Source organism: Cupressus sempervirens, chromosome 8 (genome assembly GCF_028749045.1).
Source record: "Cupressus sempervirens isolate cs-2001-9-10 chromosome 8, ASM2874904v1, whole genome shotgun sequence".
Taxonomy (NCBI): Eukaryota; Viridiplantae; Streptophyta; class Pinopsida; order Cupressales; family Cupressaceae; genus Cupressus; species Cupressus sempervirens.
In genome coordinates, this window is record NC_143125.1 from 314,891,873 (window position 1) to 314,963,961 (window position 72,089).

Consider the following 72,089-nt stretch of genomic DNA (forward strand, 5'->3'; position numbering starts at 1 on the left):
ACAACATACATCGAGATCAAGTACAAAGGGGAAATAATTGCAAATATCACTACCTAGTGAACACACCCCTTAGGCACAAATAATTGCACATAAGTTTGACACACTTGAGACTCCAATAAGATTAGATGAGGTCATTACTTTACCAAGACAAAGAAAAAGAAGCTAAGGGAGAGTTCAAGCAAAAATAAGTACTCCATGATATAAAAGACTTTTTTTAGATGCTTTTGATATTCAGGATGTAAATGGGCAAACACCAATTTTGGAAAAATTAGTGCATATAGTTGAGAAAGTGAATAATGAAGATATAGAGACCAATGATAAGATGATGATATGGTCCAAGAAAAAGTTTGAGGACAAAGTTTTGGAGAAAGTATCAACAAAACTTGCACTAAGGTAGATTGAGCTTTCTAACCTTGTAACTAGTTTGGAAGGGATTCTAACAATTATTCATTCATTTTATATGAAACTTTGTGATGTTAATTTCTTCACTATGGAGAATCAATGCTCAATTGATCAACTACAAGCAAATTTGGAGGCTTGTGCTAATTCATTAAGTATAAATGCAAATTCAAGTTCACATTCATATAATAAATTAACATTTAATCAATGGAGGTTAGCCAAGTTAATGGATAAAGATAGAAACATTAGAAATAAATAGATTTGAATACAAGTCATGTTGCTACCTCATCTAGAGGTAATACATAAGGAACTTTCAATTGCAAAAGATTTGGTTAAGAGAGATCCTCATCTCCAAACTGTAGATAGTTTAGGTGATCTAGCTACCTAGCTAGAAATCTAGATTCAAGTCCTCAAATTAGCTAGATCTAGATGGAATCAAGTATTAGAGGTGATTTTATCAAATCATAAAACATTTTTGGAAAAGTATAAGCTAGCCCCTACAAACTCCAAGCCATAGAGTGTCTAAAAAAAGGGGAAATTTAATCATGACATCATTCACAAGGGAAATACGATTAGAGATAAAGGAAAATCAGATGAGTCAACATTAGAGATAATAGGATCAAAGACATGTACATATACTGTGTATAAAAGAGTCAAGTTTTTGAAGACTAAATCATAGACTTAGGGGGATTCTATTTGTGAAATTTTGGAACAATAATGAATTGCTAAGTCATGACAAAGTATTTTTCTCACTAATGTCAAAGGGAGAGATTGTTGATCTCTAAGCCTTGTTGCCTATTAGTGTCCAACATTTAGTTATTTTCTAGGAAATTTTGGTTGCTAATCACTATGACCATGCCATCCTAAGAAGGCTGAGTTACATGGCCTTGTTTCTATTTCACAACATGTCAAACAAGTCAAAGGTTTTTTAGCACCCCAGTTGAGACCAAGTCACTACATGTTGAGTGAAACATATGGAGATTGAGTGATGAAAAGATTCCTTATGTTGAGTAAGTCAGGTGATGTTGAGCCTATATAAGTCAAGGGACAACATGAGTATTAGTTTTGATCAACTATTTGGACATTCAACTGTGAAGCAAAACAATTTTGGCATGTGTTTATAATGGCTCAAACACTTATGTAAAATTTTTTATTTGACTTCTGCATGATATTTTTAAATTGTAGAGACAGTTAAGGAGATAATTATGTATATTTTCATAGGACATCAATCCCTAGAAAGGAAGAGTAACCAATCAAAAAAATAAAGGAATAAGTGGAAAAAGAATGTATTCTAGATCATTGATTATGCTCTAGAACCTTTCGTGATTATCTATTTAAGAGGGGATCCAACCCTAAATTATTATGGTATGTGAAGAATATCATGAATGTGTGAAAAAGGCTAAAATCAGAGCAAGGAAGGATAATTTTGATAGAGAGATTAGATAGAGCAATCTAGTAGTGAAGGATAGAACATATAAAATTAGATAAGGAGATCAAATTTAGACATTGAAGAGAGAAGACCTGTAATCATATTTTTGAGTAAACTAAAGAATTAGGTACTAAGACATTATAACAAGTGTATCAAGGAAAATCTCTTAATAGAGTGGTTTTAACAGACCTATTTAAATCTCTTAACATAGTGCTTACGTTATTGTAAGTTTAAATCCTTTAATAAATGTAGACTTAACCATCTCGTAAAATTTTTAATTGAGGAGACCCCTCATAGGGTAGATCATCAAAAGTGGTCAAATTATATCCCTAATAAGTGAACTTTGTTGTTGCAGTAGTGAAGATTTGTGGGTGTTATCCCCACCCAAGTTTTACTTTCACCTTGGAGGGTTTCTGGGTTACCAAAATCTTTTTGTTACGTATTTAGATTTTCATGTTGATGGATTCCATGCATAGCTAGATTTATTTCAGTTTTATAGCTCATGATTATAAGATCTAGATATGAAATGGATTAGGAGTGAATGCAGTTAAATTGTTGTTTTGTTCAAGAAGTGAAATTTTTCATAGATCGTGATTCAACCTCCCCCAGTATCTTGCTTCCCAATAAAAACTTCCAAAAATGAACATGATTTTTAAGACCTTTCTCATTAATATTGAGTCCTAAGCTAATGTAACCTTGTTGAAAAACCATGTGATAACCTTTAGGATATTTGTTCATTAGATCTTCAATAGGAGGAGGTTTTACTTTAAAATAATGTGAAAATATGGTGTAAGGAATGACAACAGGAGGAGGAACAAAAATGATCTTATATTTTCCCCTATTACAAGTAACATGAGGAGAAATAGGATCATCAAGGAAGGTAGAAACATACTCATTGTGAAAGTATTAGCTCATATATATGTGTAAAAAGTGCTAGGAGATGAAAAATGTGGAGGATTAGGAGGGTTAGGAGGTGGAACATCCTCAACTAAGGCTCTCACTATTATAAATGTTTAGAATAATTGGGGGGTGGGGGGGTGAATCAGTTATTCAAGGTCTTTATGTTGGTCTTAGAATGGTTTTGACATTTGAGTGTCAACACACTTAATAACTTTCTACATTGAAGCCAAGTACACTATGTATGTTGAGCCACAATATGTGCCGAGTCAAAATTCCAATAGGTTCCGAGTGACTTCAAGTGTTGAGCATTATATAGGTGCTGAGTGATATATAGGTGCCAAGTCACAGTTGATGCCAAGCAAGTCAGAATGTTACATATACAAAGTGATCCAGAGTCATACATGATCCAAGCAAGACATAATGTAATAGGTGTCGAGCAAAGAAGGATAAGTATATGTACCAAGAACCAGTAGTCTAGTGTGTACTGAGTAACACAGAATCAACATATGAGTTTGTGCCCTCACAAACTCAGATGTAAACCATTTTTGGAGCCGACATAGAAAGATTTAAAAGGATAAAAAGGATAAGGATGAATCTTTTACATTTCCTATGCAATCAACATGCAACCAATCAGAAAAATGGAGAAGGAAACTGTTGTCATTGAGGTTTGCACCCTTGTCCAAAGCCTATGCATGAGGACAACCTAGTGAAACATGGAAACAACCTCCAAGTTGTGGGACTTCAATTGTGAGGTTGAGTCTCCGAAGAAGGCCAGCTTCCTCTTACTATCAGGGCACACCTAATTATTCTTAGAAAGGAAAAGGGAGAAGAAATTCATGGAAAGAAAATCTACCTATTCTAATCTATGGAGGTGATGCACCAAAATAGAGTGTTCGGACCAAACTCTGCCCATATATGCACTATTGAACCAGAATGAAACTAAGGATATACACATTCAGACTTGCTTTAATCTAATAATCACATGCAGATCATAGATCTCTACAAAACACCAGTAAGAGGCAAAGAGTTCTTGCACTTTCATACCAATGGATGAAAGAGATAAGGCAGAAAATCATGTAGTTCAGAGGCACAGGGGAATTTACACTAAGAATCTATAGAGCAATAATAGAGAAAACAAAGAAAGGTTGACCCCTACAAAATTCATAAAAATTTTCCTTTATAGCTTAGGCATAACTGGGATGTCCTCCAACTATAATTACTTCGCAACAACCTGCCATTAAGTATTGCAGAGAACAATCATGAAGAAAATCTAATCTGGATACGGATCCAGATGCAATGATATCTAATCTTCTATGTCAAATAATGCCTTGAGAGGATGGAAACAATGCCATTAAGCCATTCTAACTAGGTAGATGGATCAAAAAATGGGTAGTAGAGTGTCCCTCTTGTTCTGCACTCATTTTGGGTTGGTCAGATTCACAAGATAACCTTGGTTTTCCATCATTTTGGCTCGTGAATCAGCAAGTCAATGAGTCAAACTAAAATTGCAAGTAGGATGAGCCACGTGGGCCAATAATTTCTTTCCTTTCTACCACCTCGCAAGGTCTTACCAAGTTGACCACCTCTTTCATTACTAACTGCGCCATCTTCTTTAAAAAAAAATACTGACCGCAATGTTATACTAACTGGCAACCACTAATCATCAATGCCTTAACTACTGTTCATACCTTAGTCGAACCTCATGATCCTAACTAGCACCAACCAGTGGTTTCATAATACTTGGCCCCACCCTGCCACATGTCACTGAGGCACTATGTCACTATGTATATCCTTCGAGCGATTTCCCATAGCAAGATAGCACCCACCATGGATCTAGACTGATCTGACGATCATGAAGACTCGTCGTATTACTGAACTATCTCCCTTAAAAAAAACTTGAAAACTTGGGTCCATAAACCACTTAGCAAACCTAGCATCTTCACCTTGGCGTGACCTAGCCCCACTAATCCACGTGGCACAATGGCATTATGTTGCTATGGGTAATATCCTCGCAGCTTTCCATAGCGAGATAGCGCCCACCGTTGATTTTCCTTAGATCTATGGCAAGCAAGAAAATTGCACAACTACACACCGAGTTGGCTGAGTGGACCAATGAAATACCACCATTGTACTATGACCCACCTGACAAATGCCATCGAGGACGAGCCGTAATATTACTTTGGAGAAGGGCTAGCTCATGATGTCATCTGTGCCACATGTCACCAAGGTGTTATGTCGCTATGGGTAACCTCTGAGCAATTTCCCATAGCGAGATGGCACCCACCGTGGATCCAAACTAATCTGACGATCGTGAAGACTCGTTGTATTACTGCACTTTGCCCTTAAAAATTTTGGGCCCACGAACCAACTCAGCACACCTGGCATTCGACTCAGCCCGAACTGGTACCACCCCTACAGTTTCATAACACTCGGCCCCACCCTACTACATGTCACCGAGGCACTATGTCACTATGGAAAAGGACCATGCAACTTCCCATAGCGAGATAGCGCCAACCATAGATATTTGTTGATCTAATGATGGGGAATCTACGAGCCTGCAGAAATAAAATTAGGAAATAAGGAATATCATAAGGTTCAATCATTTAATTTTTTTGATATTCTTGGGATATTTAAAATAACATTAAACCGGGAAGTGACCGTTGGGCGGGAAAGTATTTAAAATTCAAATATTTGGCAGGGGGCACAATATGTAACAGCAACCAATGAGAAAAATGCAATGAATGGGCGCGAACTTAAGATTCAATATAGATCATAGATCCATACCTTACCCTAAGTCTTCACAATCTTTAAAAGGAGGACAAAAACCCCATTGTGTGTGGATGAGAACAATGTATGGGTAAAACTATAGTGAAATTCAGTGTGAAGTGTAAAAGACTTAGAGGAACAAAGCAACAATTACATATCTAGTTGATTAGAACAAAGTAAGGGATACAAACAAATATCAGATGAAAGAAGGATCACATCAAAGTGAGAAAATCAAGTGGCTAAAATCAGCAATTGAAGATTGTGAACAATCTGGTCAAAGGTTTCTAATACTCTCTAGCCATTGTATTAGATAGTGAAAATCCTATGTTGATAGGTTATCTTAACAACTATTTTGTAGATCCTTTGAAGAGGTGACTAAATCCTTTAACAAGGTGACACTTCATGTAAAGTGTTTGTAAATCCTTGAACGAGGTCACTATTAACACAATGTAAAGCCTTTAATAGGGCATGCCTTTCACATGGTAGATCATCAAAAGTGGTCAAACAATTATTGTTGCAGTGAATTTTGTGGGTATCATCCCCACCCTAGTTTTACCTTCTTATTCCTGGAGGGTTTCTGGGTTATCAAATATGGTTTTATGTGTGTTATTGCATGTGTTTGCTTTATGTTCACTTAATATGTTTACATGCATGCTTCTTATTTTTAGTTATTTGATTTAAAGGATTAGAAAAGGTTAAAAGTGTGACACTTCTAATTCACACCCCCTCGCCCCGCCCCCCCCCCCGCTTCTCAGAAGTACTCTTCCCATTTTGAATATTTCAACACTTTATGCACCATTTGAACAATAAAAATATTCACTATTATGTTAATCTCGTTGTTACTCAATCTCTACTATAAATACTATCTTAAACATAAATTTCTTTGCATAATGAACAAATCATCAAATGTAAAACATATAAAGAATTCATCACAGATTTGACACTAGGATTTTTATGTGGAGATCCAATTTGGAAAAAAATAGCAGCAAAATGTCACTCTTTTTCATTCTTTTGAAGTGAGCTCTATTAGGAGTCAACCCTATTAAAGGTTACAAAACACATTGTTAAATGTGACCTCGTTAAAGGACTTAATCATCCTATTAGGGGTGGCCTTGTTAGAGGATTTTGATCATTCCATTTAGAATGCTACCTAGTTAAATGATTTACATAGACTATTAAGTCTTCCAAATGACTATTAGGTCAACCTCTATTAAAAGGATTTCAATACATAATGTTTACAATGATTAGAAAGAAAATAGTATGTTTTGATTTCTGTGATTACAACTCACTTTTGTAGGTTTAGATCTCAGTTCGGTCCTTATCTTTTTGATAAACCTTCCATTTTCATCTCTGACCTTGATTTTCTTGGAAACCCTTCAAGAAATTAGTCCAATATTGTCAACAACACTTAAGCCTTCATCTCAGATTCACTTATCAACATCAACAACATCTCTACAAGCTTTTTCCTTTAGCTTTATATTCACTCACACTTGTGATTTTCTAATCAATCTTGCTCTATATGTCTCATTTCACATATGCTTGCACTTCACACACACACACACACACACAAAACACCAATTATTCAGCTCTATATCTCTTTAAATAGGCAAAACTAGGGTTTACAATCAAGTTCAACTCGATTCATTGTATCTGTCCATCTTCTTGATCTTCATCTCAAAACTCTCTAGAATCCATCTATTAGGTCTTTTCCTGATCCAACTCATCAATCTCATCTTCAAAGAAATTTACATCTCCCAAGAAATTAACTATGTTGGCTTGACTTCACAATTTCCTCGAATTCATTCTCATATTGTTATGTAGAAATCTCTAAATTCTAACACTCAATCATCAATAAATTACTCAGTCATTGTAAAGCTTTCTGGCTTGGCATCAACTTTCTCACTTGGTCGATACCAATGCTCAATTAACACTAGATTTTCTTGGCACTAACTATAGCTCGGTTGACACTAGCTTTACTCAACATTCCTTAGCATTTTACTCTATTGCTTGACTCATCTTATCTTTCTTGACATAAATAATCACTTTGTTTTATCAAAGTCTATCTAATCAAAGGTCCATTGTAACTTCTTTTTCATAACTCAACCTTTCCTCTAGGTGATATTGAGGTCATAAAATTCTCAAATCCTCTTCATCAATCAAATAGATATGACATTTAAATTAGGTAGCAATATGTCTAATCAATAGATTCGATATCAATGACAAAACAACAATTTTTCCAGTTGTAAGTTTTCAATGCTCACATAATCCAAAGATTTAATGATCCAACTACATCTAGAGATAAGTATTATATTGAAAGAAGACAAATTTGTATTCATCATTCTCACAACAACATAAGAAAGGAAAGCATGAAAAGCCATAAACATTATAAAATGAATACAACTCTCATAAACATCAAACTTGTGCTATAAAGAGATGCAAGAAAGAGAATGTTGAAAAAGGTAACCATATACAAAAAGATCTTCATGATGCAAGATGTATGCAACCCAAAGAAGAATCTTAATCAAATTTACTAACAATGAAGGAGATGACTAGAAGGATCCAACTCCCAGAAAGAATATGAAATTCAATATTGTAACTCCAAGATTAAAGAAGAGCGTGATATATCCTCCAATTAATGTAAGGTAGGAAAATGGAAGCAAGCCCAACAATACATTAATGAGAAGGGGAAATATAGAGAACCACCCCTTAGAATTAGGTTTTATTGACACAAGGAGAAGTATCAATATAAAACCTAATGGATAATGGAATGAATGGCTAGGATCTACTTCCCTCTCACACCCACCTTAAGAGGATTTAGGTAAAGATATGTAAATAAAGAAATGCTGAAATGGAAAGTATAGAAATAAAAGGGAGAAGATAGTACCTTGTAGAACACAAACCTAAAAATCTACTGTTAGATTATGTAGGAAGTTGCTACAATCCAAGAACTAGGCAATAATCTATGAGGTGGACAAAACCCATAAGTCTTTTGATGACATGTCAAGAGCAAATAGGTGCATCAGGGGTGTAATGAAACCCTAATTGAGTGTGAACGATGTTGATTCTAATTTTGTAGATTTGAAGAAGGCCAAAAAGGATATCCAAAACTGCAACCTGTGTAATGCCCACCTGTAGTTTGCTTTTATGTTCTGATTGCCAAATTCTTTTAGGCCAATTTTATGCATTGATTAGTTTTAGAGATACTGGATTTACAATATTATGATATTACTTCATGACTTGAATTAGTGATATATTAGTGATGATTACTTGGTTGGCTATATTTCACATGTTGTTTAATGATTGTGGTTACTAGTGCATTAATGATGCTTTAATGATTCATAGTTAACAAATGAGATTTATTTCATAGTGATGTGAGATGATGTTTTTAATGATGAATATTTCATATTCATAATGATGCATTGTTATAACTAAGCATTTGATGTTTGACTCATGATTTATTATGGTACTTACCCCATACTTGCATGTGTATGGTGCACATGTCTATTTTATCTTCTATCTGATGTGTTTGATGTAGTTAAGGGAGGGAGTCGTAGTCACTTGCTAGTTGGGATGTACAAAATGTACCACTCCCCACCATTGCCTGTTTAGTTTAGATATATTTATATACATGTACATGCTCATCTTTTATGTAGGATGTAGGTGTATACACTAATCTAATGTGCTAGAAATACTAATTTAATGAAATCATTTACACATTAAATTAACATAACATATAAGAGAGACAAAGAGAAGACAAACTCAAATGAGAATGTGAGCCATGGATAAGCTCTCTCAATGAGATTGTTCTCTTGTTTTTGAGATGTGTCTATGTGTAGATTGGGGATGTATGCTTAAGTGCTCAAAATGGCTTCAATGGAGATGGGTAATGGAAAATTGGTAGCCTTGTGAGCTCTCAATTTGGCATTATAAGGTTAAGATTGATGACTTTCGTTCTCAAAATAGCATGGTAACTTTAGCTCAAAGATTGTTGTTGAAATGGCTTGGGAGGGGATTCAATTTATAGGCTAAGGGCTTGAGGGATGAAGGGCTAAGATGCAAGGAGAGATGAAGGCTTAAGGAGGGCTAGGATGCACTCAAAGGAGAGCACATGGATTGTGCTTGTTTAGCACCAATGGGAAGGTGACACTTGTCACAAGGAGGATGAGTGTGAGAGGGTAGGGTAAAGGGTTGGTTAAAGGCATGATGAGTGGGGTTGAGTATGTAAGAGAGATATAAGAGGAATGAGTGTGGAAGAGGGAAGAGTGTGGAAGATGGATGTAAGAGTCATGAGTGGGCTTGTAAGAGTCTTTTATGTTTTGTAAGAGCACTCATGACTTGGTGGTTGAGATTTTTGAGGGGAGACTTTGGTTTGGTTTAGGAAAGTCTTAAACTTGCTCAGGGAATGTGACAACATTAGGGGGTGGATTAGGCTTGGGTTTAAGATTAGATTAGGGATGTTAGAGATGTGCAAGTGGATGGCATTAATGAAGGTGGGTGAGTTAGTGGCTAAGCTTGGTTAATATGGGTGGATGGGGTAGATTAGGCTAAATGGAGGATTAGGGATAGGTTAGAGGTTTTTAGATTTGAGGATTTTATTTATCAAATAGATTTATTTAATAAATGGGGATTTTTGGAATTAGATAGAAGAAAAGGATTTAATTGATAAATAATAGGTTATTTTATTTATCAATTAGGACTATAGATGACTAATTAAATTAATCAGCTAGGGATGGCAAAGGATTAATTAAATAGGAATTTAATTAATGATGCCTTTAGAGATAACTAAATAGGATTACTAAAGCGGTGTCATCAATTTAGGTATATACATTTTGCCCCTCTTTGACATAGTGTTGAGACAACACTATTTCAAAGAAGTTCAAATAGAGACGACACGAGGAAGATGTTTTAGCAACGAGGTTGCCCTAGTCTCAGATAAGAAGCGGAGAGACTAGAATTAGATGATGCCCCCTCAAGAAGGTAGCGGGGAGAGAAATGAGGCTCGAAGACTTCTTGAAAAGTACAAGAAATTGAGATGAGCTAAGACATAGATTGGCAAAGAGAAGGGGCTGAATTAGCTCAAACTCTCACTATGGGAGAATGATAAAGGAGAATCAGATGCACAAGAGTAAAGCAAGCTTAAGACTTTCTAGGATTGGGGGGGGATGGAGGAGTGGAGCGCTATAAAAGGAATCCATGGTAGGGAGATGGATGATGGAATGATAAAGCTGATGCAATAGGATTTCAAAGAGTCAGATTGGCGGAAGATGGGTTTCGAAGATCCCTAGGACTAGGATTGTGGATCTCGAAAGATGAGGCTTGGTGGATTGATTTGATTTGTGGATCCCTAAGACTAGGATTGTGGATCCCTAAAGCTAAGTGTGAGGAGTGATTCAAAGAGATACTGATGCATAAGTTGGGGGAGGAGTGACAGATGCAGGATATGGATGGGGGATAATGGAGATGAAGGAAATCCATTGAAGCTTTTTGAGCAGGGGGATACTTCAAAGAGAAGTACCACCATGTAGTTGAGCACTAGATTTTCTATAGGACTGTTGGTTAATTTCCAAGGTTACCAAGAACATCAAGGCCTTTTCACCAACCGTCTAGAGGACTGACGAACTGAATCAAAAAAAACACGCAAGGATTGCCCCAGTATCACACATGAATCCTAGAGGAAGCAGTGTGGAAATGACACTAGGTAACCCACAAGCAGAAAAAGAAAACAAGCAAAAGACATGATCAAGACCTTACGCTCTGATTGCCCTATTCGCAGCATACCATGATATGGAAGATCGTGGCAACCTTGAGGAGGGAACAAGGAGATTGCTTGGAAAATATATTTTCAAGACCCAAAACGAAAGATCCCCAAATCAAAAGAAAGTGAAAATCCAAAAGAGAATTGTTTGCCAACGAGATGGGTACGATGAGGTACTAAAGGAGCAAGATTAGACATGAGGAAAGCTATATCCTGCAAGGACCTATTGGAGAGCACCTAAGCTGGTGGATTTGGATGAGTGATGTGTCTGGCAAGCTGAACTAAGAAGGATAACACTTTGGTGATAGGAGATCTAGCTAAAGGATGCATTGGAATAGCTAACCAAGGGTTGTGCGATGTGTGCAAGATGCTGATCAAGGATGAACTGACATGAACATTGGATAGATACAATGGTACTAGGCTAAAGAGGATGTACAAGTTGACAGACCAAGATATGTTACAAATGTACAAGTTTGTTCATGTTTTGGTTTTGTGAGATGGAAATGTTCATGAAGGGTGGGATATCTATAATAGTTGATAGGTTGATAGTTAGATGGTTTGTGAAAAGCTTAAGTGAAAATGGGGTTCTTTGTGTGCATGTGATAGGATACAAGCTAGGATACAAGATTATTTACAAGCTAGAATATGGTACAAGCTTTGGACAAGATTTGGATATACAAGGTATGGTACAAGATTTACAAGGTATAATACAAGCTTTGGTACAAGATTTTACAAGTTGAGGTACAAGATTTTACAAGCTGTACAGGAGGAATTTACAAGCTTCATCAGACTTTGGATATTTGGTTGGAACACTAGGGGAACAAGCAGGTGTGTTATGGGACGGTGGGTGGATGGATGAGGGATAGGATAGTGATAGATAATGGATTAGTCTTTAGTACACAAGGCACCTGAATTACCAGGTTTTCACCAAGGTACCTATCCAAGGCGATTGAATTGCCAAGTTTTCACCATTGGACGCTTATTTCTCTTTACTATTTTTTTGTATTTTTCAAAAGCTGGGTATACCAATGATCTTTAAGCATAGAACTTCTTGAGATGAATGATGTTAGTAGGATCATTCAAGAGTTCTCCTTCTGGTGTAGATAGCTGATAGGCTTCAGAGCTAAAGGATGCAGTGACAACATAAGGACTGAGCCATGTAGGTTCAAACTTGCCTTTCTTTTCTCGATCTGCTTGGACTTTCATGTTTTCTTTGAGAACCATGTCACCTGGCTGAAAGTGTCGTGGGAGCACCTTCTTGTTGAAATTCCTTTTGAGACAAGTTTGGTAGACTATGAGATGTTCATAGGCTTTTTGTCTCTTCTCGTCTAAGAGATCTAGCTAGGTGAGCCGAGCTACTCTGTATTCTTCATCTGATATTTGCCCTTGCAAAGATATGCGTAGTGAGGGAAGTTCAACTTCTATAGGTAATACCGCTTTGGCACCATAGATTAGGGAGTATGGAGTTGTTCCTATGGATGTATGGAAGGAGGTTCGATAGGCCCATAGAGCCGAATTTATTTGTAGGTGCCAATCGTGGCCGGAATCATTGACAACTTTCTTTAGGATTTTGAGGAGGGTTTTGTTAGTTGCCTCTGCCTGGCCATTACCTTGTGGGAAATATGGGCTGGAAAAGTGGTGATGGATGCAGAGGGAAGTGCATAATTCTTCCATGTTGAGATTTTCAAAGTTACCTTCGTGGTCAGTGAAGATGGTGGATGGGATGCCAAAGTGGCAAACAATGTGGTACAAGATGAACTTGGAGACCTGAACTCTTGTAGCTGAGACTAGGGGGACTACTTCCATCCATTAAGTGAAATAGTCTGTAGCTGTTATTATCCATTTATGTCCATCAGATGAGAGAGGTGTGATAGTTCCAACTAGATCAAGGCCCTAACAAGCGAAAGGCCAAGGTGGTGCAATAGGCTGTAGATCCTGTGCTAGAGCGTGCACAAGATTTGTATGCTGCTGACATGGGAGACACTTCTTGACAAAGTCATAGGAGTCTTCTTCAATGGTAGGCCAATAGTAGCCTGCTCTAAGGATTTTTCATGCTAGGATAATACCACTCGTGTGGGCACCACAAAGTCCAGAGTGTACTTCTTTTAGTGCCATCGTGGCCTCATTTTCATCTAAACATCGAGAGAGAGTATCATGATAAGCCCAACGATATAGGGTATAGGCTATGATAACATAGCAGAATGATTTTTAGATGAGGTTCTGGCATTGGGTACATGTGAGGTGAGGGGATATGATACCATCGTTAAGGTAAGCATGAATTTCATGGTACCAAGGGGATTGGGGACCAACCAAGATACAAAAACGGTTTGAATCCTCATTCGCATAGGCGGGTGTGAGGAGCTGCTCGACTAAAAACTCATACTGCGTAGCTTCTTGGGGAATTTCCAAGAGCGAGTTGATAGTGGCCATGGCATTTTTTGCCTTGTTCTGCATTCGAGGCACTTGTGTAAACTAAAGCTTTGTAAAATGTTGGGTCAGCTGATCAACTAGCTCTTTGTAGGGTAATAGCTTTTCATCTTTGGTTTGATATTCATTTAGGACTTGCTTGATGATGAGCTGAGAATCGCCAAAGATTTGTAACTCAGTGATGTTCCATTCGGTTGCTATCTTTAATCCTACTATGAGAGCCTCATATTCTGCTATATTGTTGGTACTAGGGAATTGTAGCTTGAAGGCTTTTGGCATATAATCTCTTTGAGGTGTGACCAACAATATTCCTGCCCCTGATCCATGAGATATGTATGAGCCATCAAAATAAAGCTTCCATGGGGGCTGTTCTTCAATTAGGCAGATATGCTCATTTGGAAAATTTGTGATCAAAGGATATGCATCTATTAGAGGTGCATCAGCTAGGTGATCTGCTATAGCTTTCCCTTTGATTTCCTTTCTATCCACATACTAGATGTCAAACTCACTTAATAGCATAACCCACTTTGCTAGCCGACCTGTGAGTGCTGTTCTAGAGAGCATATACCTGAGAGGATCAATTTTGGATACTAGTTGGATGGTATGACTTAGCATGTAGTGGCAAAGCTTTTGAGTTGAGAAAACAACTGCCAAACAATCTTTTTCCATAGGAGTGTAATTGAGTTCATAACCAACTAGGGTTTTACTGATATAGTAGATGGCTCTTTCTCTGCTATAATCATCATGTTGTGCTAGAAGCGTCCCTAGAGCAGTAGGTGTTGTTGATATGTACAAGATTAAGGGACGACCAGGAACTGGTGGGACCAAGATAGGTGGATTGGCTAGATACTGCTTGAGCTGATCGAAGCTGCGCTGACATAAAGGATCCCACTTGAAGTTCTCATCCTTCTTTAGTAAATGTGAAAATGGTGTACACTTATTTGCAAGCTGGGAGATGAAGTGCCAGATGGATTGAAGCTTTCCTTGAAGAGAGCGAAGTTGTTGCAGTGTCTGGGGAGGAGGCATGTGAAAGATAGCCTTGACCTTCTTGGGGTCGATCTCTATACCTTGTTTAGAAACTATGAAGCCTAGAAGCTTGCCAGATGTGACCCCAAAGACACACTTCTTGGGATTTAGCATGAGATGATATTGGGCTAACCTATCAAAGAATTTCTCCAGGTCAGCGAGATGAATCATGAAGTTGTGAGATTTGACTAGGATATCATCCACATAATCCTCCAAAATGCTATGGATAAGATCATGGAAAATGGCTGTCATAGCTCTTTGATAGATAGCCCTAGCATTCTTTAAGCCAAAAGGCATCATGGTGTAGCAAAAGGATCCCCAAAGGGTAGTGAATGCTGTCTTATGCTGATCCTCTTCTGCAATCTTGATCTGATTATACCCGAAAAATCCATCCATAAGGGACAGAATTTCATGTCCAACTATAAGATCTACAATCATATCTATGTTGGGCAAGGGAAAATCATCCTTTGGACAAGCTTTGTTAAGATCTTTGAAATCAGTGTAGATTATGATGTCATCGGAAGGCTTAGTGACAGGGACCATATTGTAGATCCACTCTAAGTAGTCAATAGGTTGGATAACCTTAGCAGCTAACATTCTTTCTAATTCAGCTTTGACCAGTAATGCCACCTTGGGGTGCATTTTTCTAAGCTTTTGTCTGACGAGCTTGATCTTTGGATCGACTGCAAGATGGTGAACTACAAGCTTTGGATCCAACCCTGGCATGTCTTGATATGACCATGCAAATCAGCCAATCTTCTCTCTTAAGACTTCAAAGAGGAGATCAACTTGATCTTGTGACAGGGATGCAACAATGTGAACAAGTTTGGGGATCTCTGAAGAACCGATGTTGACTTCTCTAGTATCCTCAATTAGAATATATGATACCTCTGGTTGATTATCTTAGGGAGGCAATACTAAATCCTCATGTTCTACTTGTGGCTCTGGATTTTCTTGCCGACGGGTTCTCTTCATTGCCTTAGCTAGTCCCAAATTCACCTTAGTTCCAGTTTTGGGTGTATCAGAACTAGGTTGGGGATTTTCTCCAAAATACCCCTTGGGATCTAGCTTATAGATATAGGTAGAATTTGGCTTTGTTTTCTTATGAGTAGTTTTGGCTCCCATGAATCTTAGAAGTGCTTCCTCTAATGTGAACTCATCAATGTGTATGACTCTTGGTTGGTCCCAATCTATGAGTTGTGGATGGGCGAGTGGTAGGTCAATGAGGTGGATGCATAGTTCTTGGAGAAAAGAGTCTCCTAGGAAGATTTGGTCTGGGATATCATCGTAGGCTCTCTTTTCAACTTCCTCAGGAATGCCTTTGATTTTGACAAGGTCGCGGTGGATGTTCGAAAAAGCATGACTGTTCTCATTGGTGCCCCCAGTTGTGGGTATGCCAAAGCCAAGACCTGACTTCGTTTCCCATTTATGTGCTTCAATGGAATATTGCATGCCCCTTTCTTTTGGTCCTAGTCCACCACCTTGATAGTTCCATTTTTCAGTGATGAGCTTATGTTCTTGGGGATACTTCTGGCTAAAGTGATCAAGGCGTGCTTGATTTTTTGGAGGTGCATCCTTATGTAACCAATTGTTGATATCTGGAGTGAGCTCCTCATGAAGAGGGGTTTTTGAGGATACAAAGGTTGTTCTGCCAAACTGTTTGTATCGAGGAGGTGGAATCTCCTTATCTTTGTGATATGTCGACCGTCCATGGGTATGTGGATCAAGTGGGATTGCTTCGACAACAAATGCATATGATAGACTATACTCTCCATAGCCTTTGTTGTTGATCTTTATGGTAGATAGGGTGGAGGTGAGGATGGTTTCTGCATCATTAAAAGTGTGGGATGAGCTGGCGATGGCTGTGCCAATGTCTATTTCAGGGCAATGGTTTATATATAAAGCTTCAATCGCATTGCAGTATGCAAAGGGTTCTGGATCGGCATGGATGGTCACCTCAGTGCCCTGATGCAGAAATTTGATGCACTGATGGTAGGTGGATGGAAAGGCCTTCATAGCATGAATCCATGGGTGACCAAGGAGGATGTTAAATGGTAGGTTTAGATCAACAACATGGAAAACTATCTCTTGGATGACTAGCCCAACCTTGATTGGTAGCAAAATAGTCCCTTCTGTGGTTCTTTCCAAGTTGTCATAAGCTTTGATGGTGATAACTTCATTGATCATATCTACCTCAGTATACCCAGCTTGTTTTATGAATTTTAGGGTGCAAATATTCAAGGCTGATCCATTATCTATCATTACTCTTTTCACGGTGAAATTGAATACCATGATGGCTATGTGAAGCGGAAGGGTGTGATCTGGCTCGACCACGGGTATGTCGGTGGGTTTGAATGATAGGGCACATGAGGAGGATAGGTGTTCGACAAGATTACGAAAATTAGTAGCATTGATATCAGAAGGGACACAAGATTCTATGAGAGCACTGTCAAGGATGTCTTTGTACACAGGACTAGTGCAGAGGTCTAAAATGGAGATTTGGGCTGGCATGTTCCCAAGGTGTTCCAAGATATTGTACCAACTTTTTGATGGAGCTGATGGTACTGATGAAACTGGTGGGCCTGCGATGTTAAATCATGCTCTTCAAGTGATAACTGCACACTCATTGTCTGGTCCTCGGATATTGATAACATTGATAGAAGGTTCTTTCTTGGATATACAACCTATAAGGCTACCATAGTCTATATAGGATGAAGTGTGGTCATTGTTCTTCCCATGCTGTTGGTTTGGCTGGCGGTTGTTGGTGTTGTTGTTGTTTTGGATAGGTGCTTTTCCAAGATTTTGGTTGTTGTGTGGAGGAAAAGCATTTTGATAAATCTGTAAGCCTGCATTGGAAGAGATTTGGGCACCAACAGTGATTTCTTTCTGATCAATGAGGTCCTGCACATAATCTTTCAGTTTCATGCATTTGAGGGTGGTGTGACCGTTTACCCTATGGAACTTGCAATACTCATTGTCCTTGTACCATGCAGCTTTGGATTGGCTTGGATCAATTTTTTGGGTAGGAGGAAATTTGATGAGGTTTTCCTTAGCCAATTTCTCAAAAATGACATCCAATGGCTCACCAAGGGGTGTATAGTTTCTAGGTGCAGGATGGAATCTAGGTTTTTTCCCTACAGCTACATTGATGTTATTAGCTTGATTGCTAGTTCCTTGGAAGTTGGGTCTTGGATTATGGTTTCGATAGCTTTGGTTACTCTGCTATTGGTAGTTGATAGCTTGTTGATTGTTTGTTTGATATGGTGGGTTAGACTAATTTTGGGAAGGACCAACAATATTCACATGTTTGGTGTCAGTAACCCCATCTGTTGCAACATGCTTGTTTTTGTTCCAATACCTAGACTTGTCATTGGAATGTGATTGATTTTGGTTGGCCTCTTTGTAAATCTTGACCACACCATCTTTAATGAGTCCTTGCTCAAGGATCATTCCTTTCTCTTTGATATCCTTATAGGTCTGCAAACAGTTCATGGTCATGTGGTGAGCCAAGCTGGGATGGGCATTATCAATAAACATTTTCACCACATGGCATTCAGGCAAGGTGTAGGATATGCGGGTGGTAAGGGTTTGCCATCTTTGTAGGTATTCGGCAAGGCTTTCTCCACCTTTTTGCTTGGTGTGGACAAGATCAACTATTGATAGCTCTGTTTCAACAAGATGGGCATATTGGGCTACGAATGCCTCAGATAATTCAAAAAAGTTTTTAATTGTGCCATAGGGGATTCTGTAAAACCATTCAAGAGCTAGTCCAGCCAAGCTTTTGGGAAAAAGGTGCAAGAGGAAGACATCATTGTATGCCACGTCTTGGCAGTGCATGTAAAATTCTTTGATACGTGTGACAGGGTCTCCTTTTCCTCTGAATTTGTCAAATTTGGGTACCTCAAAGTGTTCGGAAAATGGTGTCATGGTAATGGCTCTGTCAAATGGGTAAGGACACATATTCTCAAACTTGAATGTCTTCGGATCATTCCCTTCTTGGATGGCTTTCAGAGCTGTCTTCATTTGCTCCCATTCTGAATTGATAGGTGATGGCTGGGGTGCCCCCAATGTAGGAGTTCCTTGAAGTAGGTATGCACTAGATGGGGCCACTGAATATGGATGGCTATGAGGGATTTGCTGATAGGGATTGTACATTGTTTGGGTAGCTGCATGGTGGATGACGGGTTGCTGAGGGGGAGGTGGTGCATATTGCTACATGTGTTGCAAGGCTTGCTGTTGATATGGGATTTGAGGTTGGGATTGAGGAACATAAGCTGGCTATGGGATAAATGAATGGCTTTGTGGAGATAAGGTATAATATGGTTGTGAAACTTGGGAAAAGGATCGAGGGGCTTGTGGGGTTTGACCAATATATGTGGGTTGTGCCCCCATTTGGGATGGTATCTACAAATAATTGGTGGTTGGCTGGGGTGGTGGATTACCTCCTAGAAGTGGAATTGAAAAGTAGTTGGTAATAGGAGGTAATGGATTAGTTGGTGGTGGAGGTGACCAGAATTGAAAGCTTGGGAATGGAACTGATGGGGTTTGATAGCTTGGTGGTTGGATTTGGAAGCTTGGTAGAGTGGTGGCGGGAGCTAGGGTCACTTGGAAACTTGGCAAAAAAATGGAAGTAGCTTGTGGGATTTGATAGCTTTGTGGAGTGGAGGTAGTAGCTTGTGGATTTGTGGCTAATGGTATTGAGCTCCCAAGACCTAATGGAAATGATAGGATTGTGCTTTGGGCTGTGGTGAATAAGTTGGGGGTGATGAAAGGTTGATTACTTGGCCCCATGGGTGGCATCCCTGTTATATATTGCTGAGGTTGGCCAAAGATGCTAGCATTGATTTGGGAGATGGGTCAATTTGGAAGGCTAGGTTGGGGAGCAGCAGTAGCAATAGTGAAGGGTGAGGTATTTTGGGCAAAGGCAGTTTGGAGTGGAGAGGTTTGAACCAAGGATGGAGTGGTAGTGGCTGGATTGGCTTGCGGAATGGATATTTCGACTTGGGTGGAGGATGGTATGTTTGGGTCTGTTGGATCATATGGATTGGCTAGAGGCTCTTCTTTTGGCATATATTGAGGATAATTTGGATCATAAGAGATGATGGGTGGTGGTAGCTGCCCAAACAACAGGTGAGATGGATCTGATAATGGAGGGGGTCTTCCAAAGTCAAAGGTTCCTACATTGTCCCTTCGAAAATTAGCCATGATTGTCTCTTTGTTCTTCTCTATAATGGCGTTTACCAATATTGCATTTCGTAATTGGTTCATGAAAGCTTCAATGTCAGTAGGTGATGGCATAGCTTTCTCTGGGCTGAAGGATGGCTGAGTGCTCAAGGGGGGTGATGTTGTTCGATCCAAATGATAGGGCTCCATTGTTTCCTTCTTCTTGGCTAAGCGAGTGACGGGTGGCATGAAGATGCAGAATGTTCCTAAGGATGAGATGCAACAATGCTGATGGATGCAAAAGGGGGAAGGATTTTCTATGAAAATGATTTCCTAGGTTGAGGCAAAGCTATATGACAAAACCTAAGGAGGATTGGGTTGGGGATTCTAACTTCAAAGATATGTTGCCAAAGCACAAAAGGTTTTATTTCCTATGTGCAAGCTTGGTGGTGATTGTGTCAACTTAAGGATAGACTGATGATCCTTTAAGAAGAACACAAGATTGACCACTTGTGGATCCCAACCTTTAGCTCAAGGTGATGAGGGATAACAAGTGACAAAGCTAGATTACCTTAGACAAAGCTCTGTCAAAGGGATAACCTTGGTGAGATTGGTGGATTTGGAAGATTTTAGGAATGACAAACTTTTGGCAAGGTGACAACAATTTTTGAAAGCTTAGATGTGTAGTTTTTGGATTGTCGGCTAGATGGTTTGGTTCTAAATGAGATGGATGAGCTAATAATGCTTACGAGGATAACCTAAGATGGCTAGCTTTTCTAAAAAGATGACTCTAAAGTGAAGCTTATCCAAGAAGATATGGAGAAACAAAGGTGTCTAATCATAGAAATCATGCCTAGTTGGTAAGGCATAAGCAGGATTAACTCCTGGATGTTGGCTAAATTTGATGGTGCACTCTAACCAGGCCTCTTGAAGTGCTTCATCGGCAGCTTTGTCCTCTGCTTTGTGGAGTTTGGCAATTCGCAGGCTTGGTGTTATTTCTTTTCTCTTGGCCAAAAGTTCTTGGTATGCTAGAGATGGCTTGAGTTTGACTTTGTGAAACTTCTACTTGGATTTGGGTTGTTCCAACATAAATTCCTTAATTTGCTTAGCTTTGAGAGATCTCAGTTGTTTTGCTTTGACTCGTTCAACTTCTAAAATAGGCAGTGACTACGCTAAGTGTACCCTAAGCTAGGATTGAGCAAGTTTGGCAAACATTCATTCAACAAGTAAAATAAAATCAAGCAATAGACAGGAACACCCAGATAGAAGTTTGTGGTTCTCAGAATGTGATACTTGCACCGAGGAGTGTGTATGTTCTACAAATGTTTCGATCAGTCACTTCAAACACATTAACACCCTAAATGGTTTTTTGCAAGGCTGACAGTTGGTTTAGCTAGGGAGTCCTCGATATACGCAAGTGATGGGGACACAACCCAAGAACAGAATGGACCCAACAGAAAAGGGAAAATTTTATTAACTAAGAAAATAAACAAGTACAAACAATACAGAGAAAATAAACTTCAAGACATGCCCTAAGGGCTTACAATAGCATAAATCTTGAGATAATTTCTCCTTTCAGTACCTCCTCTCAAACTCCACTCCGAACTGCCTTTTACAATGCCAAGAATCTCCTTAAATAGACCCCGAAGGGTTAAGGACTAGGAGTACATTCTAGAAAGTGCTAGTAGGCATCCACCGACCAAATAGAAGGTGCCAGAAGCTATGTTAGAAGTCAGTGCAAATCTAGAAGAATCCAAAAATAGTAACTGAACTTTCGGGAGGCATAACTTGTGAACCGTAGCTCCGATTGACGAACCGTTTACATTTTTAGAAAGCTCTCGAAGTGCTCTATAGCCCTATGGATAGGATTCACTTGACTCCCATTTTTTGACCCTTTTTGAGGTCATTTAATGCCCCTAACCTGACTTTGAAGCATTCTTAAGAGGTCTCCAAAACCCAAAAAATTGCAATAACTTTCAAACCGTGGGGCCTTTTGACCTGATTCTTTTTCTGGAATGCTCTAAATCACAATTACATTCATCTAGCCAATTCACACCTTCTAGGTCACCAAAATGATGGCTAAATTGCATGCTCCTATTTTTTCAAGATTTTTTAGCATACTGATAGTTGAACTGTGAGAGTTGGAACCTTTATTTGACCCAAATGGGTGTCCAAAAATGAAAACACATGAAATAGAAACTAAGTCTAAGTACATTTTTTTGGGTGACACAGGATTGCCCTTATACCTCTGGATGCTCTTGCATCAGACACCCAGGGTAGATTGAAAAGTGACCCTGTCACTTTATGAATGGTAGAGGTAATCCCAAATGGGAAACCTCAGCTGCTGAAATCCAAGTTGAGTCCTCAATCGGTCGTTCTTTCCATTTGACCAAATACTCTTCATACTGCCTGTTTCTGGTACTCCTACCCACACAATGATCTAGAATGTCTTCTATCTCCTCCTTCTTAGAAGTAGGAATCAGACATGGCTCTAACACCAGCTCCTCATCTGCACCATCATCATGATACTCTATTAAATCTGCAATGTTGAAAATGGGCAAAATGTGAATACCATCTGGCAGCTCCACTTCATATGCATTTCCTGAGTCATGTTTCTTCAAAATTTTGCAGGGGCCAAATTTCTTCATTTTTAGCTTGTTGTAAGTACCGGCTGGAAATCTTTCTTTTCGTAAGTGTACCATGACTAGATCCCCTACTTGGAATTTCTTATGTCTTCTCCTTTGATCAGCCCTAGATTTATACTCTTGAATCATCTTGGTAATGTGTGCTTGAACCTCCTCATGTAGACGCTTGATATGTTCAGCAAATTCCTCAACTTCAACACTTGTCCTCTCCCCTTGTTCTATCTTCCTCAGCTCTAGTGCAGTCCTTGGGCTATTCTCATATACAATTTGGAATGATGATTTTCCAGTACTCCTATTTATAGAGTTATTGTAAGAAAACTTTGCTTGTGGTAGAATCAAATCCCATCCCTTGGGCTTATCCCCAACTAAACATCTCAGCAAATTGCCCAGACTTCTGTTTACCACTTCTGTTTGGCCGTCAGTTTATGGGTGATGCGTGGAACTGAATTTCAAGTCTATTCTCAACTTTTTCCATAATGTCCTCCAGAAATACCCCACAAATTTAGTATCTCTATCAGAAACTATACTCCTTGGAAGACCATGTAGTCTTACCACCTCTTTGAAAAACAAGTCTGCAATATGGACAACATCATGAGTTTTGTGGCATGGAATGAAATGTGCTATTTTGGAGAACCTATCAACCACCACGAATACTGAGTCATTACCCCTTTGTGTCCTTGGAAATCCAAGAACAAAATCCATACTTATGTCCTCCCATGGCCTTGATGGAACAGACAATGGCTGATATAGGCCAGTATTGTGACTAAACTCCCTGACAACTTGACAAACCTGGCAACTTTGTACAAACTTCTTCACATCCTTTGAAATTTGAGGCCAAAAATAATTTTCTCTAAGAATGGCAATGGTCTTATCTCGACCAAAATGTCCTACCATCCCTCCATTGTGTTTCTCCTTAATTAGATTTTCCCTCATGGAACTCCTCGGAATGCACAATTGACTACCCTTGAACAACATGCCATCCTGAATCAAATAGTCTAACCACTTGGTTCTATCTACAACAACAGGTTCTTTACAACCTTTCCATGCTTCAGCAAAATCAGGATCCTCAGGGTACAAATTCTTGAGTTCATCAAACCCAACTACTTCAACCTGCATTACTGTAAGCAACAACTGTTTCCTACTTAGTGCATCTGCAACCTTGTTAGATTTTCCACTTCTATGCTTCAACACAAATGTATAACTTTGCAAGAATTCTACCCACTTCATATGCCTCTGATTCAATTTACCTTGGCTATTTAGGTACTGTAATGCCTAATGATCAGTATACAATACAAATTCCTTTGGCAATAAATAATGCCTCCATTTCTTTAAGGCCTGAACTATTGCATAGAACGCTTGATCATAAACAGAATACTTCTTCTTTGCATCATTCAATTTTTCACTAAAATATGCAATAGTCTTACCTTCTTGGCTTAATACAACCCCAATAGCGCTGCCACTGGCATCACAATCCACTTGAAAAACCTTTCTAAAATTTGGAAGTGCCAACAAAGGTTGTCCTGTTACCTTCTTCTTCAGCAATTCAAAACTTCTCGTAGCTGCTGCAGTCCATTTAAACTCTTTTCTATCCCCTCTTATTGTATCAGTTAGGGGTGCACATATGCCACTAAAATTCTTAATAAACTTCCTGTAAAAACTAACCAGACCATGAAATGATCTTACCTCAGTAGCAGACCTTGGAGTAGGCCATTCCAAGATGGCTTTTACCTTCTCTGGATCCATTTTGAGACCTTCAGGTGATATAACAAACCCCAAATAGACTAACTCCCTTTTTGCAAAGTTACACTTCTTCAGATTAATTAACAATTTTTCTTCCCTTAGCCTTTCAAGGACACTACGAACATGCAATAAATGTTCTTCCAAAGTCTTGCTGAAAATTAAAATATCATCCAAATAAACAATAACAAATTTTCCAAAGAACTTCTTAAGTACCTCATTCATGAGCCGCATGAAGGTGCTTGGGGTGTTCGTCAATCCAAAGGGCATGACTAACCACTCATAAAGGCCCTCCTTGGTCTTGAAGGCTATTTTCCACTCATCTCCTCCTTGAATTCGTATCTGGTGATAACCATTCTTCAGATCTATCTTTGTGAAGTACTGAGCTCCAGTCAAGCAGTCCATAATATCATCCATCCTTGGCAAAAGAAATCGGTACTTGATGGTGATCCTATTTATAGCTTGAGAATCTGTACACATCCTCCACTCTCCATCCTTCTTTGGTGTGAGTACTGCAGGTACTGCACATGGACTCAGGCTCTCTCGAATCAAGCCCTTCCTCAACAACTCCTGAACCTGTCCATTTAGCTCCTCTGTTTTAGTAGGAGTCATCCTGTGAGCAGCCTTGTTAGGAAAACTAGCTCCTGGAATCAGATCTATCTGATGACTGATTTGCCTTACTGCTGGCAATCCATCTGGAACATTATCAGAGATAATATCTCCAAACTCCCCTAGTAATATGAAACTTCAACTGGTATTTCACTACTACCTTCTTTATCTTTCCTAGGAACCAAAGCATAGCACATATGCTGATGTTTCATGCCATCTAAAAACTTCCTTCCATCAACAAGACAAATCCTAGCACTGCTACATACCTTTTCACCTTCCTTTTTCATGGGCTTCAATTTGTGGCGAACTCCATCCTTTGTCAGAGAGTATGTGTTTGCATGTCCATCATGTACTGCATGTCTATCAAACTGCCATGGTCTACCCAACAATAGATGGCAAACATCCATTGAAATAATATCACAAAGAACTTCATCATGGTAACTTCCAATTTTGAATTTCACTAAACATTGTTTACTTACTAGGACCTTATGATCATCTTTTACCCAAGCAATCCGATAGGGCTAGGGATGTTTCTCCCTCTTGAGCTTCAGCTTAGAGACCATCTCTTCTGATACCAAGTTATCAGTGCTACCACCATCAATGATCACGTCACAACATTTATCCTCACACTTGCATCTAGTACGGAACAAAATCCTCTGTTGTCCTAGTTCAATCTCACCACTTAGTAGGACTCTTTCATTTACCAAGTTCTCTCCTCTTTTTACATCCTCTGAATGTGATGATTGTGCATCCTCATCCACATGAGCAACCCTAGCTTGGCCCTCAGCTCTCCTATCTATCCTACCTTGTCGTTGAGGGAATTCAAAGGTGCGATGACCTTCTTCATTGCAATGGAAACAGGTACCATAGAAGCCTCCTCTTCCTTGTCCACATCCTCTACCTCTTCCTCTCTGATTTCCAAAGTCTTGATCATCGGAGCGGTTGAAACCCTCATTCCTCTGGTTCCTGCTAGTACCCACATCTTCATTTTTCTTTTGGGTTTCATTGCGGCCTCTAGATGATCTACCGCTTCCCCTTCCTCTTTGACTGCGCCCTCTTTGTCTTCCTTCAAACCTTTTATTTAGCTTCTCTTCAACTCATAGGGAAAACTGGTATGCCTCTTCAACACTGGCCATTCTTACCAGACTTAATTCCTCCTGGATGCTAGGTCGCAACCCATTGATATAACGAGAAACCTTCTCCTTATTTGCTTCTGCATGCCCCACTCTAATCAAAAGTCAGTAAAATTCCTCTGTATATTCTTGGACTGATCTTCCTGCTTGCTTTAAACCATGCATCTTCTTAAACAAATCAAGCTCGTAGTCTACAGGAACGAACTGCTTCTTCAATTTGTCCACCATGTGATCCCACCTTGTGATCTCCTTTCCTCTTCTATTTCTTTCCAATTGGACCTCTTGCTACCAGATTTTTGCATGGCCTTTGCAAACTTAACCCTATCTGGGTCCCTGATATCCTCATACTCAAAGTATTCTTCCAGTTCATTGATCCAATCGATCAACTCATCTGGTTTCAGATTTCTTGAAAATACACCCACTTTAATTGTAGGTCTTTTCCCAAACTAAGTAATGGCCCTAAAAATCCTTTCCTTTGCATGATTCAGAACTTCTCTGTCAAACTCCCCTTCTGGTTCCATTACTTCTTCTTCATTGTCATCCTCACTATTGTCACCTGCGGCAACATTTGCTCCTCTATGGAGCTCTTCTTGCAATGCTTGTACCTGCCTTTGGAGGGATCTAACCTCCTCAGGATTAATAGCTCTGGCCCTTCCACCACGCTCTCTTCATGGAGGTATCTTCTTAACTCAAACCCACAACCACACAGTCCTGGTGCAAACTGCCTCATAGACGGTGCTCTGTCTACACACTCAAGAAAACCAGCTCTGATACCACTTGATGGGGACACAACCCAAGAACATAATGGACCCAACAGAAAAGGGAAAATTGTATTAACTAAGAAAATAAACAAGTACAAATAGTATAGAGAAAATAAACTTCAAGACATTCCCTAAGGGCTTACAATAGCATAAATCTTGAGATAATTTCTCCTTTCAGTACCTCCTCTCAAACTCCACTCTGAACTGCCTTTTACAATGCCAGGAATCTCCTTAAATAGACCCTGGAGGGTTAAGGACTAGGAGTACATTCTAGAAAGTGCTAGTAGGCATCCACCGACCAAATAGAAGGTTCTAGAAGCTGCGTTAGAAGTCGGTGCAAATCTAGAAGAATCTAGAAACGGTAACCGAACTTTTGGGAGGCATAACTTTTGAACCGTAGCTCCAATTGACGAACCGTTTACATTTTTAGAAAGCTCTCGAAGTGCTCTATAGCCCTATGAATAGGCTTCACTCATTCTCCATTTTTTGGCCCTTTTTGAAGTCATTTAATGCCCCTAACCTAAATTTGAAGCATTCTTAGGAGGTCTCCAAAACTCAAAAAATTGCAATAACTTTCAAACCGTGGGGCCTTTTGACCTGATTTTTTTTTCTGGAATGCTCTAAATCACAATTACATTCATCTGGCCATTTCACACCTTCTAGGTCACCAAAATAATGGCCAAATTGCATCCTCCTATTTTTTCAAGATTTTCTAGCATACTGATAGTTGAACTGTGAAAGTTGGAACCTTTATTTGACCCAAATGGGTGTCCAAAAATGAAAACACATGAAATAGAAACTAAGTCTAAGTAAATTTTTTTGGGTGACACAAGATTGCCCTTGTACCTCTGGATGCTCCTGCATTAGCAAGGTATGTGAGGCCCAAATCTGTAGATGAGACCAAAAAGATGTCACACAGCCGAGAGGAGCAGTAACCCGCTTCTCCTCTTTCACTTCTCAAGGGTATAAAGTTCCTTGAGGCTTAGCCCGAGTGAAAAAATCTTGATCCCAAGAGAGGTGCCTTTCAATTCACCTCCCGATTCTTATACTCCACCAGAACTTTGGAGTTGAGGTTGTCCAAGGGGTGATGAAATCCCCAAGAAGGCCTCCTAAAAAGAAAGAAGGTTTTGGATCCTAATCTTATGCACCCAAGATGGCCTCGAAAGATGACAAAGGGAGAGAAGACTTGGATGACCTTGGGTTAAAAAACACGCTTGTTCTAAGTTTACCAACTGACTCTTATGTGTGCTAATCTAGACTTTGCAAGAACTCATGTTTAAGAGACAATGTTCAATTCCAACTTGAAGCGCCAACAAAAGTAAATCAATCGAAGAATGCAAACAAGAAGAAGAGTTAGGGTCAACAAAAACAAACTCATGCACCCGGAGGCCCTCCATGTCAAATATCGATTAATTTTCTTTAAGGCATTCAAGATTGAGTGTGAGTTTGTTTTATGCCCAAAACAAAAGTGTGTGAGATTTGATTTCAAGCGCGCGTCTGGAGGCTCTCCACATCAATTGTTGTTCAATTTTAGTGCCCAAACTTGAAGTGTGATCGATTTAATCTAGAGTTTTGGTCATTTATGAATTTTGATAAAGTTAAAGCAAATGTTCAAAGACCAAGTGAGTTAGTTAGATTGTGGAACATTTAACACCTTTTTCAAGTAGACCCATCCCTATAAATGGCATTGAGATTGCAACCAATGGTTAAATTGATGGGTGATTAGAAAAGAGGTGAGTCCAAGGAACTACTCAAATTGATTTTTGCAAATTTGTATTTAACTTAACAAAGTTTCTTAATTTTTCAAAAATCAAACTTTGCCTAAATTGCATGCAAAAGAGAGATTTGTTTGTTCTTTTTAATGCCCCAAAAATTGAAGTGTGAGATATTGCATTGATTCATTGATTCTTTACATTCAAGATTGAGTTTGTTTGTTTTAAGCATGCATTCCAAAGAAAATTGATTTTAATCCATAGCATTCAAGAGTGTGTTTTGAGCAACATTCATTCAATGGAAAATGTGTTTAACCATTCAAGTTCATTTTAGCAACATGCATTCAAAGATAAATGATTAAACATTCAAGTTCATTTTAGCAACATGTATTCAAAGACAAATGATTAAACATTCAAGTTCATTTTTTTAGCAACATGAGAACCTACAAGAAACATGGTTAGTGGTTTCATATGTGCTCCAACCTGCAATGAGACAAAAAAAGAAATTCAGTTAGTCACCTAAAATCTTCAAAAATGAAAGCTTAACTATGGAAAAAAAATTTAAAACTGTTTTTGCTATTTTTTTTACGCGTAAAAATGCTTAGAATGGTTTAAACAGGTGGAGATGATAGTTTATTAGGCAGAGATGACAGTTTATTAGGCAGAGACGCCAAACTGTGGAGACGTCAAAACTCGCAGACGCTGAAACTCGTAGACGCCAAAACTCGCAGATGACAGATTGATGAAGAAGGCAGTTGGCAGCGTTGGAGATGATAGTTGACTACTAGTGGCAGTGGAGATGACAGTTTCCAGGCGGAGACGACAATTGACTGCTGGCGACGGCGGAGATGATAATTTGAGCTTTTGAAGGTGGCGTCGACGACAGAAGCCAAGCGGAGATGCTAAAACTCGCAAACATTGAAATTCACAGATGACAGTTCAGGTTTCAGTGCAGACTACCAGAAAATAGGTAGAGACACCGAAACTCGTAGATGATAGTTTGGGCTTTCAGAGACGGCAGTTGAGCTCGCGCAGACGACGGTTGTGCAGGTGCAAACGATGGTTTATCTTTCGTAGACGATAGTTGAGCTTGTGGAGATGACGGTTGAGTTTGTGTAGATGACAGTTGAGATGGCAGAGACGATAGTTGAGTTTACGTAGATGACATTTTGCAGAGACGATAGGCAGAGACGCCAAACTGCGGAGACGACAAGCGGAGATGACATTGCGTGGATTTTTTCCAAATTTTTTTATTTTCTTGGTTATTTTTAGATTTTAAAGGGTGTATCTTTATCTTTAGTGCATCCTTCAACCTGCAAAAACAAGCAAAAACACCTTGCACCCACTCAACAATAACAAACCATTAGATTGTTAGTTTGTAAAAACAAAATATAGATTGAAATGGATGAAAAAAATGAAAAATGACCCATAGCGGGGACCCATCGGGCGTGCCAAAAATGTATACACTAATCTAATGTGCTAGAAATACTAATTCAATGAAAGTATTTACACATTAAACTAACATAACATATAATAGAGACAAAGAGAAGACAAACTCAAATGAGAATGTGAGCCATGGATAAGCTCTCTCAATGAGATTGTTCTCTTATTTTTGAGATGTGTCTATGTGTAGATTGGAGATGTATGCTCAAGTGCTTAAAATGGCTTCAATGGAGATGGATAATGGCAAATTGGTAGCCTTGTGAGCTTTCAATTCGGCATTATAAGGTTAAGATTGATAACTTTGGTTTTCAAAATAACATGGTAACTTTAGCTCAAAGATTGTTGTCGAAATGGCTTGGGAGGGGATTCAATTTATAGGCTAAGGGCTTGAGGGAGGGAGGGCTAAGATGCAAGGAGAGATGAAGGCTTAAGGAGGGCTAAGATGCACTCAAAGGAGAGCACATGAATTGTGCTTGTTTAGCACCAATGGGAAGGTGACACTTGTCACAAGGAGGATGAGTGTGAGAGGGTAGGGTAAAGGGTTGGTTAAAGACATGATGAGTGGGGTTGAGTATGTAAGAGAGATGTAAGAGGAATGAGTGTGGAAGATGGATGTAAGAGTGATGAGTGAGCTTGTAAGAGTCTTTTATGTTTTGTAAGAGAACACATGACTTGGTGGTTGAGATTTTTGAGGGGAGACTTTGGTTTGGTTTAGGAAAGTCTTAAACTTGCTTAGGGAATGTGACAACATTAGGGGGTGGATTAGGCTTGGGTTTAAGATTAGATTAGAGATGTTAGAGATGTGCAAGTGGATGGCATTAATGAGGGTGGGTGAGTTAGTGGCTAAGCTTGGTTAGTATGGGTGGATGGGGTGGATTAGGCTAAATGGAGGATTAGGGATAGGTTAGGGGTTTTTAGATTTGAGGATTTTATTTATCAAATAGATTTATTTAATAAATGAGGATTTTTGGAATTAGATAGGAGAAAATGATTTAATTGATAAATAATAGGTTATTTGATTTATCAATTAGGACTATAGATGATTAATTAAATTAATCAGCTAGGGATGGCAAATGATTAATTAAATAGGAATTTAATTAATGATGTCTTTAGAGATAACTAAATAGGATTACTAAAGTGGTGTAATCAAATTTAGGTATCTACACTAGGTACCGGGCATCGACTTTCCTGAATTGTTAGGATGAGCATGCCTAATTACAAATACTCAAATGGTGAGAATGGGAAGATAATAATAAGGTCCAATCCTATCCATAGCCTAAATTACTTGTCTTACAAGAAAGACTCGTAATAGACTGTCTACCCTTTTTAAAACTTATAAGTCTTTTGTGCATATGTGATTTGATTCTTGCTTTGATTGATTTTCCTTATACATTTCTTGAAGTTTGACTTAGTGATTTGCCTGATAGACTAGTTATTTATTATTCTTGGATTGACAGTTAATATTGATTTATCAAATGTTATTTAATTTAAAAATTCCAATTTTGAAAAACTACGTTAAAAAGATTTAAAAATTAAATACTATATATATGTATCTATGTATATGTATATGTATGTGTATATATATATGTATATGTATACATATGTATATGTATGTATATGTATATATGTATTTGTATATATATATGTATATATGTATGTATATATATACATATATATATATAGATACATATATACATATACATACATATACATATGTATACAGATACATATATACATATACATACATATATATGTATACATATACATATATACATAGATACATATATATACATATACATATATACATATATACATATTAATACATGTATATATATACAGATATATACATATACATATACATATACATATGTATATGTATATGTATATATATGTATATATACATATATGTATATATACATACATATACATACACATACATATACATACATATATATGTATATGTATATGTATGTATATATATGTATATGTATACATATACATATATATATATACATATATATGTATATGTATGTATATATGTATATATATATATATACATATATATATATATATACATATATATGTATATGTATACATATATATACATATACATATACATATATATGTATATACATATACATATATATGTATATACATATACATATATATGTATATACATACATATATACACACACACACACACACACACACACACACACATATATATATATAAAGCTTTGATTTTGGTGTAGTATTATTATTTAAATAATACAGGTTTAAAATTAGTGATATTTAAATAATGCATTTAAGTTATCTTTATTAATTAAATAATGATTAAATATTATTTTATGAAATTACTTTAAATAATAAAGTTGAGTAATAAATAAATTATAATAAAAGAATATTTTAATTAAAAAAAAGGGTTTAAGTGTGCATGAAAGGAATAATAAATTAATATTTTAATTAAAAAAAATAAAATAAATTGTGTATACAAGAAATAATTAAATAAAGTAATTATAATTTTAGAGTTGTGGAGACAAAAATTCTAAAAGGTAATTAGAGCTCTATATTAGAGGGTTTTCAGGTCATTATTGCACACACAAGTTTTGGAGAGCAACTCAAGGGTTTGGAAAAGAAGAGAATTTTTGTGGCTTAAAAGATTTTTCTTGCACTAGGAATTTTCATCTAGCTGTCATATTTTAGCTTTAGTAAAAGGTAGGGTTTTGAAATTTCGAGAATGTATTTTAAGTTGGAAAAGATCTGATTGCTTCATGTTTGATTGGGTGCTTGAATCATGTTTGTCACTCTAGTTATTTTTCCCAAATCTGTATGAATGGAATTTGATTCTTAATTGTTCTTAGGAGAAAGTTGTAGAAGAAAACATAGTATAGATCATTTAGGGTTTGATTGAAAAATTTACATAGATTTAATTTACATTTGAGATGCATCCTTTATATGTATCTATATATATTTATGTACATATTTATTGTACAAATTTATGTAGGAAAAGAATAATAATGAAATCTATGCTAGATGGAAAATTACCAGATCTGAACCTGTAGAAAGAACCAAAAATAAATTATATATATTATTTAATTAACGAGAATACGAAATAAAACACAAAAAATATAATACAAAAATATTTATAGATAGAAGAAGAAGAAAATCATACAATAATCATAAATTAAAGAGAAAAAAAACCATACATTAAATCGTACACACCTCTACAATATCGTACATCGCTGTTTTAAAAAAAAATATAGGGAAGCCTTCCTTATTAAAAAAGTCCACCCATGCATATATAAAAGTATGGGGAGGGGACCACATAACCCCCCTCCCATTATTATTTGATGGCTGGTCTAAAATAGGTTTAGAATAAGAAAAGTCTAGTTTATTAATTTATTTTGTAGTAAAGTTACTTTGTTTTACTCATTTTAAAAATTTGATATTTAATAAGTATCACTTTTAATAAATTGATTTATTTAATAAGTATCACTTTTAATAAATTGATTTATTTAATAAGTATCATTTTTAATAAATTAATTTATTTAATAATAATCATTTTTAATAAATTGATTTATGTTTTATTTATTTGATTTATTTAAAAGTTGTGAAGTTTAGGTAAACTGATTAATATAAATATAAAGGGATTTATCTAAGAGTAATTATCATATGTTAAATATTAATTAAAAATTTATACTGATTAATTATAATGTAACCAAATTGATATATTTTTACATAATCCATGTAACTTATGTGGTTATGGATATGAAATACTATCTATTGAAATAAATAAATATTATTGTTTTATTATCAAACATTTCCTTATGGTCAAAACAAACATTAGAGAATGAGTTAAATTGAAACCATAAGATTGGAAACTTTATATTTTATCTGTTTTCTTGAGAGTTTATGGGTTTTGTTTTCTAGTTTTGTTGTTTTCATTTCCATTTGGGTTTGTGTATTTGTTTAGTTGACTAACTAGGACGTACACTAGAGATTATCATTGTATTTTTCTTTCATGATGTTCCTCTATTTTGAATATCATGATGAAGTTGTGTTTTAATTTGAAAGTTGCATTTATGAGATTTTCTATGTGGTTCATTTATGTTTACTTGGGTTGGGAGAACCAACTTATTTTTGAGTGGCCTGTTAAGGAACTGAGTTTGATCTTTATAAGTGTTGTGGTATGAGACACAATTGTGTTTTTATGTGATTAGGAGAGGTTGCCTACGCACGTGTTATCGAGAGTGGCTTGTAGTAGGGGTCCGGGACCCAAAGTGGTCAATGCTAGGGTAACCTATTGTAAGTTATGTAATAAATGATAATCTAGCAATTAATATTTTGGGAAACACACTAAAAAGATAAGTTAGAGATATTTCCTCGCCCATGCTTTGAATGCTTGTATAGACTAAGGATGGGAATGGGATGATAGTATGACTGGTTTGCCTCATCTTCTTGAGAGGGTATTCTAGTTCTGCATGTGTCATGTTGAGGGTCCAGGGTTTAGAGTAACCAGTCCAGGGTAACTCAGCACTTAAGGGTCCAAGCTCTATTGAGAGATCAGTCTAGGATAACTCAAGTAGTTTGACCATGTGATGACACTCCCTAGTATGTAGCTTGAGTCTCCTCTATAGATTTTGTTTGTACCTTTGGTGGTGTACTTATTGTTGATGTATTTAATGTGGTTATTTACTTTCATTGGTGGTGATTAGTGATTTATGGTTGATGTACTTTTGACATGTGCCTTTTATGTTGAGGTGGATATCTTTCATTGGCTTTATCTTATGATTTTGGTGATTTGATTTATTCTTGGTATATGTATGATGTTTTGTTATTTGGTGTTGATATTGGATTGAGTGTTCTTTCTTTTGGAGTATCTTATCTTCTTGAGTAGTATGTGTTACCTTTGAGGTAGTTTTGGCTTTTACGATTCCTATCCTAGGAATGCTTTATGTTTGATTAGCCATATGTGGATTGTTCATTATCTTCCCTTCATGGTGGGAATGGAAGCCTGACTAGTTACCACATGGCTAGGAGGTAGCGTCTTCTTACCATTTGGGTCCCCCTCACATTGCCAATTGTTGGATGTTCATTGCAAGAGATGTAACTTTATCATTCTTATTTCTTATCTTAGAGACTTATTTTTAGTTGATGTAATAATGCTATCCTGTATTTTAATGTATTGTATCTATTCTCACATACCCTGTGACATGCATAGTGGATGTTATTTATTGGATGTACTTTCATTGTATGCATTTGCTTATGAGATTATGTATTTGTTATTTCTTTATAATCATGATACATTGTACTTGAGACTTAAACTAATTAATATAATTTCTTAATGTAACTCAATGTGAAGGAACCCTTGAGGAATTGAAACTGTATCTACAATTGATTACGCGTTCTTGATGTGTATGTATTTATTGCTTTCACATTATTGTTACTTTGATGTTGTTTAATTTTTTTTTTATAAATAGTTTAGTAAACATTGTAGCATGTTAGGTTTATTTCTCTTGGGTTCCCGAGTGGGGTGTTACAACCTATTTGTCAATTCAAGATCTTAAACCTACAAAATAAAGGGATTTTTATTTTTGGTGGGGGGAGGGGGGTTGCTTTAGTCAAACCCTAGTTTAGGAATTAACATTGAATTGAAATGATCGAAATAGAATGCTATCAAGTAGTGGTGATAGATCTAACATGGAGTAATGTACATCTATGAATATGCTCTTTAATTTTGAATGTAATCAAGTAAGTAGATGCAATAGCTTTGACTCAAACTTTAAAAGTCCTAGAAGGAAATCAAAATGAAACCAAAATATTCACAAATATATGTTCTTGAAATCCCTCTTTGTAGATCATGAAAAAAGATGAAAAAAAGAACCTTGAATGTATGAAAGGAGATCTTGAATGTTGAAAATGCAATGGAAGATCTAGCATAAACTCCTTCAATGGCTTGAAAGTATAAATCCTTGATTTTCAATGGAGGAGACCTTGAATGCCTTGAATTCTTGAGGGTAACTTGAAAATTTGGATGCTTGAACTTATGGATGCAATTTCTTGTTATGATTGCAAATGAGAAATGGAGAAAATGAAAAGGTTTATATAGAGACCATCATTAAATAATTCTCGCAAACTAATTATTATAGAAGTTAACACTTGATTATCTAAAACATGAGACCCAGAGAAAAGGGACCAAACTAGGGCTTCATCAAGAGTACATTGTGCCTCTAATTGACCTACCATAGGTGTAGTGTACCCCTGAAGCATTAGGGGCATAATGTGGCCTTTATTGTCATGTACAAAAATCCCAAGGATAATCTTGGGACCCCAAAACAAGTCTTAGAACTCAAAAATCATGTTCAAATTATGAGGAAGGATTATTTTCTACCTTGATATTTTCACCATGAAAATAGGAGCTTTAAAGAGAATCTATTAGGTTTTACCCCAATTCCACCTAGGAGAAGGGATGGAAAAGGGAAAAATAAATGAAATAGAGTGGGAAATTGATGATCTCATGTTAAATAGGTGCTAAAACTACATTAAATTGGAGTGCTTCCAATTTAAGATGGTACACTATATATTCTCTTCTTTCAAAACATATCTATGGTCACATAGCTTAGCCTGTTATACACCAACTTTTATGCACCAATAACTACTTGTAATAAACAAAATCATAGTCTATCACAAATGTGTAAATATATGTTGTTGTAAATGAAAAAACCTATCATCAAAACAATACATAAGTTCAATACATTCAAGTGGCAAAAAAATTTCTATTTCTAACAAAATATACATTTCTTTGACTTAGACTATATAACTTGGTCCTATTTTTAGAATCTAAATGTGTGAAAGATTGACAACTTAAGGTTTTGAGAAAAGAATAACCCACCTTATTTCTTGTTAATGCTTCCACTAGAATACCAAAACCCAAAGGAGTTGAAGGACCTTCATTAATTAAATAAATAAAAAATTTATAGACTTTTCTCACATATTTAAGGGCATCCCAACATACAACTACATACTTCATGTAGGCTCCATTTAATGAAGGATTCTCCCCTTAATACCACAAACACATAACATAAACAAATAAATAGCAACAATTTATGAGAATAAAATAAGGGCTTCTTATTATCACTGCAAATGTAGAATTATAAAATTTTGAAATATAATATGCAAACTCACATGGGTGCCTTCCTTACAATAATATACAACATAAAGCTACAAACTATCACCCATAGTTGTCCTAGACAATGTACGTGCATTACTTAAATAGGCATTTTAACACCACCTGAGAAGTTTCTAGACATCAAACCCTAACCTCTGAGACCAACCAACCTTAAAATAACATATAGAGTCAACCCAAAACACCTTTTACACTTAATTATGATACTTAGCTTCTAGATTAGATTGTGTTAAGAATTTTTCCATCAAACTATCTAGTGTGTGTTTGTGGTTGGATCATTATCTCCATCAGCATGATATGAGTGGACCTATGGGCTCCACATGGTTGGGAGGCATAGCTGCCTTCACCACTATTGGGGACTGGCTTACAAAGATGGTCCATTGTTCCTATGTGACCATTGTTGGATGTTTTCACTTGATACTTTGGGTTCTAGAGTATGCTTTCTTGTGATTTATGATTTCATTGGAATGCTTGGATATCATGTTTAGATGATGTTAGTTATTTGATGCATTCCTATATTATAATATTTGGCATGTGATTAGATGATGTGATTAGATTTGTTGGAATATCTAGTACTTGTTATCATGTTAGATTTCTATTCATATGATGTTGAGCATATGATTAGATGATGTTAATTTCTTAGTTGGATTATCTAATGCTTTACTTTTAGCATGTTAGATTTCCTTATTCTTATGATGTAGTACATTTTAGTAGTGACATCCTCATAAGATAGCTACAAAGATTTGGTTGGTGGTTTGGGATTTATGCACGAGGGATGGCTAGGACCCATGATGGTCTCATGATGCTATTAAAGTTGGGAGGAACCACATACTTAGTTTTGTTTTTTAGTTCATTACGATGTTGTTTCAATACACTGTGATGCTACTTTTAGTTATTTCCTTTCACTTCTATGTTAGATGGTTAGATGCAAATCCATCTAGTAGCTATTGTTTTTGAGTGTCTATGCCTTGAAATGTGGATTCAATACTCCCCATGTAGAGGAAATTTATTCCCTAGCTTTTTATCTTTATGATTTATGGCTTGTTGATTTGTATCCTCACACAAAATTGTACTTTCTCATGCAAGAATGCAAATGTTCATGTGGTGTCTTGGGTTTCCTCACGCCACTTGGAGTGAATCCTCATGCGAAACCCTACACAAGTTTTGGGAGTTTTTGATGATGGGCCAAACATGTCCTCATGTGAGATGGTGTTTCCTTGCATTGCTCAGTGTACTTTCTTGCACAAAGAGGTACTTCCTCACATGAGACTATCAGTTGTTATTCTCTTGCATGAAAAACAAGTAGCCTCTCCGCTATTTTTTGGAGAATGCAATTTGGACTTTTGAGTACCCTTTAGGATTGCTTGAGGTTCCATGATTTGATACATCATAGATTTTGTGTTTTGATGTCATCTTTGGCTTTTTGCTTCAATTTGGTCGTGTCAGTTAGGTTGTGGCATTTGGAGATCCATTGGCTGCTGGGATTATTGGTGAAGTCTTCTTTTGTAATCTTTGTGATCCCTGTATGATATTGTCATGTGCATTCATACTTGTAAGAAAATATCTTGGCTTGTATTGAATCCTTGTTCCAAGGGTCTCTAGGCAGGGCATTACATACCCAGTCAGTTGAAAACAACCTCCCAAAACCTTGGAGTTGATATTTTATTGACTTTTCAAGAGATATATTTTCATAAGTTTCTTTTATTGTCTTCATACAATTATGGCAATCAATAGTGTGTTTCTTAGCTAGCCTACTAGGTACTAGCCTAGGTTAGGTTCTACTTACCAAAACAATATTAAATGCACATGTCATTACCATATAAATATTAAATAAGTGTCGATTGACACCACAATTTTCTCATAAAATTTACACACTTGACGTGTGCATTTAGAAGATAAAAAATTAAACAAATACATAAACAAACAATATTTAACCAATTATGTTTACAAATAAAATCCAATAACATATGATTTCATGTCTCCATTAGACTTAACATTGTCTCTAGTATTTCACATTGGTCTAACCTTGGTTCCCAAAAAAAAATTTCATGGTTGATTTATGTAGTGCAAGGAAGGAGAATCCCCAAAAGAGATGGCCTAACCCTAAAAAAAAACCACACAATGGAAGATAAAAAATAATGCAAAAATTTAGATCCACAAAAATGCTAATTATCATAATAAAATCATAAGATTTACATCCAACATGCCCAACAGCTAGACCTTCTAGGTTATAGCCAAATACATCAATAATTACTATATTTTAAGTTCTACAAGATCTTCTAAGATCCAAATTCTAGCTAGCACAAATCCACAATCTAGTAGAAAACCCCAAGAAGAATCTAAACTTGTGCTCACAAGTCACCAAGAAACCTTCTTGTTTCCCAAACTCAAACTTAGCTACTAGCTCTGCTAAACTTTTCTCTTCTAAAAAACTCCATGTTGCACTCAATAATAATTCTAGACATCGTAAGACCCTCTAGCTATACTAAAACAAGCCACAGGTTGGCCTATTAAATAAACACTCACATTAAATGCACCCTCAAGCCAAAGGTAAACTTGAAAACATATATTAAATATATGAAATAACTAAATACATAGGACAAGCTCCAATTTTACAAGGCATAACTAACTCATATGATAACATATTAAACAATTCAAGTTCATGATCAACATGAATGAATTTTTCCTTGAATTTAGTTACCATCAATCTTCACTTAGTGATCTTTATTTTACCTTCTTCTTCTCTATCTCTTTGTAAATCTTTCCACCATAACAAGGATTTCCTTTCAACTTAGTTTTTTCCAACCTTACTCTAAGTGGGTCACCAATATTCGCTGCTCAAAGTAGTCTTTTAGCTCACCAAACCAATCAATCAAGTATTTAGGATTAAAAGTACTTAAGAAATTAGAAACATCCATATTATGCTTCTCTTCAAGTGAGCTCCAGATCTATCCAATTGGCTAGCTTTGTCTTCCACAAGTCTCTCCATCCAATCAACTCTATCTTCACCACTACATATAGTAGCCTCAATGTATTCAAAAAATTCCTCATAACCATCTTCAGTATCCACATTCCTAGGTGCAATAGTTATAGCTCTCATGATCTCAATGATCATATCATTATTCATAAGATCCATCTCAGATCTAAAATCTTTTCTAATCTTCTCTATAATCCTCAGCTCCACAACATCACAAAGATCTATGATTTTGCTAAGGTCCAATCTTATAAGATCTTCTCAAACCTAAAGAAATAATCCACAAGATCAATCATCTATGATATCACTTGATGTAATGCAAGGAAAGAGAATCCCCAAAAGAGATGTCCTAGCCCCCAACAAATAACCAAATGATAGAAGATAAACAATAACACAATGACTTAGATCCAGAACATTTCCAATTCTCATAATAGAATCACAAGATTTACATCAAAAATTCTCGATTGTAAGGCCTTTCACATTATGGCCAAATACATCAGAAATTACTATAATAGTTTTGCAAGATACAACTCCTAGATGGCCTAGATCTACAATCTAGTAAAAAACCCAAAGAAGAATATGAACTTGTTCTTGCAAGCCACCAAGAAACCTTCTTGTTCCACAAGCCCTCACTCAGCTACTAGCTCTAATAAACTTTGGTTTTCTCATACACTCCATGCTGCACTCCATAAGGATTCCAGACATCATAAGACCCTCTAATTATACTAAAAAAAGTCATAGATTATCCTATTCAATAAACATTCACATTAAATACACCCTCAAGCCACAAGTTGGCTTGGTAACAAATATTAAATACATGAAATAACTAAATATTTAGGACAAGTCCCAAGTTTACAAAGAATAACTAACTTTGACAACATAAGACAATGTGACCTTAGGCATAGGTCCATGTTTCATCTAACTATCCAAATATAAGAGCACACATGCCAACCCCCACGAATTGAAGCTTGCAAATACAATCTCCAAATTTTGCCAGTAAATCAGGGAACACTTTACCAATGACCACCAAAATGGTTGTAACTTCATGATGCTAACTTGAATATTTATGTGAACTTGGGACAAGGTTCGCCAATATGCCTCGAAAACATCCCAAAATTCACAAAGCATAACTCTACAAATCCAAGCACAAAGCTGTTACATATAAGATTGTTAACTACCCCAGGATGCTCCTACACCATTGATTTATAGCACACTAAATTCAAACATTAATAGTCCAATAAAATCACACATATAAATTGAAATAATTATAATAACAATATTAACATGTATAACTTGCATTTACATTATCCATCTATTATCAAGGCAATATTCACAATTCAACTCCATATAATGTATATGCAAGAATCAAAATATCACATAATATCCAACATACATCAATTCCACTTAGAAACTATTGTATGTGCCAGATATATATTTAAATCATAAAATACATCATTCAAATAATCATCTTAATGTTGAGATAATGGGTGTTGCACACATTGCATAATATTGTTATATTGTATTATTTTATTCTATTATGTAATGTTGCATCTAGGAGCATCTAGATGGACATGCAACATGTAGAGATTTTCATGGGATATACTTGATGAGTTGTATTGTAACATTGTGATAATATTTGATGTAAATTTTAATATTGGAGAAAAGAATTAAATTTCTAATATTAAATGTGGAGTCAATGGGTTAGGTAGCACATGGTTTGTGTAATACCACTTGGTGGTTTTGTGGGACTTGCTACTAGATAAGTAGCCACAAGGGTAGTTGTTGGTGTGAGGAGAGAAGACAAAAGACAAAAAGTCAAGAGTTGAGTGGGACAAGGCTTGATAGGTTAGCCAAGTAAGCATTTGTGAAAGTTGGAAGCCTGGCATGGGATGTGTGGATTCATGCTTGTTCACATAGATTGCTTGGTTGTGGCTATGGCTTTGAAGGCTTCTATGGCTCTATCATAATGGTGATTTTGTTGAATAATACATGGTGATGGATGCTTTTGGAGGCTAAGTTTTTCCCTTAATTAGGGTTTATCAGGGTATGTCTTGTATCACATTTTTTGTGGGTATGTTGTCTATTCTCTTGCATGTGGATTATAATTGCATATTTATTTCAAATCTATATTATGGGTTATGTGGAAATAGTTATATTCTTTGGTGCAAGTTTTCTTACAAGTGGTATCAGAGCTATGGTTGTGTTGTTGTAACCCTAGATTGAATCCATGGGAATGCATGAGATGATAAAAGAAAGGGCAAGATATATGAGCTTTTTATTACAGGTTTGAGGGTTTTAGATTTTCTATTATGATGGGATGCTGGTAGATTTTTGGGCATGCAAAATTTTTGGACAAAGGGTTTTTTGGATGTTTTATTTAAATGAGGGTTTTAGGGAGGAAATTGAAGAAATGATTTTGATATATAATATGCCCTAGTTTGGCCATGTCTAGAGGAAATGAGAGAGTTTTTAAGTTTCATCTCATGATGGTCATCAAATTTAATCCTGTCACAATTTTTGTGACAAAAAAAATTGCAATGAAAATGGTAAAAAGATTGTCTTAGTAAAATGGCCATAAATTTCTCTCAGGATATCAAATTTTAGACTTCTTATAGGTGTTAGAAATCTAATTTAGAGCACTACAACTTGGTGTAGGTTTGGTTCTATGATTTTTTTTAAAAAATTAGGTTTTAAGAGCCCTAAAGTTAGATATTGTTTATTTTGAGCACAAATTATGGCATAACTTGGGCATACATAGTCAGATTTTGGACTTCAAGTAGTCAACAAAAATCTTTTAGAGAGCTCTATACATTGGTTAAGATTTGGTATAGATTTGGCATGGTTTATTTGGAGATATATTAATGTGAACTTTTTATGGTATATATTGACTATGGTAGCATTGTGAGTTTATGACATTGTATATTTTGGAGATTTGGATTTGATGTCATTATATAGTCAGTTCATATTTAGTATTGGTCTCATGATGATATCATTATCAGTGTTTAGTTTGGATATGTATTATGACTTCTTGGGTCGACAAGTTGTGCAATGTTGTAAGCAGTCTATACTTGTAGGTTTCATTTATGGCTTGGATATGGGTTGTCTTTGCCCATTGATCTTATATTATTGGTTTATATTTAGATTGGTGGCTTGGATTTGGGTTTTCTATACCCTAAGTCACATGATTTTCTTATTTTTCTTCATGTAGAAGGGATGAGATGTTGTTACTAGGTAAAGTCATGGTGGAGGATTGTGGTTGACTATTTTATGCTGACAGGTTGGAGACTTTGAGAGTCAGATGCTCAGTTCATTGATGTGATCATAGTGCCATGGATTTTGGTATGACATGGTTGGATATATAGGTACATCCTCGATGTTCATTGGCTTGGATTCCTAATTTGGTTATGGTGGTATATCTTCTTGGTTGAGGATCTTGGTTATTTGGTTTCTTTGAGGAGCTCATAATGTGCACTTTGATTTTTTTGATGATTTGATGTCTTGGTTGATTCTTAGTGTTAGAGGATGGTTTTTTCATTGTGATGTCATGGATAGCTTGTATACACAATTTAGTGAGAGCTTGTGACAGGGATGAGGTGACAGTGCAAGATTAGTTCTTGGTTTCACTTGGTGCTAACACTTTGGTTGTGTGAGTGTAGACCTAGAGGATCTTCATGTAGGAGATGGATTTTTATGATGCCATAGGTGACTTGGTACCATGGTTCAGTGGGAGTTGTTGGCATTAATATATTTATTGAGTTTTTACAGATGTTGGAGGTTTGTCTTAGATCCTATTCTTGCAAAAGCATATTTGACATTTGTATAGTGTACTTGGTTATCTTCATGGTATGTGAAGATGGTTAGATCTTGAGGACTCATGGGGTTCTTGGTTATATTCTTCATGGTGTGTGGAGATGGTTACATCTTGATGACTCATGGAGTTCTTGGTAAAGGTGTGGTTTATGCTTTCATTTGACATGTTATCATTGGTATGAGGATGGTTTCATTTTTTATGTCATGGTATACTCTTGATACACACTTAGAGTTTCGACATGTTATAGTATGTTTATATGGAGCATGTTATCTCTTTGGTTTGAATGGTTAGATTAGTTTGTCATGTTTGTGTTTTTGAGGCCATGGTTGGAACTTTGACATTGATCTTAGTTTAGTTTCTTGGCATTGAGTACATTGATAATAAGTTGGATACTTCATGATATTGCTATGTTTCATTTGTTGGTGCCATAGATTGATTGGTTACATGTGTTCATGGATACTTAGAGAGAGTGGTGATGCTGATTTCTCTAGGATTAGAGAAGTATTTATTGGGGCAATTGTTTGGTTTCAACAGGAAGTCCAAGGGGCATTCACTTGATATGGACTTGAGAGGAGATTATTCTTAGATGAGTCTTGGTTGGGTACTTGGATATCTTAATGAGCATTCTGATTCCCCACTCTTGGTCTACTCAGTGGTTTGCTACTTGAGAGGTATAGACCATTTTTTCTCTCAAGTGCATTATATTTATACTTGTCTTTCATGGATATGGATCTTGAGCTATGGTACATGAGTTAGTTTTAGAGGGTTCATTTGAGAGATGGTTTAGCATTGGTTATCTCAATGTCCACATGTTGTTGTTGTGGTTTAGCATTGGTTTAGCATTGATTATCTCCATGTGCATATGTTTTTGTTATGCTAGTTGAATTTGGGAGATGGTTTTATATTGGGCATATTCCTTGAATTAGGAATGGTTATTCCTTGTTTTAGGAATGGTTAATGAGTTTGATCTTCTTGTGAGAGGTTACATCCATGATTACTTATATGGTATGGTCTAGGTGTTATTGCAGCTTCTTGTTGGGGTTTTATGGAGAAGATCATACTTGCATAGTTTACATCTAGAGGTGTGTGTAGAAGGACATGATACTAGTTATGATTTGCATGGTTTCTCTTTGGTCTTGTTTTATCTTCCTAAATGTTTAGTTTTTCTTATATTTTATTTGAGATTGTGATCACTGGTTTGTGATCATGTATGTCATGTGAGAGATGATATGGTTATTCCTTTATAACTTTCCTCTATTGGTCATGGAGAACTTGGGAGAGTTTTTTTTGAAATTAAAAGTGAACAAAAAGTAGGGGGTTAGCCCATATACAATCAAAAAGTTGGTAACCAACACATTACCAGCTAGAAACACCAGTAGACAAAAGAAAAACCAAGCAAGGTTCCAAAAGTTTGCAGAAACAACCATAGACTAGCAGCTAAGTTAAAACCATAAAGGAAATAAAATAACTACAAAAGCTCCACAAAAATCAAAATGGCAACCAAGCCAACCCAAGTCGTAATTATAGCTAAAGACTAGCAAAACCAACACTACTAGTAAGGCATTAAAAGTCTTGGATCCAAAGATCCCAGTAACTAATAAAAATATAAAAAAATTAGTCTTCATTTTTCCCTTTCCCCTTTGCATGTAGTAGGATCTAGGCCTAGTCATTGGCAAGGAACTTGAAGAGAAACTTATGGTCCTCCATATCCAAACCTGCATCCTCCTTTTCCTATGCCAGCAATTGAAGGGTAGTGGCAGCAACATGGGTAACTTTAAGGCCAAATTTGGAGAAGGTAAAGAACCCCTCCTCCAAAGCTTTAACCCTTTTTTCTAGGTACATGTATCACTCCTCCATAATCTTGGTCCCATCCTTAGGCCCTGCTTCACCCTTTGCAGCATCCTCCTTCATTTTTTTCACTTGTAATTTATCCTGCAAAACTCGTGGGTTAGAGGAAACCTTTGAATTATACTTAACAAGGGATTAAATGGTTATGGGGGAATTTTCCCTCTTGTTGTTCTCCTCACAAAAGGGAATGGGTTTTAGGGAGAAGCTGGAAGACACGTGGGTGGTCTTAGTTTTCACCGCTTTTCTAGTAGACACCTGGGTCAGAGTATCATCCACCAAATTGTCTCTAGAGTTAAAAAATTTCTCCCCCTCCTCATTACCATCATTCTTCTTTGATTTGGAAATATCTTCCTCCTCCCTTCTATCACTATTATTTCTAGAACTATCTTCCTCAACCTCCTCAACTGGGTATCTAATGGACTTCTGTTTGCTCCTAGCTTAGGTCTAAGAAAGCCTACCAGATCTTCTCCTAGCTTTAACCCTAGTTTCCTACCCCAAATCCTCTCCAAAAACCTCCACCAATTTTTCAATTTTTATCTTCTTTTTTCCCTTTTGTTCCATGACTATATCAGGTTTTTTCTTTTTCTTATTTTCCTTACTAGGGGATGGCATGGGGGTAAGAATTTTCATCCCCATACTTGAGCTTGGGGGGGAGTTCTGACCATGGCATGGGTTTTCCACAACCACCTCTCTAGGGGGGCACAAGGTGAGGTGAAACTGATAAAGGTAGAAGATTAAGCCTTGATGAATTATGGTGAAATTAAAACCTTTACTCCTTTTTTCCCTAACATCAGTAACCATGTCCTCAAGAGAATGTACCAAAAAAAAAGGAATAGAAATGAAATGAAATCCCTATTTCTAAAATGGTTCAATAGAGGGAAATGGTAGTAATAGCATACACCAAACCTAAACTTTGGCATCAGATACCTCATAAGGACCAGGCACACATCATCCCAGGGGATGGGTAACTTGTCTCTTTTGAACCCTCCTCTATAACAAATTGGTTCCTCATCCTCCGCGAAGAAGCTATTCATGCTAGCCTTGTTAGTAATTTTGGTAACCTTTCTCCATTTTTTCCCCTTCATGGAGAGGCCAGTTGCCATGGTGATAATTTCCTTAGTGACTTGGAAAGTGATACCATTGATGGTAACCTTCCTATCACTCTAGCCATTAACAAATTGGAGCACACAATTCTCATCATACCCAGCCATCGATTGCATGTAGGGTAAAAAACCCCCTTCCTTTAGTAAGAACCAAGTAGCCATTCTATCCTTAAAATTCTTAGTTTTCATTGGTTCCAGCCAATTCAGGTCCCCCCCCCCATATCAATTCCTCGAATTTTTGACACCCCTTCTTCAGTAATACGCATCTGAACCTTTTCAGCTTCAATCTTTCTGCAACTACTCTCCACCTTAAGCCTTTTGAAAATATGTAAATAAAATGTGCAGACCCATGCTTAATGAGTTCTAAAATCCCATACAAAGTTATTATGGGATTTTTGAATGTGTAAAATCATAATTTTCTCACCCCGACAAATTTTGACATCCTGATTAATAATATCTTTTGTACTTCCCTTTGGAAAGTAATTTGAAACTTGCAATGGGTTACCATAATTACTAAATGACATTTCTCTTAATTCATAATCACTCCATTTGTCATTTGTATGGTCACGTCTACTCTTTATTTCCAAAATGCAATAGTTTAATTTAGCGACCAAAATTGCCATATTGCCAAATTTGGCCTTACTTTTAAAATTTGTAGACATCATTTTGAATTCTTCTTACCTTTTTCATTGGATATCAATGACCTTATATCTTCATTAAGATCAGCTAAATTCTCCAAACACATGATTTCAATAGCATTAAACCCCATGGAAGCTACCACGTCTGCCACCTAATTACCCTCCTAGTAGATGTGTTATAGCTAGGCTATTTTAATTTCATTCAAGACTTGATTGATATCCAAAATGATATTTCAAATCTTCCACCCCAATCTAGCCTCCCCCTTAACCAAGTCAATCACTAATTTGGAGTCCCCTTCTATTGTTAATTCCATAATTTGTCTTTCCCTAGAGAGCTGAAGACCCCATAATAATGCCATGGCCTTTACTTCATTATTGCTACCATTCCCCACCTTTCTTGCATATACCAACAACACATCACCATTCCCGTCTCGCAACACACCTCCGGCTACTCCAATTCCTCCTTTTGTAGCACAATCAAAGTTTAGTTTATATTGTGTTATGGTGGGGGGTCTCATCTTGTCTGTTGTCTCCTTCTCATTGCTGAGTTATCAAAAAGGAAGAAATCCTCATGACAGCCCCAATTTTTTGCCACAAGGCCTTCAAGTCTATGTGGCTCCTCCTTTGGCATTTTACATTTAGCCACTCTTAAATTCTCCTTTAACAATTTGTTCATTATTCCAAATACCACTTCCACTATCTTACTTTCCTCCCTAAAAATTCTGTTATTTCTTTCTTTCCATATGTGCCAAAAAACATATGGTGGAATAATATTCCATAAAAAAACTAATCTTGGGTGATAAAAGGGACAATTCCAACTCTCCACAAACTATCCCAAGTTATCCTTCATAACCCAAACCACACCAAATCTTTCCCATACCTTATTCTAGATCCCTAAAGCAAAGTGACATTCTAGGAAGAGGTGTGAAATACTTCTTCCTTTTCTTTACAAAGACAACAATAGTTTGTTATATAGAATCCCCTTTTTTTCAAGTTGTCTAATGTTAAAAATTTTCCATGCTGAACCGTCCACCAAAAGAAATTGATTTTAGGAATAAGGTTAGTAATACATACCTTACACCATAGGATTGGATAAGGGTCCTTACTAAACATGAAAGTATATGCTGACTTTATAGTGAAATTACCATTTGGGGTTAAGTCCCAGGCCATAATATCCTCCTAAGGTAGAAAGGGAGTCTCTATTCTTTTATCAATTCTTCCAGTTCCTTTAGGAGAACAATATCCTCATGTGAGTAGTCCTCCTTATGAAGCTTCTTCCACCTCCTCCCTTGATCAATATATTCCCCAACTTTTCCCCCTACATCTACTTTAAGAAGTTCCATTAGTATCCTAAATTTACTCAAGGCTAATAGTTTCCCATCCATCCACCTGTCTTCCCAAAATATGATATTGAAGCCATTCCCCACAATCCACTTCAATCCTTCTCTTAGTAAACCTCTATTCCTAACAATATTTTGCCAAATCTTTGAACCTCCTAGGAGGCCATTATTATATAGGTTCTTGTTGGAATTATGATATATTTTTCAGTAGTTACAACACTTATTTGATTCTGAATGCTTATCGAGCTCATCACTTAGTCTACAGTTCATACTAAGCATTCAGTAGTGGTTACCGAGTAGAATAGTTCATACCATGCTGAACAGTGGTCAACGAGAAAATGGGAAGTTTAGCAGTGTTTACCAAGTTGTCAGTGTTCACCGAGTCATCAGTTGAAATCAATGTTTATCGAGTGATTAAGGTAAACGAAGGACTTAGTGTTTATCGAGTGATCAAAGTAAACAAAGGACTTAGTGTCTACCAAGTGAACAAGGTAAATGAAGGAATCCGTGTTTACCAAGTGAAGAAGGTTTTCAATGGATTTAGTTTTTACTGAGTGACACAATAGTCACCAATGGTTACCGAGTTCCAAGCTACTTAGAATGATTAGTATGGACTGTGCCTCTACTCTTATCGAGTGCATGATGATGTAGTGTATTTTAGTGGATGCCGAGTATCAGAAAGTCACCGAGTCAGTTTGAGGAACTCGATTTTTCCACTATCTAGCCAACTCAGTAATGTTTTGTTCACTTGTGTTTGGCCGAACTTGCCAGTGTAAATATTGGAATGGTATATATGTAATGTATTATATCATTTGTAAAATATGAAAAAATGTTGTATATCATTGTATGGTGTTGTATTGCAATATTTTGAGAAGAGTGAAAACAAATTAGCAGCAGAACAGAGGAATACAACAAGGTCAACATAGATGTAGAAAAGTTATATCTGTTACATTAGATGATTAGTGCATAAAGGATCTTATCAGCAATCAGTTGTAACCAGATCCACTGCTTCATCCTAATAGGTGAATCAGTTTGTAAATCTTTTAACAAGGTAGACTTAATAGTCTTTTGTAAATCTCCTAACAGAGTGCATACTTCATTGTATGTTTGTAAATCCTCTAACAAGGTGGATCTAGCAATCCTACTTGCTCCTAACAGGGCAGATCACTAGAAGTGATCATTGTAAGCCTTAACAGGCCAACTTTATACTACAGTATTGAAGTTTTGTGGGCATCATCCCCACCCTAGTTTTACTTTCTAATTGGAAGGTTTTTGGGTCACCAAATCAGTGTGTTCATGTGTTATGAATGTTTATCTTTTCATGCATATAGTAGATTAGATGAATGAATGGTGAATATGTTATTATGTTGAATTGATTTAAAGTTTTAGAGTTACTAATTCACCCCTCCCCTCTCAGTAACCTTGTTAGTCCTGATTATTTCCAACAATTGGTATTAGAGCATTGTGGTTCTCAGGATAAAGTTTGATAACTTGAGCAAAGATCAAGAACAATGGAGATATTCAAACTTGACAAATCTATTGAGAATGAAAAGCTAGATTTGAAAATGGCCATGGCTCAACTCAAAGAAGCAAAGGAGCATCTTTCTCAATCTCTAAAAAGAAGGAAGGAACTTGCAAGACAAATGAATGATCATTAGTATGTTGAAAAAAAGATTGAAGACCTTTTACGATCAAGCAGTTCAAATGAAGCTAATGAGGCAAACAATGCAATCAAAGAACTCTTAGAGAAGAATGGATCTCTGCAAGAAGAAGTAAGAATGCTAAGAAGAGAACAAGAGATTCAGTCAACAAGGTTATGTGAAATTTTGGAACAAAGGAACATGATGCAAGATGAGGTAGAAGGAAGGAACAATAAAATTCAAAATCAATCCCTTTAGTATGAGGATCTTATAGATCAACTTTCCAATTCAAATGAAGAAATCAGAATTCTCAAAGCACAAAATGAAAGAATAAGGAATGATCTGAATGTTGAAAGACAAATCACTAAAAGCTTACAAAGTGACCTAAGATTTGAAAGAAAAATCAATGAAAGTTTGGAAAATGACTTAAATGTTGAAAAGAAAGTCAATGAAAGGATGATAAAATCTCAAATAGATGTGGATCAATTGAATCAACAAAATGAGCAGAATCTTCATAGACAAAAAGGTAAAGTAGGCCTTGGATAAATGAAGAAGGTGAATCTTCCAAACAAGGTGCCCAAAAGAATCAAAGACCTACTTGCAATCACTATGGAAAGATAGGTCATACATCTAATAGATGTTGGAGCAATGGTAAAGGAAAATTCAATGGTAAATGCTACAATTGCAATCAGCATGGTCACAAAGCCAATGAATGCAAAGAGAAACCAAAATTTGAAGGCAAATGTCACAAATGAAAGAAACAAGGTCACAAGGCATTTGAGTGTAGATCTAAATCATTCAATCTAGCATAACAAATTGTCAAAGCATTATTTGGTTGGGACTACAATACTTGGTGCATATGTCACTATTGTGGAGAATATGGACACATTGGAGTAAACTGTACAAGGCATCACCTAAGGAAGAAAGATAATACCATAAGATGTTATACATGTACCAAACTTGGTCATATATCCAAGAATTGCATAACATAGGAAGAGTTGAAGATGAAAAGAAAGCCAGAGCTAACAACATTCAAAAATAGATGAGACAACAGTGGATTCTTAAATCTACTGAACCAGAAAGTTCAAATGATAGCAATGTCACTCAAGAAGTGGGTGACTCCACCATTTCTAATTAGACTCATCAAGGAGGATCAGGGATTGCATCTTCAAGCCATATCCTAAGCAGTTCCAGAATAAAGGAGTGCAAATGACAAATCAGTATTTCAGATACAAGACATAGTTCACTGTGATGCATCTACCGAGCAAGGTTGGTCTCAGACTTAACCAAGCTAGGTTGGGAATATGAAAGGTTTTGTTTGTTCACCGAGTTTCAAGGTTTATTGAGTAAGTCAGTGACTATCTGAAAAATCTTAGGTCATCTCAGCTACCTTCGTACTCTAGCATTAATGGAAAATTTTTCATCAAAAAGGCAGAATTTGATCTCATTTTTCACTGTGAATTTAGAATATACAAAGAGAAGAGATTTCCAAGAGTGTGCAAGTGAGTTCAAGCGATTTGAAGTGATTTTCCAGCAAAGAATTTGTTTTATGAAATTGTTCACTCACCAAGCAGCAATGGCATTCGCGAGCACCAGCAGCAACAAGGTGAAGAGGGGCTCTGAAATGCTTGTGAAGGGAGTCGAATGGAAAGCACCTAGCTTCAAGCTCGTTCCCACCATAGCTGAATCGCTCAACCCGCATGGAGCTCAATTGTAGATTCCACCCAAGGTACTACTTATAAATGACATTCATACTTATTTCAAATGCACTTTTCAAGAGATAGGGACACTAGATATGGATAATGCCCTAGCTGAGTTATGCGTGGATGGAACCCTTAAAACTGAGTTCAAACATATAGAAACCAAAGGTTTAACCCATATCCCACATTTTCCAAGAAATTTTTGAGTGAAATGGATAAGATACATTTTGAGCCGTGTTCATAATGGTTAGTTGTGGTTAGAGAAACCCGCTTTGATTACAAAGAAGATGATTCACAGAATCATGGGTTTACCTATGTTGAGAAAATCCAAAACCACTAAAACCCTAAGTTGGGATGAACTTCAGAAGTTAACCCTAGTTGAATGGGATGGCAGAGGACTGAAACTTAACAATGTATCAAATATAGAGCTAAGATTTGGAATTAGTGTAATTGCATACAAGCTGTATAGTTCTAGCAGATTGAATAGTGTGCCCTGTGAGGCTGTCGACTTAGCCTATAAAGTTGTGAAGAAGAACATGGAGTTTGACCTAGCAAATGTGTTGTTGAAACAACTAAATAAGAACATGAACAATATAAGGACCTCAAAGACCAACCTCTATAAATTTGGTTCTTTGTTAGTTTGTTTATTTTTCTATGTACAAAAGTTTTTCCCTTCTAAAGGTATAGTTGTATGGAGAAAAGATGTTCCAATTTTGTATCAAATAAATGAGTTTATTGTAGAAATGGGTGTAAATTTTGATAAGGTTATGGATAACTACTTTGAAGATTTCAAGGAGAGAATGAACCACATGTTCAAGATTTCTCTTAAACTTGTTGAAGACTATAAGGAAGATGTATGTTTCATGGTTGACTATGAAAAAGTATATATATAGGTAGTCAAACCCCTCGTTGTATGGGTAAAATCACTTCCCTATGAAGTGAACATTGATGAAACTAGAGACATCATTGAGGAACTAGTAAATGAACTAGTGGATCCCAAATTGCCTACATTCAAAACATTTGATGAGGCAAAGGTAAGAATAGAACTTGAGATCAAGCTTCCCTAGGCAATCTCCAAGGGAAAGAGGAAGATAGAAAAATTGAAAACTGACACTGGACCTCTAATTCTTACTGAAGGAAAAGGTGAGGAAGAAGAAGAAGAAGAATCTGAAGAAGAGGAGCTAGAAAAAGAGGCAGAGCCTGTGAAGAAGAAAGGTAGGGTAATCATTACCAAACCTCAAGCAATATTCACAAGGAGAACAAGGAAAGGCAAAAAGGAAAGTGAAGTTGTTTTTAGAAAGCCTCCTCTCACATTTGTAGATAGGCTAAAACAACTTAGGATTGGTGCAAGAATCAGCAACTTTAAAGCCTTAAAGTATGAATCCAGGACTCTTGCTGAGCAAAAGGAAATTGAAGATCTGGTAATGGAGAAGTTGGGAACTTGGAAATTCTCCCCAGACCAATTTGTCTCCCAAATTCCTACAATATTGTTTGATAAAATAAAGGTAAGATGGGAGAACACCGAGCAAACTATTAGAGACATTTTTGAACATAAATTGAGAGAACTAGTACCTAGCCTAACAGATGCAGAAATCAAAAAGGCAATGAAGGATCAGGAAGGAAGAATGAATATGAGATTCAATACATGTCTCATATTGCTAAAAAATATTGAACCAGTTATTAAGAATGCAATTGATGTTTGTAATGATACTTATAAACTGCATAAGCCAAGTGATGAACCTATGGAAATCAAGGATGATGACATTAATGATGAAGAGGATGTGGATGGTGATAACTCTATCACCATGGATGTAACTGATGAAGATCTCCAGCAATTAATGAAGGAGAAGGAAGAAGAAGAAAAGGAGGAAGAAGCAGTTGAGGAGGAGGATGATCCAATTAAAATTTTAGCAGCTATCATTGCCTCCCTTCCTCACTCTCCACCTAAAATTGTTAAATCTATGGAGATAGGTTCTTAGAGCAAGATTGTGAGCACCATAGAGACATCATTAGCTCAAACTCCTCTAGTCACCTCTCAGCTCCAGGTATCTACAATGGAAGTATCAAGTACTTCATCTACCAAGCTGAAGATCACTTCTTCGTCTATCGAGCATTAGGCAATATATTCAGTCACCAATTCATCCACTACAATAGTCACTACATCAGGTGTATCAATTCCTCCTGTAGTATGTACAGTAAGTTTTCTAGTTTTCACTTCAATTTTATCATCCCCAACCACATTGGGTCCAATTTTTGCTCTAGTCAGCTCTTCTATTGCAAATATTTCAATTTGTACATCAGTTTTGGATATGGGAACATCAATTTTTCCCATAGTTAGCACTTCTCTCAGTCTTCCTTTAGTTGGTCCTATTCTAGTTTTGATAGCTAGTCTAGCCTCATCAACCATTGTCTCTATTTTCAAAGGTGAAGATGTTAGCACAGCAGAAAAACCAAAGATTCCATTAAAATTTCTACTTACAAGAAAGATAGTGGATGAGGATGTAGACTTGGATAATGAAATTTTCATTCCCAAGATAGATCTGGATACTGCTTCAGTTGATGAACTAAGACTGCTCAGTCAACATATAGATCTAAAGGCAAAGCAGAAACAACTAAGGAATGAGAGAGATAGAGAGTTTAATATTATTGAAGGAGCGAAGAATATTATTACTGAGGCTATAGGTGTTGATGTTGATACTTCTCAACATATTTTGTTACAATTAGAAGAGGCAGTTAATAAATTCAATGAGGATATCTCTGTTCAAGAAAAGTTGATGGAGAAGGCAGAAAAGAAGTTTGATAATAAGGTGCTTGAGCACATTGCTCAGCATATAGCAATAAAATAGGTTGAATTAACCATAGTTTTGGCCAACATTGAAAATTATTTTAATAATGTAACATCTCTTTTTGCTAAGCTTTGTGATGTTATTGAGTATACTAAGGAGATAAGAGAGAAATTGAATAAGATAGATGAGGATCTAAAGGCAAGTGCACAAAAGCTGAAGCTTGACCCCAGTTCAAGCTCATCTCATCACCTCAGGATCAATTTTTTGTTAGAGAAGCAGGTAGAGTTGCTTAGAGAAGAAGGAAGGATTCGGTCTACACTGCTAGATATCCAGAACATGATTCTTCCTATCATGGACACAATGCAAAAACATATTGCATATTCCAAAACGTTGATCCATGACAACAATTGTTGATTGGACTTTCTACAGAAGTTCAAGTAGCTCTATCCACATGCATAATCTTGCAAGAGAATTGGGATAAGACTCTGCAACTCATTCTCAAGGTACATTCTGAGTTTATCTCACATTTTGGTGTCTCTATGTAAATACATTATTTTATTCTTTGGAATTATTGTCAAAAAGGGGGAGAAAGAGATACTCAGAAAGAGATATTGGTGAGATAAATGTACAAAAGGGACAAAGAGATACTGTGAATAAAATTCATATAGCTCATGTAAATACCTTGTGTATATTGTATGGGGGAGTTATATGTAAGGAAGCCATGTATATTCAGCAGAATCAGACGTCAGTATGTCAGATGTTGTATATAAGTTTTGGCTCATAAGTGTTTTTGTCACTAATGCCAAAGGGTGAGATTATTGGAATTATAATATATTTTTCATTAGTTACAACACTTATTCAATTCTGAATGCTTACTGAGCTCATCACTCAGTCTACAGTTCATACCGAGCTTTCAGTAGTGGTTACCGAGCATAACAGTTCATACCATGTTGAACAGTGGTCACCAAGAAAATGGGAAGTTCAACAGTGTTTACCAAGTTCTTAGTGTTCACCGAGTCATCAGTTGAAATCAGTGTTTACCAAGTGATCAAGGTAAATGAAGGACTTAGTTTTTACTGAGTGATCAAGGTAAATGAAGGACTTTGTGTTTACCGAGTAAACAAGGTAAATGAAGGAATCAGTGTTTACCAAGTGAAGAAGGTTATCAATGGATTCAGTTTTTATCGAGTGACACAATATTCACCAAGTCACCAATGGTTACCGAGTTCCAAGCTACTTAGAGTGATTAGTATGGAATGTGCCTCTACTCTTACCAAGTGCATGATGATGTAGTGTATTGTAGTGGATGCCGAGTATCAGAAGGTCACCGAGTCAGTTTGAGGAACCCGAGTTTTCTACTATCTGGCCGACTCAGTAATGTTTTGTTCACTTGTGTTTGGCTGACCTTGCTAGTGTAAATATTGGAATGGTATATATGTAATGTATTTTATCATTTGTAAAATATGAAAAAATGTTGTATATCGTTGTATGGTGTTGTATTGCAATATTTTGAGAAGAGTGAAAGCGAATCAACAATAGAACAGAGGAGTACAACAAGGTCAACATAGATGCAGAAAAGTTATATCTATCACATCAAGTGATCACTGCATAAAGGATCTTATTAGAAATTAGTTGTAACCAAATCCACTACTTCATCCTAATAGGTGAATCAGTTTGTAAATCCTTTAACAAGGTAGACTTAACAGTCTTTTGTAAATCTCCTAACAGAGTGCATACTTCATTGTATGTTTGTAAATCCTCTAACAAGGTGGATCTAGCAATCCTACTTGCTCCTAACAGGGCAGATCACAAGAAGTAATCATTGTAAGCATTGACATGCCAACTTTATACTATAGTATTGAAGTTTTGTGGGCATCATCCCCACCCTAGTTTTACTTTCTAATTGGAAGGTTTCTGGGTCACCAAATCAGTGTGTTCATGTGTTATGAATGTTTATCTTTTCATGCATATAGTAGATTAGATGAATGAATGGTGAATATGTTATTATGCTGAATTGATTTAAAGTTTTAGAGTTACTGATTCACCCCTCCCCTCTCAGTAACCTTGTTAGTCCTTATTATTTCCAATAGTTCCACCTAAAGGAGGTATTAGATAAATACTTAGACTTCATGATATTTCCCCATCCAGTGTTTCCTTCAGCCAATCTCCAGCCAAGTTTTGTTGCAAACTTGTTATGAGAGTTGTTCTTGTGAGTTATTGGTTTATGTGTTGTGGATGTCCTTAAGACTACGTAGATTTACTTCTTTGAGATGTTGTGAGTGGATTGGTTATAGATTTAACATTATCATTTGTAGTGGGAGCTTCTTGGTATATATGTGGTAGGTATTGCTCTTGAGGCTTTTGATTGCAAGTTATAGATTAGATATGTTGATGATGTAAGATTCACTTGGTAGACCTTTGGAGGTATGGATAGTTGGATGGATTTGGCACTTTTTGTGGGTGTTATTTTAGCTATGGATATTTTACAACTATAGATACATCTGATTACCTTTGGATCGGGTCTTTTGTGCTTTGTATTTCAGTTATTACAAGATTAAATGATCTTTTACTATGATAGGTTGGGTTGCTTTCTCTTTGGATGGCTTCTATGTATGTCTAGTGGTAGTGGCATAATAGAAGGTGGATTCATTCATGTTTGAGATGTTGAATACTTTGATTTTGTTGGCAGTACCAAGATGGAGCACTTTTTGTACTTTGATCCATGATGGTGGATGTGCTAGGAGGGATTGTTCCCTTGTTCATTTATGTGGCTACAGATTTACCTTATGCAATGTATACAAAATTTGGGAGACTATTGAGATAATGGGTGTTGTACAGATTGCATAATATTGTTATATTGTATTATTTTATTTTAATATTTAATGTTGCACTTAGGAGCATCTAGATGGACGTGCAACATGTAGAGATTCCCATGGGATATACTTGATGGGTTATATTGTAACATTGTGATAATATTTGATGTATTTTTTTAATATTGGAGAAAATAATTAAATTTTCAATATTAAATGTGGGGTCAATGGTTTAGGTAGCACACAGTTTTAGAACATGGTTTATGTAATACCACTTAGTGGTTTTGTGGGACTTGCTACTATATAAGCAGCCATAAGAGTAGTTGTTGGTGTGAGAAGAGAAGACAAAAGGCAAAAAGGAAAGAGTTGAGTGGGACAAGGCTTGACAGGTTAGCCAAGGGAGCATTTGTGAAGGTTGGAAGCATGGCATTGGATCTATGGATTCATGATTGTTCACATAGATTGCTTGGTTGTGGCTATGGCTTTGAAGGCTTCCATGGTTGTATTGCACTAGTGATTTTGCTAAATAATACATGATGACAAATGCTTTTGGAGGCTAGGTTTTTCCCTCAATGAGGGTTTCCCAGGGTATATCTTCTGTCACAATTTTTGTGGGTATGTTGTCTATTCTCTTACATGCGGATTACAATTGGATATTTCTTTCAAATCTATATTATGGGTTATGTGGAAACAATTATATTCTTTAGTGTAAGTTTCCTTACACTTAATCCATCAATAATAAATCGTATAGGAATAACATCATCATCATCATAGATATTAAATCATTATAATATAAAATCACCACATAATGTCCAATGATTAAAAACCTCTATGTAGTAGATCTAAATGTATGAAAATAATGTATCATACGAGAGTCAAAATATATAAGTATTAACTGAGCTATGAAGGGTTAGGGTGGGAGCTCACATGACTTATATTATATAAAGATTGTATTGTTTAACAACACATCTTTACTATTCAAACCAGTTCTACAACCTCATTCTAATCACAATTTTTATAGTTTTCATAATGTATTGAGATGGAACATAATAACTATGGCAGTAATGTTAGGAAAAGCATTTTTATTTTTTATTTTTAGAAGTTGAAGTATTTATTAAGACCATAGTTCCACTCTATAAAAAAATGATTATGAGAAATATCTCATCCTGTCACCATAAACTTTGAGCTCACAAAATGTGAAACTATTGTCATATTCAAAATTGTTATAATAGTAAAAAATGGATCATCATAGGGATCAAACCACTTAGTTGAATAGCAATATCCTAGACTAGCACCACATGCTTTAATCTTGCAATAGTAATCATTATATCATTTAACATTAGAGAAACAAAAAGATCATTTTTAAAAAATCTTTTTTACTTCTTCAATTCTTTTGTGTAGTGTAATAAATATTAAAAATTAATATTTATTTATGTAACTTCTATGATGACTGCAAAACTTCTTAAACTACTTTATCTAGAAAATTCAATTATAAAGATTAAAGTCGCATTCAACCTAGATTTATATTAACTACTTTTGAAGCTACACCAGATCAACATATTTAGAACTAGATACACATATGTATGTTTGTGATATCAATATACATACCTATTTTAATTGATATTCACACATGGTCATAACCATTGGAATGTAAATGAATGCATTCAAATGTTTTACCCTTTATTTTTCTGTCATATGTCTATGCAAAGACACATGCAAAATATTTTAGCCAATCATCTATTCAACCATTTATTTTATATTACAAAATAATAATAGATTTTTCAGTGTTGAATTTATAAAATATTCCATTTCCCATATGCTAGCCAAATACAAACTAAATCAATAATATGTGAATACTAAATGATATAGTCCATATGTATGAGTGAGTACTTCTTTGAATTTCTCTTAGACATTGTCATCTTGAATCTACAATAACTATCTCTTCTTTTGGTTTCTCACACCTCTAGCATTTTTAAATCTTTGGACAAATTAAAACAAAAATTAGAAAAACTTACTTTATCTCCCTCAATGTTGTGTGCTTATTGAGGTAAAAAGAGGAGTAAAACATATTCCCGCCCCCATAAATTTGAACTTTCTATGTTCAAGGTAATTGATTATTCTACTAGATCAAGTAGCATAAAAGGTGGTTGTTACATAATAAATTATTCCCTCAATTCATAGATACATTAATGATTATAGTATTTTCCAACAAAAAATTATTAAAGGATTAGATTTATCTTTTAATTGTAATAGATATCTAGTACCAGAAAGGGAGATATAAATAAGTACAAGAGAAATTTTACATACATAATTATTTATTAAAATGATTCTTGGACAAGAAGATTAATATACTTGTAGAGATCATAGATAGAGTCATTGTGCTCATATTAATAAATACTAAGTTAGAATGATGTACAAAAATTACTAATAAATTATAACCATATACACCAATTATTAACAAGAGCACTTTAATTTAAAAGCTAAATTTAATTTACTTATTACTACTTAATCTCCATCATAATTGTTGTGTCATTGTCATTTCTTTCATTTGCAAGAATATAATTTTCATCATCAATTTGGATAAATGACTCATCAACTTTATTAACATAACTCTAATTGAGTCAACTTGGTCTAATATGGCCATCTCTATTTTATCTATTATAATTCAAAGATGTCAATATAGCACACAATAATTTAAGATAACCACTCCCCTTTATCTATCACCAATATAAGAAAATACAATACTACAAATACAAGATAACCATCTCCCTTTTAGATATTTAAATATTCCAAGAAAATAAAATACTAAATACTAGAAGATGATCTTCTCTTTGTGATATATGTTCATTTTGTAAAGATAATATATTGAATGCTCTAAAAATACCATCTCTCTTCTAACTACAATAATTCCATGATTGAGTAGAGACTTAAGTAATATAAATAACACAATTTAGAACAAATATTCTATAATAACAATACATAACCTTATTATATTATACCAGCTCCATAACATCATTGTAGTGTTTTCACAATCTAATAAAAAAAAGGTAACTAAACTAGTACATGCACATTTTTGTACATGCAACGATGAGCCGATAGGAGTTTAGATATTCAAGAAATTGGTGTGTTTTGTAAAATTAAAAATAGATTATCTATTGCATGCATGTCTAGTTAAGAAAATTATTTGAAAAAAAATTACATATGATTCAAGTTTATAATCTATTGCCATAGTATTATATTTGTTGATTTAAATGATGGGAAGGAAAAATGTCAATTTGAAACTAATTAGAACTCTTAAAGATTATTTTTTGTAACAAGTCCACTCATAGAAAATTTGGGTTGTTATAATATGTCAATCTCTACAATGATCAATTTTTTTAAAGATTAAAGTGTGTAACGAATTCATCATAAGAAAAATTAAAGTTTCACAACTTTTTACTCTTCATAAATTTAAAAAATCTTAAAGATTATTGTATGTAACATGTCCATTCATAGAAAATTTAGGTTGTTAAAAATATTCCAGTCTCTAAAATAATCAAATTGTTTACAATTAAATTGTGTATTGAATTCATCCTAAGAAAACTCAAAGTTTCACAACTTTTTACTCTTCATAACTTTAAAATTTAAAATTTTCATACTTTAATGTATTCATTAAAATAAAATTAAAATTTTAAAGATTAAAGTATGTAATGAATTCATTGCCTTGCAATTTTTTAATAAGTTATCAAAATAGATAAGGAATCTAAGTTGTTTGACAAAATGCCCCAAAGGACATCATCTCATGATTGGAAGATCTATACTAATTAAATACGATAGTAATGACTCAAAAGTGGAAGATTAACAAGAGTGCATGCTTATGTCAAATGCTTATTTAAAAGGTATGGTGTTTTGAATATCCTTGTAGGTTTTTGTACTTTTCTATCTATGTCATAGAGTACAAATATGCACCACGTTTTTGACAAACACACAATATACATGGCCTCCAAATAGATTTTTTTCCTAAAATGAACTTTGATCTTGTTGATGTAATCAATTCATGCATATTTAAAATCTCTAATGTACACCATGAAAATAAAAATATATGATGAATGCAAAATGTCATTTATGAAAAAAGTTTTTAGTCTGTATGCAAAAGATCCACACAATACTCATATAGAAAAATATGCAAATGGAGGCACTATGGTAGTCCATGCAAAATATGGAAGACATGAAAAAAGTAATCCATTTACAACGTGATATGGGAAAAAAATAATCTCACACATAGAATTATGAAGATACAGGAGAGTGTTCTACAAAACTACTCTCTTATTTACCATCCCTCTTTCAATTTCTAACTCAAATGAATGATTTGATTTACCTTAGTAACATATATGACATTCCATTATTACAAGGGGAAAGATGTGGTAATTTCCATTTTCACTTCATGCCTTTTTTCAACATGCTTATTTTTCATCTACTTTTCTTATTTTTGGAAAAAAATTTAAAGGAAACAAATCACAATGTGTGAGAAGATTAATATTTCATTTTAGAAATACTCAAAAATAAAATTTTAAGTGATCATAGGAAAATCAATAAGAAAATCAAGAAATCAATGAGGTCTTAGAATATTTTCAACACAAATACAATTTGTAGGAGCAAAGGTCCCTCACAAAGTATATTGGCTTAACTAAAGTAGTAATATTAGCATATTCCAAATTATAATACATAGCTGATTGTGAGACTCTAAGTGTTTATGAGAGAGAAGTCCTACTCCCACTGTAGAAAATAAAGAGATGAATAGAAATATCCCACCTCATAACCAGAAATACAATTTGTAGGAGCAAAGGTCCCTCACAAAGTATATTGGCTTAACTAAAGTAGTAATATTAGCATATTCCAAATTATAATACATAGCTTATTGTGAGACTCTAAGTGTTTATGAGAGAGAAGTCCTACTCCCACTGTAGAAAATAAAGAGGTTAACAACAATATCCCACCTCATAACCACACCTACCAATCTCACAACATGAAAACCCATTGCCATATTCAAGATCATTCGTGTAATGAAAAAATGGATCCTCGCAAGGATCAGGCTCAGGCTAAGGAGGAGGATCACAATTATGATCCTCAAAACAACAACATCCTAGATCATGACCACATAGTCCCATCTCCTAGCATTTGGAACCAATGATAGAACTGTTATCGTTATTGCAATCATAATGCAAGCATGGATCCAATTGAGCTTCTACCATACCTGCCAATATACCACTACCAACAACAACAACAATCATCACAATCCAAATCAATTACGTAATCACGAGGCTGAGCTACTAGCTATATATACCTCCCATGCTTATTATTAGCAACATACATGATAACAATTTTATTGCCTTGGCCATTTTGACTTAAAATGATAGTCAGATTCTATTTCTATTTGTTGTGTGGAAATTTTTTGTGAAGGAATGATAATATGATCCTATTTATAGAGGGAAATTTCCCTCACAAATGTCATGGCACCCTCCTCATGAGATTCAATATTTGATATCTCAACAATCGTCCCAAACATTCAAGAAATTTGTAGTTACGAGCGATAACCACAATGCATATGGATTAAAATATAATGAAGGGATCATTTCAAGTCCTCATCTACATGTTCAATGACATTTACAAAGGTAGCTAAGAAGTTTCTTCCAATCTGTTGGTGGAGTAATTTCTTCCAACCATCCATCATCCACATCCCACACTTTATTGTCATCATCAGACAATAAGTCATCCTTCATCATTTAGTTTCGTCCACCTCACTACTTCTAACTGTCATATTAAATGCAACATATTAATATTTTATATGATGTAATTAATTTCTTTTGTATTCAAGAAAGTTCTTAGACCTTTATAAATAGAGGGTTTTTGGTTTCTGTTATACATTTTGTAAGGCAATAAGATTAGTTTCTTTTGTGTGTATTTGAGTTTTCTCTTTGCCTTCAAATTGGTATCAAAGTCTGAAGAGCCTAAGTCAAGGAAAAATATTTGTTGGTTTGAGTTTCTAATACTTTGTTCATTATAGATCAAGTAAGCTTGTAAAGTTGGAGTCTAGTTGCTACAAATATGTTGCTAGTTTAATGTTTAAGAGAAGGTATGAGCTGATTTCAAGGACTGAAGTCTAATGAGAAAAAAAATTATTAAAAGGGGAAAACAAGTATTGTTTTGTTGTTTTTTTAAGCTATATGTCATTGGCTTAGATTTGTTTGGTGGTTTTTCTTTGTAAAGAAAAATTTAAAATTGTAAACTAGAGTTGTAACTATGAATATTAATATGGCATCTAGGAGTAGTATAGCTCAACCACAAATTCCAATATTTTCTGGTAAAAATTATGAGTTTTGGGCAATAAAAATGAAAACATTACTTTGTTCTCAAGGAATTTGGGATCTTATTGAAAAGGGTTTTAATGAACCACAAGATGAGTCTACATTATCACAAGATGAAAAGGATAAATTACAAGATAAGAGAGAAAAGGATGCTAAAGCAGTTTCTAATTCAACAATCTTTAGATGAATCAATTTTTCCTAATGTTTCTACAAAAAAAAAGTCTAATATTGCTTGGGATATTTTAGAAATAGCGTATCAAGGGACATAGAAAGTTAAGATTGCTAAATTGTAAACTTTAAGATGTGATTTTGAAAAATTGTGTATGAAGGATTTAAACTCAATTGATCTATTTCTAATCAAGTCATGAATGTGGTTAATCAGATTAGATCATATGGTGATGATTTTATTAATCAAAAATTTGTTGAAAACATACTTCGTAGTTTTCCTAGACAATTTGATGCCATTGTTTTTGTCATTGAAAAATCTAAGGATTTGCCAATACTCTCTATTGATGAGTTAATAGGCTCACTTTTATCTCATGAATCAAGGATGAATAGAAATAATAATTCTTATTTGGAGAATGCTTTTAGATCACATGTATCTTTTGGTAGAGGAAGAGGAAGATCAAACTATAGAGGAAGAGGAAGATGTAGAAGCATAGATGGATGTGTAAGTCAAAAACAAGAAGAAAGAAAAAATCAATTCATTCAAAGTTCAAAAAAAGGATGTGGGAGAAGTCCATTCCAACACCCATCATCTAGGTTTGATAAATCTCAAATGCAATACCATTATTGTAAAAGATTTTGTCATTTTCCAAGTGAATGTAGAAAGAAATAAGAAGAAATTGAAAAGAATGGTTCTAATAATTCAAATTTATTTGATAACAACTCAGGAAGTTTATTCATAACTTACAATGTTACTCAAGAAAGTTCTAGTGATATACAGTTCCTAGATAGTGGATGTAGTAACCGTATGACTGGAAACAAAGATGTGTTTACTATCTTGGATGATTCTATAAAATTTTAAGTAAAGTTAGGAAATGATAGTAAAGTCTCTATAATGGAAAAAGGTTTTATCAATGTCTTGACCAAAAATGGAGGAAAAATATATATTCTTGATGTATATTTTGTGCCTAGATCAAAACACAATCTCATGAGTGTTGGTCAACTAATGAAAAAAGGTTACAAAGTTTCTTTTGATAATGATGTTTGTACAATCTTGGATGGAAATCCTGGTGGTGGGTTAATTTCAATGGTCAACATGAAAAAAAATTGAATGTTCCCCCTCTAGATTCATTGCATTCAAGGAGGAAACTAAGTTAGCTTCAAGATAGTATTCTCAGATCAGTCATGGTTATGACATTTGAGGTATGGTCATCTTCATTTTGATGCTTTGAGCTTGTTACAAAAGAAAAATATGGTGAAAGGATTGGCTCAAATAGTGCAACCACCAAGTTCATGTGAAACTTGTATATTAGCAAAACAACATAGAGAAAGATTTCTAGTAGGAGGTTCATATAGAGCTAGAGAACCATTGTAATTAGGTCACATTGATATATGTGGACCTATGCAAACTCCATCTTTAGGAGGAAGTATATATTTCCTAAAATTTATTGATGATTTTAGCATGAAGACCTAGATATACTTTCTCAAACAAAAGAGTGAAGTTTTTGAAAAATTCAAGGAGTTTAAAATGTTGGTTGAGAAACAAAGTGGCCTAGACATCAAGGTATTGTGATCTGATAGAGGTGGTGAATTTAGTCCTAATGTATTTCTATACTTTTGAAGATGTCATGGAATTAAGAAGTAGTTTATCACAAGGTACATACAAAAAAAAATGGCATAGAGAGAGGAAGAAAAAAACCATAATGGAAATGGAAAGGAGTATGTTGAAGGTCAAAAATTTATCCAATGATTTTTGGGAAAAATAACTAGCGTGTGTTATACACATCTTGAACTGGAGTCCTAGAAAGAGTGTTGAGAAAAAAATTATGCAGGAGCATGGAATGGTAAGAAACACAATGTATCCCATTTTAGATTTTTGGATGTGCTACTTATTCATTGGTGTCATCTAAATTGAGAAGAAAATTGGATGATAAAAGTGAAAAATATATCCTTATTGGTTATAGTGAAGAATCAAAAGCTTATAGATTAGTTAACCTTGTTTCAAAGAATTTGATCATTAGCAGGGATGTAAAATTTGAAGAAGAAAATTCATGGGATGGAAATGCTAACAAACAAGTCACAAGTGAAGCACCAATGTTGCAAAGTGAAGATGAATCAAAAGAAGAAGGTACTCAAACACCACCTAGCACTCCACCAAGGAAATTTGTGCAAGGAGCCTCACCTCCAAGTTCTAATGTAAGTGATGAATCAGATTCCACATTCTCAAGACCAAGGTGCAAAGGTAACAAAATAAGAAGCTTAAAAGAGATATATGATCAAGAAGAAGAGAATGTAGACATATACTCAAACTTTGCTTTATTTTCTTGTGATCCATTGTATTTTGAAGAAGCAATTAAAGAATACAAATGGATCAAGGAAATGAATGAAGAAATTGACTCTATTAAAAGAAATAAAACATGGGAATTAATGGATTTACCTAAAGGAAAATAATGTATAGGATTCAAATGGGTCTAAAAAACTAAATTTGATGCAAAAGGTGAAAATGTTAAGCATAAGGAAAGGCTAGTTGCTAAAGGTTTTTCACATCAATATGGGGTTGATTATAATGAAACATTTTCTCCAATTGCTAGACGTGATACAATTTGAACTATTTTAGCAATAGCTACAAAAAAAAATTGAAAAGTGTATCAAATAGATGTCAATTTGTCTTTTTGAATGATTTTCTTGATGAAGAAGTGTATGTTAAACAACCACCTAGTTATGAGGTTTTTGGACATGAAAAAAAATTATATAAATTAAACAAGGCACTTTATGGTTTGAAACAAGCTCCTAAGGCTTGGTATAAGAGGATTGATTCATATGTGATAAGTAATAAATTTGATAGAAGTAACAATGAGCCCACACTCTATGTAAAGACTAATAAGGAACATTAGATTTTGATTGTGTGTTTTTATGTTGATGACTTGATATTGACTAGAAATCCATCAATAGACATTTTCAAGTCAAAAATGATGAAAGAATTTGAAATGAAAGATTTGTGTTTGATGAGATATTTCTTAGGTATTGAAGTTATTCAATGTGACAAAGGTATTTTCATTTATAAATATAAGTATATAAATGTGTTTTGAAGAGATTTAAAATAATAAATTGTAATCTAGTATCAACTCTAGTTGCAACAAGAACAAAACTTAGCAAGGAGGAGAAGGGCTCAAATGTTGATCCAACTATGTTTAAAAGACTTTTTGAAAGTTTAATGTATATGACATATACAAGGCCATATATCATGTATGGTGTAATTTTGATATCAAGGTTCATAGAATCTTCACAAAATTCTCACTAACATGTTGGAAAAATGATATTGAGATATGTTGCAGGAACAATAGGATATGGAATCCTATATTACAAAGCTAATGATTTAGGTTTGATTGGTTATACTAATAGTGATTTTGTAGGTAGCAATGAAGGTATGAAGAGCACTTCTAGATATATCTTTCACCTTGGATCAAGAGTTATATCATGGGCATCAAAGAAATAACCTATAGTGACAATCTCATTAGCTGAAGTAGAATATGTAGCTTTCATTACCACTGCATGTCAAGCAGTATGGATGCATTGAGTTCTCTTAGGTCTACAACATAATCAAGAAGAACCAACACCAATCCTTTATGATGAAAAATCAACAATTGCATTATCCAAGAATCATGCATTTCATAAGAGGAGCAAACATATTGATCCAAGGTACTACTTCATCAAGGAAATGGTTAATAATGGAGAAATATACCTTGAGTTTTGCAAATTTGGAGATCAATTGGTAGATATTTTCACTAAGACATTTTCAAAGCACAAATTTGAATATCTAGGAGAAAATTTGGGTATTATTGATGCAAAATATGTTAATAGTAGAAATCAAGGGGAAGTGTTGGCAGAGTACTAACTTCCAACCACCCACAGTCCACAGCCCAAACGTCATCGTGAGCAATAGACAACAAGCCATCCTTAGCCATTTAGTGTTGTCCAAACCACTACTTCTAATTGTCGCATTAAATGTAATATATTAATGTTTTATATAATTTAATTAATGCATTTTTATTTAAGAAAGTTCTTAGACCTCTATAAATAGAGGGTTTATATAATGCATTTTATAAGGCAATAAGATTAGTTTCTTTTGTGTGTATTTCAGTTTTCTCTTTGCCTTCACAATCTATTTTGGTAACCCCACACGTTGCATAGCTAGATGGTGTTGTACATATCCTATGCTAAAATTGTTAGTTAGTCAAAGTTACATTATTTTTAAAGCTTAATTTCCTCCTTAGTATATGATATTTAAGGGTAGAGGTTTTTGACAAGTACCTAAAAACTCATCCAAAAATAAAGTATCACATTTTAGGAGCCATGAAAATACACAATTGTACAAAGCACTATCCTATATAAACTCATGTAATGAGCCAAATCTCATTAAGTTTGGTGTAATATATAAAGTATAAAATAAATTCATTGTAGTTATTAAGCACATTCTTATGTTTTTCAAATGCTTTTTTACTCTTGTTACAAATATTGGAAACATTTGATTTAGTACTGGTTTTGAAATTTTCTTTCTAGGTGTTAAATATGACATTTTTATCTTTTTACCTCACCTTTTTTGAGATGGGCACCCATATTTTTCTCTATTGCCTATCTATACCCATTCTTTTATAATTCATCTTAATATGAAAAATGAAAGGAATTTGGTTTTATCACTCATTAAATTAGACATCAATTTCTATCAAATGGAAAATCAATTTAGTGTATAAGACATTTTCCTCAGGACCTACCAAGGTATTTTTGTTCACTTTTGTATTGATAAAATGTAAGACGCTACAGTGGAATATAAGAGAACAAAAAAATGAAGAAGTGAATTCTTTTTTAACTATAGCCTTAAGAGTTAATAAAATTTTAAAATCGCTATGGGAGCAGGAGCGCAAGTTCAAATTTCAAATATGGAGATAGGCAAAAATTCACAGGGTCACTAGGCATGCAGGAGTGGATCCAGGCAACCATCGAGGAGTCACGTGATGGGGACCCACGTGAGGACATTCCAAGGATTCTCCCAAAGCATTGGGCCTCACTCTTTGGAGTCAAGCCATCAGATAAATCCTCTTTCCCTCTAGTTAAGGTTATGTTTGGTCTAGAAAAGGGATCTTGCATGATCGCTATTCCAAACGAGATTGTTGATCACAGCATTGTCTCTATGGCCTCAACGCTCATCAAAAAGTTTATTGGCCCTAGACCAAATATTGATGTGGTCTGGGCCTATACTCTGAAAAAATGGAGATTGAAAGGTCAGGTCTCTATCACTGCAATGGCTAAGGGCTTCCTTTCTTTTGAGTTCTTTTATCAAGAGGATATGGCTGAGATTGTGTGTGAAAGTCCCTAGAGCTTTGGAAGGGCCACCCTCATGCTTTAGAGATGGTGGTCCCAATTGGACTTAAACAAAGCATTTCTCCAGCAAGCTCCGGTTTGGGTCAGATTCTCGGAGCTACCATTGGAGTTCTAGAATGAGGATGTCTTCAAGGGAGTGGCCAGCTCTTTCGAAGAGCTTCTCCCCATCGACCCAATCACTACTTCAAAGAGTAGGCTGACTTCTGTGAGGATATGCATTGCAGTAAGGGAAGGGGAGGATATGCCCGAAGTGGTTTGTTTTCAGTCCAAACTTGGTACCCACATCCAGCAGCTGGACTTTGAAAGTGTTCCTTTTGGGTGTTTTCTGTTAGAGTAATTATTTGTTCTAACTTATTAATTAAATCGCTTTGATTTAATTAATTAAGTTGCCTATTACTCTAGTTTTCTTAAGCTATCTTGTAGGTGCATATAATTAATATTTTATTAATTATATTGTGCAACCCTAGCTTTTTTAGGCTTTAGTTTCCCTTTTCGGGTTTCGTGATTCCTTTATAAGGATTCACCTCTTTGTATTTTAAACATTCACTTATTGGATTATATGAGATATTGCTCTTTGCATGTCCATAAGATGAATCTGGCTTTTTGGCCTCCTTGATTTTTCCTTGCCTCTGTTCTTTGCTTCATCCATGTGACAGGGTTATGCATGCAGGTGTTCTTGGGAGATTAGTTCTTCACCTAATCTAACATGGTCTCAAAGCTAGCTTGCTGCTCGTTGTTCGTGGTTTGTTGAAGCATTTCAGAAGCTATTTTTTTTTCGAAGCAGTGGGAGGCTGTACGGACAAAAAGATTTTTTTGGAGCACTTTGGGCTCAAACGGACACTTCCATTGGATTCGGAAGGCCATTTGCAGTCAAAATCCATATAAAATTTGTCCATTTTGGACACCGTTGGTTTGGGAGGCAATTTTTTTTGTCCGACAAGGCCGTATGGCCCCCTGCACGCAGTACGAGGTGTCACAATAAAAAATTGCAAAAAAAATCTTTTTTTGGTTGTTTTAGCCGCCGATGGTTATTTAACCATAGCGGAGCCGCTAGCAGTCACCGCTGACAGCAACCGCTAGCGGTTACCACTGGCGGTCCGCCAGCGGCCCGCAGCGGCTTCGCCGGTGGCCACCGCCGCTGCTCCGCCCTGCGGCGGCCCTCCAACCTCCTGCCGCCCGGCCGCCACTCCGCCGGCGGTGGAGGGATTTTTTTAAAGATTTTTGTTTTTTTATTATTTTTTTTATTAAAAAAAAATAATTTTTTGCATTTTCAAAGGCCCTGGAAGTTTTTTCTCCGTAACTTGAGCATACTAACGTATTTTTTCAATCCGAAAAATGTGTCGGAAAGCTGGTTCTGAGACGGAGATGCTAGTATAGGTGTTTTTGGGTTTTGATGTAGTTTGATTTCCTGTTATGGTAGTCAAAGCCAGATGTTCTATTTTGCACTCCGGGAGGCGTATCTTGAGCTTCCAATCTCCGATTTTGGACTTCTTTATATAACTGGACAGCTCTTTCTGTGCTCTTTTCATTGATGCTAGTTTTTGTTCCAGATTCTATTCCAGGCACATCCTATTCAATCTTTTGTGTTTTAGCATTCTGGTGGATGTCCTGATTGTTTCAAGTCCGGGGATCGATTTTGTTGCTTTAGTTGCTTCGTTTTGGGCTCTACCTTCTATTATTTCAGCCTTATGTCTTTTCTGATCATTTTTGATATTCATTGTAAGCATTTTTATGCAACGCACTGAGATAAAGTGCCACTCTTGCGTTTCGGGATCCTTTTCATCATTGTGATTCGTTGTACTCGCACTATTATATAAAGTGCCATGGGGGGGATAGTTGTTTGCTGCTTATAGGCCCTCTTTCTCTTTTTTCTCATGCAGTGTCGATGACATGTGCCTTTATTGGTGTCTGTACCTCACTCTCGATGTGTCTGGTTCCTGTGTTGTAGGAGATTTTCTGGCCCACCTTTTCAGCTGCCTGTCACCTCACTTGCCTTAAGGGGAGGTTATATTGTTGTTCTATGCTTCTTTGGTTGATGGTTCGTTGGTATGAGCTATGTATTTAGTACTTGATCCTACATACTAGGCGATTGCAATGGCTGGCTACCTATGCATTTCGGTGAGATGGATCATCTACCATATAGACACGCTCGGTTCGTACCTTCTATTTCCATGGAGGTTCTACAGATCAGCATTTTTTGATAGAGTTTTGCGGTTCTTCATGCTTCAATGATTCTCTTCTGATCTCTTTGTTCCTTCTTCTGGAACATTCTTTTCTATCTCTTTTTGGAGTAGGGTTTTTCCCATGTGGTTTTCTCTATTTCTCCTCTTTATAGAGATTTTGTTGTGATTGGGTACCTGATCTGGCCTTGTTGCCGGGACCCAATTCTCTTTCATAGCTGTGCTAGTTTAGCTTCCTCCCAAGCTTCGCTTAAGGGGGGGGGTGTTAGAGTAATTATTT